The 72089-nt window shown below is 37.7% G+C and overlaps 3 protein-coding genes across 5 annotated transcripts; 2 read left to right on the top strand and 1 right to left on the bottom strand.

Annotated features, from left to right (window-relative positions):
• Positions 1-6523: 6523 nt before the first annotated feature.
• Positions 6524-9964, bottom strand: LOC127410241 (acyl-coenzyme A thioesterase 1-like). Its single transcript, XM_051645402.1, has 3 exons — positions 9437-9964; positions 8159-8361; positions 6524-7916 (listed from the first exon to the last, which is right to left on the bottom strand). Exons 1-3 carry the CDS (start codon positions 9945-9947, stop codon positions 7311-7313), a joined length of 1320 nt encoding a protein of 439 aa, XP_051501362.1. The 5' UTR covers positions 9948-9964; the 3' UTR covers positions 6524-7310.
• Positions 9965-11974: 2010 nt separating this feature from the next.
• Positions 11975-49685, top strand: LOC127410050 (sushi domain-containing protein 6-like). Its single transcript, XM_051645062.1, has 7 exons — positions 11975-12180; positions 21683-21840; positions 39476-39667; positions 39853-40047; positions 40309-40447; positions 42113-42531; positions 47337-49685. Exons 2-7 carry the CDS (start codon positions 21726-21728, stop codon positions 47360-47362), a joined length of 1086 nt encoding a protein of 361 aa, XP_051501022.1. The 5' UTR covers positions 11975-12180; positions 21683-21725; the 3' UTR covers positions 47363-49685.
• Positions 49686-51491: 1806 nt separating this feature from the next.
• LOC127410009 (serine/arginine-rich splicing factor 5-like) lies at positions 51492-66385 on the top strand. 3 transcript variants are annotated; one of them, XR_007892069.1, is made up of 8 exons: positions 51492-51688; positions 51940-52068; positions 53864-53934; positions 55201-55317; positions 55471-55540; positions 56660-57096; positions 58793-58866; positions 61392-61466. XR_007892069.1 is itself a non-coding variant. In XM_051644985.1 (8 exons), the coding sequence occupies exons 2-8, from the start codon at positions 51943-51945 to the stop codon at positions 65399-65401; spliced, it is 825 nt and encodes a 274-aa protein (XP_051500945.1). In that variant the 5' UTR covers positions 51526-51688; positions 51940-51942; the 3' UTR covers positions 65402-66385. The 3 variants fall into 3 exon arrangements, 1 of the variants encoding a protein (XP_051500945.1); XR_007892068.1 differs by having other exon boundaries at positions 56660-57108; XM_051644985.1 differs by lacking the exon at positions 56660-57096 and adding an exon at positions 65143-66385 and having other exon boundaries at positions 51526-51688; positions 61392-61499.
• The last annotated feature ends 5704 nt before the right edge of the window (positions 66386-72089 follow it).

Here is a 72089-nt window from a genome sequence, read left to right as displayed (position 1 = left end):
AGCAAGTAGGATTGTTCATTTTAACCCAGCAAATTAGTTATTTATTCAACCCAAATTCTGGTTCATTTTTACAGGAATGCTGGGTTAATTTGATCTCATAAGTGGGATATTATTTTCAGATTGTTTTCTCCTTCAAAAATATTGTAAAATAACACCATAAACAAATGTATAAATATGGCAATAAGTATATTTAAACTATTTTACAAACGTTTTAATAAACAGCATGTAGAATAATAAAGTAACATTTATAAATAATGCTAAATACACCAGGCATTAAAAACATTAAACACCCATTGTATTGTTAAAAGGATAGTTCACCCAAAAATGAAAAATCTCTCATTTACTCACCCTCATCCCAGATGTGTATGCCTTTCTTCTGCTTCTAAAATTATTTGTTTTTGTTCAGAATATCTCAGCTCTGTTTAGTCCATTCTATGCAAGTGAATAGTGGCCAGAACTTTGAAGCTCCAAAAAGTACATAAGGGCAGCATGAAAGTAATCCATATGACTCCAGTGCTTAATCCACATCTTCTATGATAAATCTGGGTGAGAAACAGATAAATATTTAAAGCTTTCTTACTCTAAAAACTAAATAGGTGCCACGTATGACTTTTAAATGTGAAAATTAAGATTTATAGTAAATAATATTGATGTGTGTCTCATTTTTTCGCACTTTCACAGTCATTTAACCATTGGAACCATATGGATTACTTTTATGCTGCATGTATGTGCTGTTTGGAGCTTCAAAGTTTTGGTCACCATTCAGTTGCATTGTATGGACCTACAGAGCTGAGACATTCTTCTAAAAATTTTAATTTGTGTTCTGCAGAAGAAAGTAAGTTGTGTCGCTGTCCTTTTCTGCATATTGCTGCCCCCCTCGGCATATCGCGGCACAGTTTTGTGGCCCTTCTGCATAACACGGCGGCCCATTCGGCCCCGTTTCGCAGCCGGCCCATCGGGAAAAGTCCCACTTCTCCCAATGGCCAGTCCGCCCTGATACAGGGTATGAACTTAATGAATCATGTAGGTGATATATTTTGGATTCAAAACGGCAAATGTCGCTGAAAGGAGACGTTTGCATTACTAAAAAAAAATAAAAAATCAGAAAAAGTAAATTAACATATTCAGCATCCAGTGGGCATTACAGGCTAGCAAAGCCAAAGCTCACGAAGCTAGCATGACATCTAATAACAGTTGATGTCATATGAGCTATCCAGTTCTGATTATGGAATGGTATCTTTGCATTTTCTGGTGTACAGTAATTATATTATTGATAAAAACACTGACACAAGCCTTATTCACAGAATACATCTTACTGGGTTAACATATAGCATGTCCACGGTAACAGCAGAATTCTTTTACGCAAAACCTGGGTCTCTGTCGTAAATCACTTACCTAAGAGAAGTGTTTAAGGGATTATATGCAACACCCTCAAGTTATTCCCTTAGGAAAGGGGAAATCACACTTTAAGTGTCATACATAAGGTGCTTTATGCAATCAGGCACAGACCTTTGCTGTTTAAGTGAAATGTCTGGCTACGCAAGTCTAAATAAAACTACCCAACAGAGAGAAAATAACCCAATAAAATGACCCAACAGGCCCAACCCAGCATTTGGGTTGAAAAAATAACTCAGCATTTCTTTAGTGTTGTGTGACAAGAAATAATAACAGGTTGTTTTGATAAAGGAGCCTTTTATCCCACATTTGGGGTAAAAGGGTTGTGAGGAAAAATTTGCCAACTTAGGCAAAAAAGTGAAAGGCTACCAACATTTTTAAGCTCCAAAATGCACATAAAGGCAGCATAAAAGTAATCCATTAGACTCCAGTGGTTAAATCTATATCTTGTTGTGGGTGAGAAACAGATCAATATTTAAAGGAATAGTTCACCCAAAAATGAAAATTTGCTGATAATTTACTCACCCTCAGGCCATCCAAGATGTATCTGAGTTTCTTTCTTCATCAAAACAGAATTTAAGATTTTTAGGATTTCATTTCAGGCCTCCTCCTTTAAACAATGCAAGTGAATGTACTCCATTTTTTGACAGTCCAAAATGCATATTTAGGGTGCATCAAAATAATCCACATGACAAATCATTTGTAACGACTTCATTTGTCAGGTCGACAAATAAAGTTCTTCTGAACCCAAACGATTGATTATTTTTAGAAACAAAACAATACTTATATACTTTTAACTACAAATGTTCGCTTCTGTACATCTCTGTGATGCGCGCTCATGAGAGGGATGACGTAAGCTCGTTGGTGAGGTCACGTGTGGAGGAAGAGGCAGGAAGCGTGTCATTGTTTACAAGAGAAACTTGCACAGACCAAGCGCCGTTCACTGAGGTGGATCCTCAAGATTCTAATAAAACAACCCATCATACAGTTTGATACAGCTGTAAATAATAGGAAGACACACAAATACACACACACTTACACACAAAAAAAAGATTATTCACACAATATAAAATAAAACAAAAAAATCATTTCCAGATAATAATAATAATAATTAAAAAAAAAAAACATTACTGCAGTAAATAACCATCCTTTATTTCGGAGCAATGCCATTGCGTTATCTACTTTTGCTTTTTCTTTAGCAGAAATATATATAAATATATATTAAATATATATATAAATATATGACAAAGTTTTCACACATACCTGAGTTCACTGGAAAAACAGCATGGGCACAGCCGATGAATTCAGATATCGACCCTCTGTGTCTTTCGATGGCCTGAAATCCTCAGGGGTAAAATGTTCACTGCACACCCTCCAATATTTGAGAGAATGTAGGGGTGTACTGATATCCAGGTTCAGCGCGATAAGCCAGAGCTTCAATCGCTCATGATCATGTATAGGCAATCGATGAAAAGTTAATATTTTTCCTGGCCTGCATTTTCTTTGGGGTTTCTGAAGATTGAAGCATCCAGGATACACACACCAAACGACCATTTTGAACAATACACTTATACAAAACAAATCTACAGCAAAGACAATTAAACTTTTGTACAGCGCTCCTTCTCTTGTAAACAATGATGCGCTTCCTGCCTCCTCCTTCATGTGACACGTGACTTTACCAACGAACTTACGTCATCCCTCTTATGAGCGCGCATCACAGAGATGTACAGAAGCGAACATTTGTAGTTAAAAAGTATATAAATATTGTTTTGTTACTAAAAATAATCAATCATTTGGGTTCAGAAGAACTTTATTTGTCAACATGAGTCATGTGGATTATTTTGTACATTCACTTGCATTGTTTAAAGGAGGAGGCCTGAAATAAAATCCTAAAAATCTTAAATTCTGTTTTGATGAAGAAAGAAACTCAGATACATCTTGGATGGCCTGAGGGTGAGTAAATTATCAGCAAATTTTCATTTTTGGGTGAACTATTCCTTTAAGTCTGATTTTACCATTAATTCTCCTCCCTGCCCAGTTGTGGTGATATGCACAAAGAATGCAAATCGCCAAAAACCAAAGAAGAGTGTGAAAATAAAAGTGGAAATTTAGAGTAAAAAGGATTTAAATATGTATCTGTTTCACAACCACACCTATCATATCGATTCTGAAGACATGGATTTAACCACTGGAGTCTAATGGATTACGTTTATGTTGCCTTTATGTGCATTTTGTTTTTGCATCATATCCTGCAACATCTGGACAGACCAGGGACATATGCAAGCATCCTTTTTGTGGACTTCAGTTCGGCTTTCAACACCATCATCCCAGCTATACTCCAGAATACATTACACCAACTCTGTGTTCCCATGTCTATTTGTCAGTGGATTACCAGCTTTCTGATGGACAGGCAGCAGCTTGTGAGACAGGGGAAATTAACTTCCAGCACCTGTACAATCAGCACTGGTGCCCCCCAGGGATGTGTGCTCTCCCCACTACTCTTCTCCCTCTACACCAATGACTGCATCGCCAAGGACCCCTCTGTCAAGCTCCTGAAGTTTGCAGACGACACCACTGTCATCGGCCTTATCTGAGATGGCGATGAGTCTGCATACGGAAGGGAGGTTGAACTGTCTGGTGCAGTCAAAACAACCTGGAGCTGAACACGCTCAAAACAGTGGAGATGATTATGGACTTTAGGAGGAACACCCCAACACTGACCCCCCTCACCATTCTAAACAGCACTGTGGCAGCAGTGGAGTCATTCAGTTTCCTGGGCATTCAGGTCTCACAGGACCTGAAGTGGGAGACACTCCATTGACTCCATTGTGAAAAAGGCCCAGCAGCTGAGGAAGTTCAACCTGCCACAGGTGCTGCTGATACAGTTCTACTCAGCGGTCATTGAGTCTGTCCTCTGCACTTCAATAACTGTCTGGTTTGGTTCAGCTACGAAATCAGACATCAGAAGACTACAAAGGACAATTCGGACTGCTGAGAGGATTATTGGTTGCCCCCTCCCCTTCAAGAACTATACACTTCCAGAGTGAGGAAAAAGGCTGGAAAAATCACTCTGGACCCCACTCACCCTGCCCACTACCTTTTTGAACTGTTGCCTTCTGGCCGATGCTTCAGAGCTCTGAGCACAGGAACAGTTTTTTCCCTCAGGCTATCCATCTCATGAACAGTTAAATTGCCCCATTGAGCAATACACAGTTTAGTCTTATTTTTTATATTTATCCAACACATCCAACCTCTTCTGCCATTTCATTCTTCTGGGAAAGAAAAAAAAAACATTTGCATTGTACATAACAGAAAACAGATTTGTATTAGATTGCACTACGTATGTGTATGTGTGCATGTATGTATGTGTGTGTTTGTGTGTGTATGTACGTATGTGTATAACTTTTTTTTATTATTATCTATGTCTTGCTGCTGTTTTTGTATTGTTGTACACTGGAAGCTCCTGTCACCAAGACAAATTCCTTGTATGTGTAAGCATACTTGGTAATAAAGCTGATTCTGATTCTGGAGCTTCAAATTTTTGGTACCCATTCACTTGCATTGTGAGGACCTACAGAGCTGAAATTTTCTTCTTAAAAATCTTTGTTTGTGTTCAGCAGGAGAAAGAAAGTAATACACTTCTGGATGGCATAAGGGTGAGTAAATGATAAGAATTTTCATTTTTGGATGAACTATCCCTTTAAGGAAAGTACTGTGGTTTTTGTTCCTGTTTAGTGTTTTGGGAGAATATAAAATCAAAAGTGCCTTTTATCCTGGGGGGCCTTTAGCCCCATTGTACCAACAATTAACCAAAATGACAGGGGCATCTGCAATAGTAGTAAGCATTTTTGCAATTCAGCAAGCGTTTTAGAATTTTTTATTCTTATAAAATCATGGTTAATCTAATTTAGACCCAAACTCAATCCCAGTTATATGGAACATAATTGTGATGCTTCATGGCAAACATCTGTGTAATGTTCTTCACACACATGCTAAGAACCTTTTGTCTTCTAATTGCATGTAGAGCTGAATCAAATCGGATTTTCTACTCATATTCTCTGATTAATACTTTATTTCCCCTAACAATGATTGTGATTTGAAAGACACTTCAATATTATTCTCAACACTAGATTACATCTGCTATCCAGACAAAGATACTTTTTCACACGCTAATAAATCCTGACAAGGGAACAGCATTGTCCAGTTACTATTTTAAGACATGTAAAATACTGTATCTAATAAGGGAACAGAGTTCAATCGGTTAGAATGCTCTGTAGCACTCACAAAAAACCCTATTCATTATCATTATATGCCTTTTCTCTGTTGTAGAGCTCACATTGCCTTCCACATCAGTCAACTGGTGTTTATGTCTAATAGGCTGGAGAACATTCTATGCATGTATATGCTTTTTAGTTACAAAATGTTCTATTTCTGCAAAGCTGTGCAGATTTATATTGGTTTAGAAAGGTATTCTTATTATTATTATTAATCAAGCTGACATTGAGACTGTATCAATATATTTAAAATCACACAAATAGGACACCTTGGATATGATGGGTAATGTTTTGATATAATGTTATGGAGGTGTGAATTTATGCAGTGGAGGAAACCGTCTCTAAACTGTGAACTTGTGTGAAGACCATTACTATTTTCTTAAGAATTCCTTGCTTTCATAGGCCCCATTTCCATTCTTTCCTGATGTGGACAAAAAGAAAGGCATTGGTCTTTGCAGATTTCCTTATCTATATGGGCCTGCTCATGCTGAGATTTACTTCTGAATTCACCCCTCATCAGTTTGAGAACGGCATGCACTACAGTGTTTTGTAACAGATCCTATATAAAGAATAAGTCTTTCTAATCATCAGAAACCCTTAAGAGCCTCATTTAAGTAGTCCAGGTTAAATGATATGGCCCTTTGGAGTGTGTCCTTGTCAAAATGCTCTCTACAAAATCTGCAACAAGTACCACTGAGGGTTCGCAAAAGAGATGATCGCATCAGTTTTCATCGTAGAAAAAAATCAAGATCATAAATCAGAAAGAAAATGATCATCAGTATTCATGTGTATTCATCAAGTGAGATGATTTCACATATTGGTGCTCTTGTGGAATCATGGTAGCTCTATTCCAATAAACTTAAACTGCCTTTATTTTTATGAAAAAAATTAGCATTACAATCTTGAACACAGGTGACAGGTGACCAAAAATCAGAATGAATACAATTAATATATATCAGTATAACAAATTGTTTGAACAGTATTCAGCAATTCTGTCAGAAGATAATGCTTTATAGCATAGGAAGTTGGATTCCTAATAGTCATGTATGTTGATCAGTATACCATCTATCCACAAATGTGTAAGGGTTACATATGTATATCCAAAAAATACAAATCAGAGACTAATACAAAAATTTAAAAAAACAATAATTGCTTAGAAGATGTGTTATAAATCAATTTACAGTATATTATTCTCCACAATTACAGTGCATCAGGCACTTATACAATGATTTGGAGGAAGAAACTATCTCAGAACAATTAAAGAGTCACTAAGTCTGTAGCCTGTTGCAATGTATAACAAAACATAAACATTTACTAGGAAGAAAAGATTGGAGAGAAAATTTCCCTTCACTAAGGCTGATCAGGTGAAATGAAGGCACCAGAGGCTGTACAATAAAATTGACTTGAATGCACAAACAGAAATGCAGATGCATAACACCAATTCTAATTATATATGTGACATCCTGAGGCAACACACAGTCACTGGCTGCTTCTATGAAACATTTCTACATACGTACTTTGTATGAGTAATAAACACATCACTGAAATCAAATCATACAATAATCAAACACAGGCTTGATTAAATACTTCATTACTTACCACCCCCAAGAATTGAACTATGTAATGCATGTGCCCCCTTTCTCAATGCATTGATCTGCAGTTGTGATCAGCACCTACTAAGTGTTTTTTGAAGAAATTTAGAATCTTCGACCATGCATCTAACTGTGCCTCTGCATGGGCCTTGGGCTCCCCGCCAAAGAAAACCACTTGGCCTGCTGCAGCATGGAAATTAGCTAGACAAAAAGGCATATAGGGCACCTCAATAAAGTGACCTGCCTTTTCATACGCCACCAGTTCGTAGTTATTTTTGCCATGATCTTTGAGTCTTTTGCATGCTAGTTTGGCATAATAGGCACTTTGCCAATTCCTGTCAGCTTCTGACATTATAAACATGAAGCTACCAGTGGCACGCTCAATGGGAATAACACTAGGAAGGCCTTCTTTGGACATAGGGTCATGCATAACATCCCCAATATCTAAAAAGCCTAATGGTGTTATTTTTGCTCTGTTATTGTCGAACAAAAGGGGTGGAAGGCAGATGTCTTTGTAGTGAATTGGGACCAAACTATTGGCATTGCATCCATTGATCCAAACAGTAGCCGATATATCAGGCAGGAATGATGCCATTGACAAAGCGAGATCTCCACTCTTTGATATGGACACTAAGCCAATTTTTTGGCCTTTGACCTTTAAAAAAAAAAAAAAAAAAAAAAAAGAGCTGTTGGAATTTATCAATATCAATTACAGTAAAAAAGAGCTGTTGGGATTGATCAATATCAATTACAGTAATTTGCAATAGTTTTGGGATACTCTGCTCTGTTTGTATCACTACTCAAGATTCGCCATTTTTATTATCTTTACAGCTTTTTGATAATATTAAATGAGGACAAAGATTATAAGAAAAATCAAGAAAGGTTGTATATACTAACCTCAGGCTGTTGCCTTAGGAATGTTATACCCTCTTCAAAGTATTCAAGGTCAAATTTTTCAACTTTTTTGGGTAAATCTTGGTAACCCTGGAAAGCCAAGGCAAGCGTTGCAAAACCTTTCTTTGCCAGCAGAGCTGCTCTCAACTCAAAAGGACCTCCTTTAAATACATATGTATCCAAAATCCCAGGAAATGGTCCTGTACCTGAAAATATTTTGTCAGCATTAAGACCCCTACTTATGTGATTTGATGTGCTTAACTGAACGAATCTGACCTTAGGGCTGGGAGTGAATTTGTGACTGACCCTTTGGGACTGCACTTCCCATTTTTACCACAAAGAGGTGCTCCTAAGCTAAATATGAACAAAAACCACAGGCACCTCTGTTCAGTGCATTAAAGGAATCGTTCACCAAAACTGAATATGGTCTCATAATTTACTCACCCTTACCATCCCAGATGTGCATGACTTTCTTTCTTCTGCTGAACACAAACAAAGATTTTTAGAAGAACAATTAATTTCTGTAGATCCATACAATGCAAGTGAATAGTGACCAAAACTTTGAAGCTACGAAAGGACATAAAGGCAGCATAAAAGTAATCCATATGACTCCAGTGGTTTAATCAATGTCTTCTGAAGCGATCCAATCGGTTCTGGGTTAGAACAGACCAAAATGTAACTCCATTTCCCCTATAAATCTTGACATTAGCAGTCTCCTTGGCGATCATGATTTCAAGCTCAATAACACTTCTAGTGCCATCTAGGAAGTGTAATCGAGCTTGAAATCATGGTCGTGTTTAGAGACTGCAATGGTAAGATGTACACTGAAAAAGGGAGTTACATTTTGCTCTGTTCTCATCCAGAACCGATTGGGTCGCTTCAGAAGACATGGATTAAAACCATTGGAGTCATATGGATTACTTTTATGTGCTTTTTGAAACTTCAAAGTTTTGGGCAGTATTCACTGAAATTGAGCTGAAATATTCTTCTTAAAATCTTAATTTGTGTTCTGCGATAGAAAACATTCATACACATATGGATGGCATAAGGGTGTGTAAATGATGAGAGTATTTTAATTTTGGGGTGAACTATCCCTTTAATTCCAGTTTTAATTGAAAGAGACCCTCGTCCTGCAAGTCAATCTACATTTCAAACTCTGACAAGAACATAGCCTGCTGAATAATGCTGAATGACAGTTTTAATTGTCACAAAACATTTACACATACTACATGGAATGCCTTAAACAATCTCTAAACAATTGTTACTATCAAGATAACTGACCAGGAGGCAGAAAAAGAGTTCCTCTGATCCTGCCTTCGACTACAGGAACTCTCCGGACACCTTCAGCCATGCAGTGTCTCTCGTTTGTCACCTTGGCGATGATTTTATCATTGCTCAGAACCTCAAAGTCAACGAAAGAAGGACGTGTTACGTCCTTTTTTGTAAACTTGCAGTTTAGGACTTCGGCTTTCAGTGCCCAGAACAAGCCTGCTGGTTCAACGCCGGTAAAGCTGCCACCAAGGGAGGGATGACGGTTGAGGTCAACTTGACCATTGTCGTCTGCCCTGTAGGTGGCCGAAGCCGCGAACACAACTCCATTGTCATCCGTCATTTTAGAACGCACATCAACGTGTTGTTGTGGATTTAAACCACTCACGGTCACGTGCACTGTGTCTTCAAAAGAACATTTGGCACTGGGCGAAAGTCGAAGGGTGACCCCCGAACTGTAGTGCATTTTTGCAATAGTGTTTCTTGTAGAACGGATAAACACGTAATTTAGTCCCGAAAACATGTCGCCTGTGTGTGATGTGATACTGCATCTGAATGCTGATAGTGCCTTCTAGTGTTCGGAGTACAATTATTCTGCAAAATTAGAAACCATGCAGAAATCTGATATTTGGCAATTTGTGTAATACACATATAGGAAACAATTGTTCATATGGTTTACACTGATACAAAAAAAAAAATGTCCGTTTTCATATATTGTAATATATATGTCCCTAAATACTTGTGGAATTTGAATACAGTGTCTACCTTATTCCTACGCCCCATGATGCTTTGCGCGAGATATGGGCGGTACTTCCGCTAAGAAGTAAACACAGTTGTAGTTGCACCATACGTTCATTAATTTTTCCGTTGCGGTGTTGATCATTGATTCATACTTCTAGATATGTGAGCACAGTCTGACGGAGCTTTATCAGGACAATATACTGGTAGCCGTTCCATCTTTAATAGAGGTTTGGGAGGACGATTTAAAGAAGTGGCCTCAGGATGTATGTAGAGCTATGAACCGCACATTATCCCTGAGCTCTGTAAGGACATCGTAACATGTTCTAGCAGAAACCACTTGAGCAAAGCATAATACAATACTCATTGTTACTCATCGTTAGTATATACAACCTTTCCTGTTTTCCGAAAGCCATGTGTCATGAACATGTAAACTCTTGATTTAGCGCAGCGGTTGATTGACAGATAAGGAGTGGCGTTTCGCTGCATGTTTACAGCGTTTCAAATGGGGTTTTGACTCTCCTCCTTATGTTTTTTGTGATTCGACCACAGAATGTTTTGCACACCATTTACACCTGTATATGGTGCTGATCACTTGTGATCGGATCATCCTAATACCAGTCGTAAACGGGGTCTAAATGACCGCTGCCTACATTAGCGAATGCTACAGAACGACTTCCAGCGGAAGTTCATCCCACATCCATAACCCAAGGAATAAGGTGTGTGTGTGTGTGTATGTATGTATATATATATATATATATATATATATATATATATATATATATATATATATACACACACACACATGTGAAAATTAAATGAAATCACAAGTGAAATCGTTAAAAACTATACAATTATTAAACTGTTGTTGAGTGACGTGCGGGTAGCCGTAACATTGAATATGAAAATGAAAATACACAAAGCTTGTGCTTAAATGAAAATTTAGATTTAAAGATGCTTTCACGAAAATTGACACAAACTAGTGCTAAAAGGAAATACAAGATTAAGAAGTATAGATTTATTTAGTGATTTAATGACCAATTTAATAATTTTATAATTTTTTTTAAGTATTTGATTATGAATTTTATGGATTAATTTAAATATTTATTTAACTGTTTAATTTTGAGTAATTAGGCTGACATAAAAAGTTGAAAATTAAAAATATCAATATAAATTTTGTTTTAGAATATTAAAGATTCTTCAGGAGAACCATTTTTAAATGTAAATTTAGGTTGACAAATGTACATTTTTGTTATAGTAATATTTGACATACAGAATATACAAGTTTACCAAGTGCTATATTCGTATACATATATATATATATATATGTATATATATATATAGTCCATTATTTTTGTATTTTATTATTATTATTATTAATTGATACAAACACAAACAACACCACTTGCAACAAATGTGGACAAAAAAAAAATAATCAAATAAAACGTATGCCAGGGGTAAAAAAAAAAAAAAAAACAAGTACGTCGAGTCTTTCTTGCTTTCGGTTTCTAAAAAGCAGAGCCATAAATTGTTTATATTTTGTCTTAGCTTTAGCACATTTTTCTCATGAATATGATCTTTCCCCAGTAAAATAAACAGTTATATATATATATATATATATATATATATATATATATATATATATATATATATATTAAAAAGAATACTATTACAATCAATGGCATATTATCTTGTAGTATTCTTTCAAGTTACAGCTGATTTCTCCAAAACAAATCTAGTGAACTAGCGATCCCGTAAGCCCCGCCCGTTCGGCACGGTCGTCATGGAGACGGTGTGAGAGCGAGGCCGCTGGCGGAGATCGGAAGTGTTGGGAGGTACTCCAATCTAGTCCCGCTGGCTGTTCTCATACCTTGCCCGGATGATCAAATCCAAAAAGGGCCGTCAAAATATCAGATCTGATACCAATACTGCGTTTACACTATTCCTGGGATTTCCGTCCATTTGAAGCAGCTCCATGGTGACCCTATACTTATTTTAAAAGAGGAGGGCATTCACTGGTAAGATCTTTTTTCTGCGCTGTGAATGTTAGTTAGCCGAGCTAGCATATTAGCCACACAGTCTTTGGGCTCTAAATAAATAGTTAGAGGTATCGATAGCCAAATGATTCCATTTTTATACTAAGATATAAAAGCAAGAGTAGTTATGTTAGTTATTGGCTGTTATGGACTATTAGTAGAAGCCAATATCACACACATATAGCTCGCTAGCGAATCTTAATCCAATCAAACGGGTATTTGTTTTAATGGTCATCACGATTATTTGTTATACATGTGTATCACACTCTGCTGAAGGCCTTAAGTGGCGAGTTTCGTTTGCAAAATGTGGTTAATTAAAGTGCCATTACGCGATTACAAAAAGTCTCCAGTCGGGCGATGCGGACAAAGCCTGTTGTTTGCTCCCGTTTACCCATAAGTCTGCCATTTCACCAAAATGTTAAATATCTTTCAGATAAATATGTTTTACCTGTCACATCTGTATTAGTAAACGATCCCTTTCGTTCTATATTGTTGCTTTGATTAGCTGAATATTTGTTGTCAATTTGTGACAGTATTATCTTCATCGCCCAGCAATAGACACATATCTAAGTAGTCTTTTGTTTTCGTGTCAACCAGTTTTTAATGTGTGCATGTCCAGGTAGCTTCTGGCAGTACATGTTTAAAATATTGCGTTTTTTATTCAACCTAGAACACAGTGTCACACGCTATCAACGGCCTGTTGAAACATTGGACTTCCACACACGAACAAAAACACACAAAGCGCTGTTCTGGAAACATAATATTCGCAAAGATGGAAAACAAACCTCAAAGTTTATTATTTCAGGAAACATAGCCGTTAGGTCTAATCCTACATCTTTTCTTGTTTTTATAATTTTTGGCTGAAGTTCACAGTATTTTCATGGCTTGTTCTCTTTTGTACTCCGTTCTCGGAACAGTTGCACGTGTCGGCGCGTGTGACTTTAAACCCGGATATACTGGGGCTTAATTCTGTCTTATGCTGAACAGCTACAGTGCCGTTTCTCAACAAACACACACTCTCTGTATTTCTGTAAATACACGCTCCCTTTTTTATGAAAACGTTTTTATGAAGGTTTATATCCGCAATTGTTTACTTCAAAGTGCGGCAAGTATGGCGCTCACAGTTGCAGTGAAATGAAACTCAGCCATTTCTCGTCGTGAAAACAAGATTAGTATCATTTGCCTACGACTAATGGATTTATAATTTGTTGGTATCTGTTATTTAGAGCCAGTGTGCAGTGGGTGTTTTGTACGACTTGTAACTAGGGTTGACACCTTGGCCATTTAAAATTCCTGGACATCTGATCAATGACTGAAAAAATATTATTTATGATTGTTTACTCCTTGTTTGATATGGGAAAATAGCATATAATTCAATCAAACAACATCAACACACTCAAAACAAATTTTAGCCTATTTCTATGATACACATTTCAATTTCATAACAAAATTCCATCAAAATGAATTGTGTAATTTGTAACCAAATTAAATAAAACTCGAAATATTTGTATTTTGTTAAAGATTACTCAGTTCAATTTGATGGAATTTTGAAATTGAAAAGTGTAAAAATATAAATTTAGTGTAATTTTTATGTGTGTGTGTGTGTGTGTGTGTGTACAGGTTTAACATATTATTTACTAATTCTGGCCCTATTCAGTTTTCTTGAGTTTATAGTTCACACTGAACATTTAAATGTCTTAAATATATATATATATATATATATATATATATATATATATATATATATATATAAAAGAATAAAGTTATGTATAAAGTAAAAAACATTTGTGCATTTGAACCAAATGAAATTAATTTACATAAACTTTCCCTCAAAAATATTTTTAAGATTTACAGTACGCATTTCAAGATTTACATGTTTCAGTTTCACAACAATTTTCCATCAAATTGAATTGAGTAATCTTTTACAAAATTACATTATAAAATTTTTTATACAATTTGTTTGTTAAGGATCACAAAATTATATTTGATGAAAATTTGTTATGAAATTAAAATGCGTAAATCTTAAAAATAGGCTTTTTTATTTATTTATTATTATTATTATTATTATTATTTTGGAGTGTTGGGCATTATGAACCAAAGAGATAAAAGGAAGGACATTCCTTTTTTGGACAGAATATAAAGCATTATAGTAAGTAGACTAAAGTTTAAAGAATTGTTCACACAAAAGTGAAAAATCTCAATCATCCGAACAAACCAGTTCACTAAAATTAATCAGACTTTCTTACGATTCATATAATAATATATTTGATTTTACTCCTTGCGTAGGTGTGTTTATAAACAGGGGTTCATATGTTTGAACATGTCGGGAAAATGTAAAAATTCCGGGACATTTTGCATCCCAGAATGGAATTCTGCTAAAGCATCTGCTAAACATCTGAAAAAGATAAGATTTAAAAACATTCTAAATCATAAACATCTCAAAGACATCATACATACTCAAAGACATTTTTATTGACACATCTTATTTGCAGTATTGCAGGTGAGCAAACAATGTAAAAAAAAACTTAGATCTTCCAGATGTAAACACATGCGTCAAATAGACGTCTGGGTAATGTACGTGTGCTATCAGGGGTGTGGTATACTTGACTGAAACTTGGAGATTTGAAGCTTCATGTTAGAACTTGACAATTTGGTTGTTTCTATGTGATATAACATGGACAAAATCATATGACAAAAACAAGTGTGGTTTGAGAACTTCACAGCTTCCCCTGTCAAACCCCTGTTTGTTCCCCATGATGACCACTTCTTCCTCAATGCACTGTCTGTGCAGAGGTGTAGATAAAGGAACTGTGTGAGTCTTAACTCGTCATAATATTCTCAACAAAAGACTCTTTCTTTACTGTCAAGAAGACTGGACTTTCCATGCCAGACTCAACCTCACTGTTCCCAGCTATGCATTTCTTTCTCTCTCCCTGTCTCTTTCTTAACTCTAAACATCTTGGAGGCTCTGCATTTGCGTATTTCTTGCCCAATCCCTTTTTTCATTAGAACTCTAAGGCAGCTCTGGTATGATAGACTGGAAAATTATGGTAGGAACTGGGTGCCACGTTATTGTTGGCACCTGGCCTGGTTATGGCAGTATTTCCTCATTTCACTTCAAAGAAATGTGACTAGTGTGATAAGATTATGACATCTTAATGTTACAAAGTGTTTTTAGTCTCTCTCTCTCTCTCATAGAAGCCATAAGTTACACTTCCAAACTGCTTTTAACTCCTATGAAATCTTGTGGAAGTGCTCTCGAGTAGTTTTGTTCACCTCGTACATGTTTGGTGCACTTTCATAAAAACAAAATCAGTAATATATCTTGGTTTTAAAAGTATTTTCAATCAGTCATATTATTGCTAGTAATGTATGCGGCATAGCAGTCCTGCACGCTTGCTGGTATAACCAGCATACCATCAGTGTGACACCTAAAGGCCAGTTTACTTATGCGTCGAGCCTACGACGTAGGTTTGCATTTATAGTTTTGCAAGTGCACAGCCAAAATGCTAGTGAAAAATGCCTTCATTTTTTAAATGATTATATGTGTCAAAAATAAACAAAAGCAATGTAATTATTGCATTAAACATTATTTAATAAATTGTTGGAGCATTAAAAACGAGTTCATCAAAGGATGTGAACATGTTGAGATTTAGGTACATATTTATTATACATGCTGCCTGCCATGCAGAGAGAAAATAAATCACGCAGTCGCTTTGAGTTGCTTAAACAATAATAAATAAATAATTTGGCATACTTTGATGAAATCTGACTGACAGTCAAATTAAATAAATAATCACGATTATGACAACTAATTGTGTCTGTTTTAGGGCTTTTACGATTAGTTGTCATACAGAATGTCTTGTGTGCTTCATACACATTAAGTCATTAATTTATTTTATAATAAAATAGATATATATTATTTCCTTTAAGGCTTTAAAAACTTATGAATGACATGAAAAATTATATTTTAAATATCAAAATATCTCTGTCTCTCTTTATGGTCAACTTTAGTCTTGGTCCATTTTACATTTACACTGTTGTTTTTGGAACCCAGCCAACCTAATTTGTTATATTGTATTATATTTAAGTATGCAATAGTAAAATATACCTGTCCTCAATTCTTCACTTTCACACATTATTTTAAAACTCTCCGATTAAACCCCCAAGTCCTTATTTCGCATGAAGGAAGACCTTTGAGATTTGGGCTGGGCGATATGACGATATATATTGTGGCAACGATATGAAGCGTCAATTGATAGAGATTTTGCTATATCATGATATGTAAATTTTAATGTGCGCTGCATGGGCTTATCTATCAGTGGGCAGGGCTTCACGTGAGACTGAGAGAATTGAAGAAACATGGACTTTTCTGGCATGAAAAATTTTCTGCTGCTGCCCTAGCAAATTCAATTACATTAAAGGGATAGTTCACCCAAAAATGAAAATTCTCTTTTTAGAGAATAACTTGGAGCTTTTTAGAAGAATGTAGGTCCTCACAATGCAAGTAAATGGTGATCAGACCTTTGAAGCTCCAAAAATCACAAAGAAAACTTAAAAGTAATCCATAAGACTCCAGTGGTTAAATCCATATATTCAGAAGCGATATTAGTGATAAATCAAAATTTAAGTCCTTTTTTTACTTTAAATCTCCACTTTCACTTTCAGATGTGAAAGTAAAACTAAACAGGCATTACATTTGGCTTTCAGATCTGAAAGTGAAAGTGTAAAAAGGACTTTTTGATCTGTTTCATACCCGCATCCATCGTATATGTGATTTTTGTAGCTTCAAAGGTCTGATCACAATTCACTTGCATTGTAAGGACCTGAGATATTCTTCTAAAAATCTTCATTTGTGTTCTGCTGAAGAAAGAAAGTCATGCATTTCTGGGATGGCATGGGGGTGAGTAAATGATGAGAGAATTTTCATTTTTGGGTAAACTGTCCCTTTAAAAAGTGCTAAATATGCATTTAATCTGCCACGCGAGTACAGCAGGCTTCCCGATGTTTGTGCTCAACAGACAGGAGAGAGCAGAACGGGTTCGCTCACGATAATCAATCATTTTTGATCCTGGAGAAAGACATCTTCACAGATCGGGATGACTCAAACAAGTCATGAAAATGAAAAGGAGCTCGTTATTACAACAGGTGTGACATCTGTGGTGTGGGTTCACAAAAGCCGACACATAGCAGAAAATTGTAATCTGCAAACTATGTTGCATGACAATAATCACTTGTTATACAAGCAATCGGCTTTACCACCTCAAAATGAAGCACACAAAAGAATATTATTAAAACCAAAAGATGAACTCCGCTTTAATTCGTAACATTTTTTTTTTTTTTTTTTTTTTGCAAGGTGTATTTATTTGATATTTATTTTCTGCAAGAAGTGTTTATTTTCATTGGATGTATTTTTTTACATATGTATTTTCATTGTTGCATTGCTTTGAGAAGCTTGAAGTTTCTTGAGGAAAGTTTATAATAGTAATAATATTGGTTAACAACAAATCAGACTTAAATGTGACGTCATGTGAAATTTCGCTTTTTGGTAAGGTTGATTTTTAAAAACAAGATTTTTTTTTACTTTATATTTGTCCAGATCCAAATAGAGAAAATTATTTTCATTTATAAAGTGTTTAATTCACTGACTGGAGTTTCCAAATATAGGCATTACAATATGTTTTATATATATATATATATATATATATATATATATATATATATATATATATATATATATATATATATATATATATATGTATGTATATATATATATATATGTATGTATATATATATAAAAAACAATTTTGTTATTTTTAAGAAAACTTACTATATTGTGATATATATTGTTATCGTGATATAAAATTACTCGTATTGATATAAGATTTTGGTCATATCGCCCACCCCTTTTTGAGATTCTGTGTTTCTTCATTCTATCATCTCCATGGAAATACTGTAGAGTAAGGAGCTGCTCTCAGTGTGGTCCGTGGTGCGGCTCAGTGAGACGGTCGAAGTTCAGTTGAATAAGACACAAACACGATGGAATTTATATATTCTCTTAAAATTCCCTTATTTGGACAGTAAAATGTGATTGGAATTTGAAGTGCACAATTAGATCAAATAACCGCTGTCAGATTTACAATAATGCATAAAGCTGGACTTTATAATGCATATATGCATTATAACCAACTTTATAAAGGTGCTTTTAATTTTCTGGTTCCGTTTTCATAACTTATGAAATCTGATTATTTACTGTACAACATATTGTCAAACATAGTCAAAATATCTATATTGTGCCATTCAAATATCAAATATCTATCGAGTAAAAGCCTTTAGAAAAAGCACAGAGTTTACAAGTTGTAAACAGATGTCTGTGTTTCTCTTGTACTCTTGTACAGCAGCATCTTTTTACTGTATTACAGTTACGATAATGAGAATCATCACTGAACGTGAATTGGAGGGTGAAATTTGTTTAAGTGTCCCCAGTCCCGGTTCTACGGGGGTGCTTGAGGGTGCTAAGCACCCTCAAACGAAACTTAGAGCACCCTCAATTGGAGACCAGGGCAAACTGCTGCCCACGGGTCGATTTATCATGAACGTTTTTTATTAGATCTTTCATTTATCTGGCTTTTGGACCTATCACGCATCCACAAGCTTTTAATATGCTCAGGGTTGCCAGATAATAGATGCAGCACCCCAATCAGAGATTTATACTTGCACAAATTGGAAATATTTCGCCTTATGTCATACTTAATTTATGCAATCTGGCAACCATACATGAGAGTGCACGCGCTTTCTCTCCGCAAAAAACAAACAAACAACAACTTAGCGCTCAGTAGTGCACGGGGGGACACGCGAGTAAAACCAAGTGAGACAGGAATAGATTTATTCTTTGTTATTTGTAAAATGCTGAACTCCCTCACACCTGTATGTGAATGTTACTCCGGTAGTAATCATTTATCAGTGTCATGCAGCCTGTTTTATTCAGTAGTGTGCTGAATGAGGTGCCAAACATTGACAAGACCCACATCATGACCCATGAGCATGTAAACAGGTTGATAATGTTTTGAGAAACAAGTAAACAGGTCCACTTTGTGGGCAACATTAAAATAAGTTTAAAAAAACAAAAATCTCTTTCCTGAATATTTTATTTTACTTTTAAAGCAGACTCCTGATGTAGAGTGTTAAATTGAATATTAAATTACCACTGCATCGAATTATGGTAAAATAATCAATTAATAATTTTATTCAGCCTTTATTCAGTTTTACTAACACATGATAGAAAGTATAGCAGCAAAACTTCAAGCAATTGCAGAATGGTCCCATCAGTATACACTTCAGGACATTGTGCATCATTCATTGAGTGCATGTCTGGGCTTAAAAGATAAAACTATGCAGAACTTTTATCTTCTCTCTTCCATGTTCTACTTAACAGCTGATGTGGCCCCTGTACCAAAATAATTGCACACCCCAGCTCAATTTAATATGTAAGACTAATACTGTAAATTGGTAAGCAGGTTTTCTTGAATCCCAGCTAACATACAAAAATCCTTGCATTTTGTGAATGCACAAAATGCTGCATCAAAACTTATAAACGTGTATGATTTTGCTAATCAGTATGTCCTAATCTGCAGGCGCAGAATTTAGCTGTCATTTTCAGCGACAGATCATGGGGAAAAAAAAAAACAAAGCAATAAATGTTTTGTACATTAAAAAAAACAAACTTTACGTTAAGTAGCATTTAAACATGATTTAATCTGTTAAAAAATGTGTAATTATGATACATCTCCACTTTATACAGAGAACCCCACTATTTTCAGAAGCACCCTCGGTGGTTTTGATCTGGAACCGGGCCTGAGTTTCCTGAACATAATGTAACAATGCAAAAATCATAATGGTCTTAAATGTCATTTGTTTTCTTTAGGATTGATTTGGGGTTAAATAGGACCTGGACATTTTCTTCACAGGTTTTGTGAGTTTCACACTTACTGAAAAACATGCTAATTTGCCAGTTTACCACTCTGAAATTCTGTTGGCACTGAACAGGTTGTTGCAGAATGTTCTTCTGCAGCAGTCTGTTTGGTAGATGAGTCTGCAGGCGAGCTCTTCATTGCCAGTGTGATGTGCGTCACACTCCTTGTGCTTTTTTGGCACCCTGGTGCTTCTCTGAAGTGAGAAGGGGAAAGGTGTGGTGGCATCAGATTGGCCTCCCGTGGGAGCCGTAGCTGTACCCTCAGCATCTCATTTGTTCCTGGGACCTGTGCGTTCCATGCCCGGGTGCCGCTGAGCTAAATCTGCCTTCTGCACCTTCAGTTGTGTATAACGTGGTCTTGGCCAACACACACACACATTTAGATCTTTTTTAGAGGAATGCTGACAAATGGCTAGTGTTTACTTTGCATCTATTTGTTTAATGTTTGTGCACTCACTTTTTCCCTAAGTACAAAGTAATCTGATTTAAACTAACTCTCAGTTGTCATATTTGCTAATAGGTTTTATACTATATGTAATGTAAACAACATGGCATTCACCACATGGATAGTCTACAGCATCTGTTCTGTACTTTGTTGATTATTATTGCAAACTAGCATGCAAATCTGAAGTCAGAGCAAGGGTAATCAGTTTTTACATCTTCCATGGGTTTGTGGTGAAGACAAAAGTGTAGTTGTCAGTATGTTGACAGCAAATTAAAATTATCCATGATGGGATTTAAATCAAATGGATTCTTTCTGTCTTGAATTTTTAAACATTCAGTAAATTTAAAGCTTAGTTTGTTTACTTTTTATTACACAACTATAATATTTAAAAAAAAAATCACATTTCTTGCAATTATTGTGAGCAAAATCTGTGGAATGGATTTCAATATGGTAAAATGTAGGGCTGTGTATTGTTATAGGTTTCAGGATTTGATTCTGATTAATTTGGGTATATTTTAGTTATAATGTCATTTTGCTTTCATATGAAAGAAATTCTCTCAGCTAATTTTGTAAACCATACAGGGAACTTTCTAACTTGAATCTTTACGAAATTATTCATTTAAAAAATGACAGTCGGGCCAAAATATGCAGTTCAATTTCTCTTTAATGAACTGATATAATAAACAACACAATCAAGACTGAAGTAAACTTTAAAATAAAAGTAAAAGATTGATTGTGATCTGGATTGTTTAAATAAAGATCACTACTAATCAGAAAATTGAATCAGACATTTTTTTAAAGGGACCATAGAGTCCTACATCTTTGATGGCTGAAAGTATTATCAAATTGGCCAAAACATTTAATAAAAAAAAACACCCAAGGGGTGGCGGATATGTAGGACTTTGTGAATGACGGGCATTTGAATTCTGTTGAATTATGAAGAACTTTCTGTACAATTCTGTGGGCACAGATTCTATATGTGCCTAGTGATAACTCATGCTTTTTTGCATTTTATACATAAACTACAGAGCTCCTTTTAGTAATGAGTGTGTGTTTTGTGTCATCAGGTTCAGCCGCAGAGGACTCTTGCTGCACGAGCAGGGCTGAAAGATGTGCAATGGAATGGTAGCGTGTAAGACGAGAGCCTCGCTCGCTCACAGGGTGGCCACCTCATCCCTGCTGCTGCTGCTGCTACTCAGTATGCTCCCCACAGGCCAAGCTTCAGGTAAGATTATTCACAAAAACCTCCCCCCACTCCTCCAGCACCTTGCCATTCCATAGCAGTCCGTTCTGACACTCCATAAGCATTGATATTCTTCCATATTTGCCTCCATGAAGGGCGGTTAAGATCCTGAGAATCTCATAGTTTTTGTTTAAAATAAAATGTCCTTTGCACGAAATCTGTAATGTAACTTTTTTTTGTCTATCATGTTAGGAATGGGTGTGTCAGGTAGCCATTTGTCAGTATATTAGGCTGTATTGAATTCTGGTTCTGTACAATTCTGAGTCCCAGATGGTTTACAGATCAGGGTCAGTTTTGTCTTTCAGCAGCCACGATTCTTGAAGTACAAGACAAAGGATTGGGCTGTAGGAACAATATCTTTTGTTTGTATCACTCTCAAAATAACCGTTGGACTGAAGCTACCGGATGGAATGAAATGAGCATCATTTCTTTGTTTTCAGTTGAGCATCTGGGAGGTGTGGGTGGGGGAAGGGCTCTCTCTCTCTCTCTCTCTCTCTCTCTCTCTCCCTCCCTCCCTCTCTCTCTCTCTCTCTCTCTCCCTCTCCCTCTCCACAGAGGGTGTGTGTTCATCTGTTGCCCCTGTCTCCAAGAATCTCATCCAGTGCCTTCTTCACAAACATAGCTCTATATTTTGGTCTACATGGCGGATTTGGCTTGAGAACAGAGACAGATGTCCAAGTTGACAGGCAGTCGATATGTTGTTTCAAAGATTCATGCCTGTATGTTTGACCTTTGTTTGGGCCCTTTTGTGTGTGTGTGTGTGTGTGTCTGTGTGTGTGTGTGTGTGTTTTTGAAAAAATGAAATTAATTTGCTGTGGATTCGTAAAACTACAATGCATCTGCACTATTTCCCCTTAACAACACGTGAACACGGCTCAATGAAGGGATGAGTGTTTTATGCTCTTGTGTAATATGTGAATCACTTGGAGAATAAATGTTAGAGATGTAGGGATTGGGTTAGACCGCTGATCCCATGTGGCCACGTTCTCATATTGATTCACTTGCAAAGTTGAGCCAGGGACAAAAGTGTCCCTATTGTGATGTGTGTGTCTATGCATGGATCTGTTTCTGCGCACACACGTGTTTGGCATGAATCTAGTACATCAGTTGAAAGCTACATGTTCACCCCTCCCACATATGGAGCAGTGGACAGATTTGATGATTTTTCAAGGTCATTAGCTGAAAGTCTGTTGATGAAACTGTCATATTTTTGGCTCTTTTTACTATTCTTCCATGCAAGCATCGATTTTCTTTCTGTCCATCTCCTCAGTGTGCGTTAAGGTGAAGTGTGTAATTTTTGTGGCACTGGTGGCACCAAATAGAATTGCAAAATAAGACATTTCAAAAACTCCTCCCTCTCTCATTGTCAGGACAAACCTGCCATCCTGCGTTTTGGAAAAACTACACACTGCAAGTCACCTCTGTGTTTCGGAGCAATTTTGGTCTGATTAACGTGTATACATGCTGGATGAAGCCAAGCTACTATTGCGTTATCTAGGTCTGTTAGACCAACTTTGCAAAAATAGGAATTCAGTCAGACTAAAGTGTTTTTACATGACATTTTTAAAAAGACAAATTATTGTTTAGTCTGACAGTTATCTATCTTGAAAGTGCATGTAAACCTATTGAGTGATGATGATATAGATCAAGATGAGAGAATGTCTAGGAGCTTCACCAGAGCTAATGAGAAAATAGTAGTTTTAGCTTGCCTTGGCAGGTCATCAATAGCGCTTATCCACCATCAACTGGTCAACCGGGGCCAAAAGCCTTGGACCTCGAGCTGCGAGACCAAAATCTATCTGCATTCCCACCATCGGGCCAATAGCCCCTCAGCGTTGCTCTAAAACCCACCCTTAATACGTCACCCTAGTGCCAACGTCTCACACATCCCTTACATTTTACAAACAAGAGGGAGCTCAAGCTGAGATATCAGACTCTGGAGACTAGCTTGCCCCCGAAATGAACACAGTTTGTCTTGTGCCCACAATTTTTTACATTTTTCCTGAACCTGTCACGAACACAACTTGGCAAGTTTGGTGACAATATACTTAATCACGTCTTCGCTTCGGCAGACAGCGCATCGATCTGACGTTGCACATTTTCATCAGCCCAAATATTCAGAAGTGCCCTGATGTCATCTACTGACCAGTACTGATGATTCTCCATTATCTGTTGAGGTAAGCTGGTAGCTAGATATGAAAAATTATCTTAATGCTGAAATCTCTGACCTGACTTGGCTGAACTTGGCTTGACCCCACCTCAATCCCCAGTTGATCTTCTTTGGCCCAGGGGTAATCGACGGGCCAATGGCCTTTGGCCCGTGCCCCTAGGAAGCCCCTAGGAGGCACGTAGAAGCCCCAAATGTGACAGTGGAATGCAACTGGCCCTGGCACACACTAGCACGCTCTCATTTGGCCCAACAGTGGAAACACGGTTAATGTTAATATCAAGACATGACCTGCCAAACACCAATGTGGTGGATCATCATGTTTATAGAATGAACTGCACATAGCTTGGAGACACATGGTTGGACCAGATCTTATCTTGTTTCATGCAGTTATGTAATTTGAAATTATTCTTTTTAAATGCCTTGTAATATATAGCTTCATTCACGTGGAAATGGCACAGGAAGGCAACAAAAAACCTTACTGTGTTCAGAGGCTGAGTCAAGCTCCAGAAGAAGTGTGTGAGAACGAATAGCAACTCCCTGTAGGTTCACAGCTGAAGCACAATGTGAGCTGGAGGAATTTCCCATGTTCCTCACTTCATATTATGATTTACTATCACTTCCATATGGTTTCATGTTCATTGGTGTTTATTCTCACCAAAGCAGGACTATTTTCAAACAATTTTAACTTGAAAGTAATTTGATCAGGTGTTGGCATCTAATTAATTTCTCATAATGAGTTAGATGGTTAGATTTACACCCTTTTAATCAGAAAGGGAACATTGTTTAATCTTATTTGCTTTTTCATGTACTTTTCATATGCATGATAAAACTATTAGAGGCATATTTTGACTTGAGGTAGACGGATGTAAAATAATATAGAAACGGCATTCTTATACTTCAGGAAGTGGTAGGTGTGGGTTTGAGAAACTTTTGCAAAAAACCTAGTACCAGAATTGCCCTACAATAAATTCCCTTATAAAGTTTATTTGACTGAGGCACACAAATGTGACCAAAATGAGAATTGTGATCATAAACATCACAGGTCCTAGGTGTCAGTTGTATCACATCTTGAAAAGGAAACAAGGTTTTTACTTGACTTAATTTCTTCTCTAGAACATCAGTGTGCAAATGTCTGCTTCTCCACTCCATTTGAGGGGTTAGTTTTTCCCTCAACGGTTCAAGCTGTAGTTCTTCAGACTTCTAGTGGCTAATAAAGGATAGTTTTGTATTTGAAATCTCATATTTAGCCACGTCATAACTGATAAGGCCTTGTGCTAGGTCTAATATAATTGGTACAGTATATTTGTTTATAGTTACAGCACAATGTAATTAAACTTGACTGCCTTTAAATGGCTTTAACCTAGTTGCAAAGTAATGTATCAACAACTTTTGTGACTTACTAATACTAATTTTGCAAAACTATGTTATACAGGCCCCAAGTTTAAAGACCCCCTCCAGTGAAAATCAAGTTTTTAACCTTGTTTACATGTCCATATGGTGTTTTTTTATATGATAGAAGACATACCATGAGTGAAATCGGTAGTCATAGCCATGGCTGAGCATTTTCGCCTTGGAACTGCAGTCCACCAAAGACTCTCTCAAAACACTGATTCAGACAGCCAGGTTTCATACGTCACAAACCTAAGGAACCAATCCTGTCAACTTGCTTGGTGGGGCTTTCCATATCATTAGCATATGCTACGACAAAGCAAGGGGTATCAGGAGAAGCCAGGTGTAGCTACGTATCGGTATTTTGCAAGACGTGTTGTTTTCAGATGTAAAGTTGCGAAAGGACAAATGGTGAGCCTTCATGTATTACCAGAGGATCTGAAAATCCGAGATAAATGGGTGCAGTTTATTTGGAAAAATTGTAATGTCCCAGCAAAACTTCCAGAGAAAACTTGGGTTTGCAGTAGTCATTTTCCATAGAACTGTGCTGCAGGCAAGCGGTGCAGGGGTCAGTGGAGATGGAGGCAGGGAGTAATTTGCATATTCATAGATCCATGCATACTAAATGAGGCAAAGGTGTAGAGTTACATCTAAGCCATTTTAAGGCATGAAGGGATTATTTTCATGGAAAAAAACTTTTAAATATGTAATTTTGATTAACAAAGATGAGTTTTTAGGGGTTAAACCAGTGACTGGAGAGGGACTTTAATAGTGTTTTTGTGGGTGTCAATTCATGGTGAGTGTTTGTGAAAACAGCTAGGAATGATACATTTTAGTGCTCATGTTTGGCCAAGTTAGTTTGGTCAAAAATGTTTTTTTCACTGTGTTTTGAAAGTTGAGTTGTACATGTTTCAGCCTTCACTATGACTATGACCATGCCCCAAATGGTGTAGTTGTTGTGGATTTGAGGTCTTGTGGCCATCACATGTATGTGTCCATGAAGTAGACCATTTGTCATTTTATGATCCAGGTTGCGCAAGGCCCATAATGCAGCTAACTTGGCATCTAGCTAAGCAAGTATTCAGCAAGGATAGATTTGAGCACAATTGTTGAAAGGAGTGATTTTGTTTCATATTTACCTCACACACCCGTCTACACCCTTGCTTTTGAGCTCAAACACAAATGGCACAATTGAGAGTTTAAAGGTTTATGTCTGGTTTATCACTGGTAGAAAGGGGCATGAAATAAAACACAATCTCAGTGAAACTGCCTCTTGTAATGAAAATCTAAAAATAACTTAACGTCTCTGTTTCATTCTCTTTCTCTGTCTCTCTCACTTTTTCTCTCTTTGATCAGTCTTTTTGGCCTACTATGTCTCCTTGTTCATAGCTTGGTAACTAGCAGTCAATATTTAAAATATTCATTACACATAAGGGAAATCACACAATTGCACAATTTAGCCACTGGGGCTTATAAAAGCTGATTCACATCTTTGCTTGTTGTATTTAATGACTATATTCTAGCATCACTGGCTGCCATGATGATTCATTGTGTGTTTGCTATTATGTTACAGAATCCACATCCTGCCTTTAGTTACTGATTCACCTATATTTGACCTTCTTACCCAATAAATAATAAAATCTGATACAGTTGCATAAATGTGGAGTATACACTTTATTGCTATTGCAATCAGGACTTTTTTCAGTTTAATTTCGGGCCAGTGTAAGTCCTTTTAAGGAAGCTGCCGTGAGAGATGGCTGTGACTGGTGTTCTGTATTTGTTTAGCGATTTGCATGTTAAGGGCCAATGCCCATGGAGGTCTGGCTCATGATGTGACTTTACTCTGCAACTGGCATGAGATTAAAAGAATGAAACTATTTACATAAATACATCTGAAACACAATACTTGTTCCTTGGGATTGCCAAACAATCAGCAAGTCTAAAACTAGGGTTGTGCCAATACTATCATATGTCAATATACTGAATATATACTGAAATATTTTTCTCACAATATTGCATCGATACTTATATATATTATTTTTTATTTGTGTGAGCATTCTAGGGATGTGCGGAACGACTAATTTCACTGACATTTAAACAAAAATTTTGGAGTCAACTAGTCTAAAAAGAAAGTAAACCCTCAGAAAACAGTCAAAAAATATTGTGTTTTTAAGCAACCGATTTAAAATACTTCTAACAGCCAAATCCAACACTAAATTCTGCTGAAAAAGGGTAGTTTAACTGCAATGTGCTTGACTTGCATTATCATCATTGTAGGCATTGTAGTTCATGAGCATGCCGTTATTATTTTGCTAGCCATCTTGAACAAATCTTTAACTTTATATGTCATTCTTTTGATAAACATAGTTAACTGATGAACGTAGTTACACATACTTAGATTATACATACCAGACTGCACATGTGTGAGAAGTTGACGAAAGAGGGATCTCTTCTAGACATGACCTTGAAAGTCTTCAGTGATCACACTGGGCCATGTCACAAACTGTTTATCTGGAAAAGTGAAGCTTCCGGTAAAAAACACGCGTCATAATAAAAGCACGATTCAAAATAAAAGCTAGATGCTTGAAATTGAAGAAATTAATAAAAAAAAAATATATATATATATATATATATATATTAGTAAAATGTAATATTCTCTGTAATAATAATAACAATAATTAATCAATTTATCACAAGCAAGACAGCTGTTGAATAAATGTTTGGCCAAAAAATGCAGCGACATGTTAAAAAGTTCTATTTTCACGTAATAAAAGTTTTACGAATTAATTGATTAGACATTTTGATGATTAAATTAAAATAAACTTTAAAACATCTTGTGGAAAATAATAATTATTAAATAATTAAAAATAACTTGTGTTCAATAGCACATTATCATATTGGCATATTTTTGCTGTGGTATCGAAATTGGTATCGAGAACCGTGAAATTTCACTGGTATCGGTACCGACTACTAATGTTTTGGTATCGTGATAACACTAATAGCTACTTTACCAGTCTTGAGAGAGGACATTTTTCTGGTGCTTCCTCCCTCTCTCACTCATGGCACATGCAATGTTGAAATTAAAGTTGGTATAGATATCCTCTTTTTAAATAATATATTTATTATAAATTATATTTAAAATGTGTAACACTAAAATGACAGTAATTGAAGCGCAGCCTTCGTAAAAATATGAAGCCAAATGTAAATGTGTAATAATGCTGAAAAGTTTAATGGGGAAAAATATTGAAGACTAGTAATTCCAGTGTCGACTAGCAGCATCAGAACCGTTTTGTTGACTAGTCTCGCACATCCCTACTGCATTCATATAATTTCTCACAGTTCAATTAAAGACAAATTTAGTTTTCAATACAAGCACAATCGACAGCATTTGTGGCATAATGTTGATTACCACAAAAAACTATTCTGAATCATCCCTCATTTTCTTTCAAAAAAGCAAAACTCAAGGTTACAGTGAGGCACTTACAATGGAAGTGAATGGGGCCAATTTTTGGAGGGTTTAAAGGCAGAAATGTGAAGCTTATAATTTTATAAAAGCACTTACATGAATTCTTCTGTTAAAACTTGTGTATTGTTTGAGCTGTAAAGTTGTTTAAATGGTAATTTTTACGTTCGTTTTAGGGTTTACGGCATTACATCATCATGGCAACGAACTTGTAAAATTAGCTATAACTTTACACAGAAAAGGTTAGTAGCGTTATTATCTCATGAAAATCATGTTAACATGCATATTGTTTAAATTTTTTGGCTATACTTATGTAACGGTGAGTGTTTTAATGTTTACAGATTGGCCCCGTTCACTTCCATTGTAGGTTCCTCACTGTAACCCAGAGTTTTGCTTATTTGTGGTGATCAACATTATGCCATAAATGCTGTCGATTAAGCTTGACTTGTGTTGAACCCAGAATATTCCTTTGAAGAAGAAGCACAAACTCTGAAACTGACATTTCAAGGTGTGCACTGCACCATGCTGGAAAAAATGCAGTCTTTATTTGTCTGTCCAAGTACAAATACTTGAAGAGTTGACGTCAACAGAAAAAGGGCCTTTAATGCATGTTGCACATCAGCTTTGTCTTTTGGAGTGCATGCACAACGCTGAGGCCAATTGTGGTGCGATTAACGCATATACATGCTGGACGAAACCAAGCAGTAGTAATTTCCCCAAAAATCAGACTGGTGCGATTCCAGTCAAACTTAAGCTTTTACGTGACATTTTAAAAAGACAAGATGTTTTGTCTGACTTGTGCATGTAAATGTACTGACTTATTCCATAGTTTCATCCTCTTGCATGGACAATTGCTTCAGTTTCAGTTGCAATCCAATTATGATATTATGATGCATGCAATGTATTTACTGTAATTGGGACTTGTGTATTGTATAATACTGTGAGGTAGCTGGCGATACCAAGCCCTTTAAAACCCAGCCCTGCTTCAAAAAATCAGTTAAACTGAACCATCTGTCTGTGTGGACCCTGTTTGATGGCCGTTCACTGTTGACCCTCTCAATGGCCTAGTCACATTGAAACAGATGCCCTTTTCTCACTATAGCTGCTAATAGCCATTAGCCAGCACAATGGGTGTCAGCACCTCTTGAGCACAGCTGCTGTGTAGCATCAGGAGGCCAAGGCTCCAGGCAGCTGACTGGCAGCAGCTTTCCTCTGACTGCTGATATGTGCACCATAGAGACTTCAGTCTGTCATTAGCTGTGGACTGAGTGCATTCTTGGAGTGGGTGAGCCACAGACACAGCAGTTCCCGAACACAAGAGCACTGTGTCTAGAGGCAGACACGGCAGGGGCATCGGATGCCTCTCTCTTCTCTCTCACTCTCTCACACAGCAGCAAAATACTTAGGTCTGCATGTGTCAAAATAATAGACTTGTTAGTTGTTTGTGGACCACTCTAGTTGACCATCATTACCCATCCCTACTCTGTTTACCTTTTTAAACTGAGGAGTTACTTGAGCCTCACAGCTGTCCCAGTAGAATCAGAGGGTTCATGGCCCAGACCAGTGCAAACACACATCTGCCACTTTTCACTGTGACAAAGACTAGAGGCACAATAGAGGCTTCCTCTGTGTCTTCCATCAGATTGTGTCCCTCAGTCCCCCTCCCAGTCGATTTGGTTTGTGAGGACGAGCTGCTTAAATCACTCGGCTGCCAAACTCGGGCTGGAAAAAGACACAACGAAGAACATGCGGCGCTTCGTTTAATGCATTTGTTCTGTCTCTCAGAAGACAGGTCACATTTAAGGGTGCTCTGCTGTGTGTGCGCGTGTGACAACTCTCAGGGTGTGATGGGTACATGCCCTGCTGTGCTTAGTGCAGGCTCTCAAACTAACGAAAAGATACTAAATGTATTATTTAATATTATTATTAAATATATACCCATTAAACACTTTATTAGGAACACCTATTCACCTACTTATTCCTGCGATTATCTTATCAGCTAATCGTATGGCTGCAGTGCAGAAAATCAGGCAGATATGGAGCTTCAGTTAGCCTAATGTTCAAATATTTAGTATCAGAACGGGGAAAAAATCTGATCTCAGTGATTTCGATTGTGGCATGATTGCTGGTGCCAGATGGGCTGGTTTGAGTATTTCTGTAACTGCTGATTTGCACGAACAACAGTCTCTAGAGTTTACTCAGAATGGTGCCAGAAACAAAAAGCATCCAGTGAGCGGCAGTTCTGTGGATGGAAACGCCTTGTTGATGAGAGAGGTCAATGGAGACTGGCCAGACTGGTTCGAGCTGACAGAAAGGCTACGGTGCTTATTTATATATATGAATATTTTGCAATAACTTTACATTTATTGTTTATGTACTTATAATCAACTTAAAATCAATAGTTTATATACATATTTCCATCATTTTGTATCTGATTCGCTTGCAGTACCTTTAAGTACACAGTATTGTACCTTTTTGTCTTTTTTTTTTTTTTTCTGATTTTCAAATATGTTTTTGCTTCAAATCAAAGTTTGTAGGGTTGTGATTCACCTCAGTGCTGGTTGATTCGTTCATGGCTTAGAATGCTTCCTGTCACTCTGTCAGTCTGGGTTTTGTTCTGACAGGACCGTGGCGTCATCGTCCCATGTCAGTCTTGTGTTTCATTGTTTGTCTTTGTGTGAGCACATAGTTTCGGTTGTATTCCCTGCCGTGCGCTCTTCGGTCCGTCTTGTTTCATGTCAGGAGCACGGTGTCTGGATCCTGACTTCTGTCTGGTTCGGTTTCGGTCTGTGTTGGGATCCGGACACTCATGATCCATGTCTGTCTGTTATTGACGTGGGTGCATCGCGCTTATGTCATCTTGGCAGCATGTACTAGAGTCAATAGTTTGTCTGTCTCTCGCAAACACGGATGTGCCTCGCGCTCGCATTGCATTGCGCGCCCAGGTCGCGAGCTGTCTTCATGTTGTGCTGAGGTTTGGTCACTTCAGTCTAAGATGTCGGGTGTGTGTGTGTGGCCGAACTCTCGCACAGGTGTCCTGTCTTGTTGCATGCATCAAGTGGCGTTTGCCTCGTGATGTACGCTCAGGTTTCATTTAGTGTGAGAATGTGTGGCATCGCTTTGTGTGGCGTTGCTACGCATTTTCTCGTCTTGTTTGTCGGTTGGCATGGGCTTATATTGCCTCATTGTCTTGGCGATGTGCACTCATGCTATTTGGGTGTTTTGTTGTCTTGTGAGAGCACGTGGCTTTGTTTTGTTTCTATATTCTTAATTTTTGTTTCTATAGTGTCTCTCAGTCTTACGTCATACCCCGCCTCCTTGTTTACCCATTATTAGTTTATTAGTCACACTTGCACTGTATTGTTAACCTGTTGATTTCTCTCCCTATTTTAGTCTCCTCATGTTTGCTGTCCAGTGCCAGTTCGTCTTATTTCCAGTCTTGTGTGTTCCAATCGGTCTTGTTTGTTGGTCTCGTTCATGTCGGTTTATCAGCCCTGTTCCCGTTCGGTCCGGTCGTTCCTGATTTCCTGTTACCCTCTGCCCCAGCCCTGGATTATTTGTTTTCCCCTACGGGGTTGTTTATGGGGTTTTTTTCCCCTTGTGGGAGTTTTGGATTCATTTTTGTATTTAAATAAATTCCTTGTTTTTTGAATCTCTGCGCTTGTGTCCGGAGCCTCTGTCATTCTCTGCATTCCTGACAGCTTTTATGAAGACTTTAAAGAAATCCAAGTGTGGATGGATAATGATGATTATTTGCTGTGATTTGCATTGGCCAATTCTGTCAGATGCTAGTAAATAAAAATAAAAAAATCTAATTATGGTCCAGTACTGATGTGGCTGATTATATACCAATTATTTCGGGCATCCCTAAAATGAATAAACCAAAAGCCCAAAGAAGGACATGTTAAATGATGGAGTTTCTTGATAATTTGGTCTGTAGTTGTGTGTTTTGAGTCATTAGTGGATGGATTATGGTACATTAGATGTTAAAGTAATGGGTTAATTCAGGAAGGATTATTTATCAAGGGAGAGTCTCAGAGATCCCTTGTCAGGGCTAGTTTTGCTTTAGGAGCCAATCCTGTCTGTTTCTATTGCCTCGATTAGTTCTGTGTGCTTGTGGAAACCTGCAATGTCCCCTACATTCCTCGCTCCTCCATCCAAGCAGGAATGCCACTCCTTTCCCTGAAACTATCTTTCCTAACACAGCTTCCTGCTCAGCATTGAGAGGCTCTGGGTGCACTTTATCTTGCACATTCAGCTTTTCCCGGTCACAGATATGCGACGCCCCTGCTGCGTTTCCCTTAAACCCTTTGAGTCTGCTTCAAAACATGTGGGATGGGAACTGTAAACACACACACAGGCTACATTCACACAGCAGCAGCAGAATATTGTTGCTAGTTCTGTTTTAGAGTGCTAAATAAAGTTGTGTTTACTCATTTGATGATGGTTTGGTTATTAACAAGAATAAAAGGTGCATTCTATAACCAAAGTGACACTGTGTTATGGAAGTTACCATCATCGATATTAACACTGACTGTGTGAACATAGCCATACACTTCCACATATCGACTCAGCTATCCCTCTCTCTTTCCATGAGCAGGATTAATTCCGTCTAAACTGTGTTATGTACATAGAAACATGAGACTCAAGAAACTTGTGACCTCCTCTCTCTCATGTAGCGTTCTCTTACAAGAAGGAAACCACACACTGTTATTATCCCTTTGAGAGCCATTCAAGACATGTTATGTTACGAGTGGTTTTCATATTTCAGCATCTGTGGTGTGCTTATTTCATCAACAATGTCAAACTTACAGTGCAATAAATGCATAGGCCAACACCACTGGATTTCTCAGAAGGTTTTGCAAGCAGCTCTTGCTATTAACTGTACTGAGATTTCAATGAACAAAACATCTAGCCTATTATGAGTGAATCAATGCTTGAGGTTTACGTCCATGAATGATGTGCCCACATGCCCACTCCATTTTTATTTATTGCTTAACCATGACAATAGTTGGCTTTAACTCTCTGTAGAAGCGGACGGTTCACAATAATGTCAGCTATAGCACCCCTTGCAGCAGCATTGAGAATGCAACGCATATTCACGTTTTGTCATGAAATGCGGTCTGACACATTTTGGAATGCAACAGCATACGAAATCAAGCTTGCCTAGCCAGAGGAGTTTGTGTACTTTCGTATATTTTCAGCCTTTAATTGTAGTGCAACCTCTGGGCAAATTCCTCTTTTACCATCTTCCAACAGCTTTCTTATAATCACAGGAATTAGAATTAGGGATGATATGGGCTAAATAAAAATAAATATAAAAATAAATATATATAAAAAAAAAAAAAAACAATAGGGAGGAAAAAAAAAACATCAGCTTGTGCAATAATAGGATCTTGAACAAATACATATTTACAAGGGTGTGTCTTTGAAACAGCAGGGCTTAATCCACTGGGCCTGGACCGCAGACTTTTGGTCCCACAGAGCAGATGCACACTTTGGTGTTCAGTAACGTTATCCGCTTTAGACCACAGCCATTTGTAATGAAGGATAATTAGAATTTCAGTTTGCTGTAAATCCTCTCCAGCTTTTTCAGGGTGCTGCATTGTGGACAGATGGAGAGTGAAGGCCATTCACAAGTGCATGTGTTTGACATTAATTTCTTTGTTGGGATCTCAAAATGCAACATTTCTTATCATTATCAAAGCAAGGCATATTTTATCTAGATTATTGGCACTTAGTAGAGTAGGTCAAGGATCCAGTTGGTATTATCTGTAGGGTGTGTAATGAAACCGTGGACCGTTTCTAAAGCAGACTAAATTAACCTAGTTTCTTATGAAACATATTCCGGCCAAACGGGTTAATTGGAATTTCAACATGTGTGCTGCCTAGAAACATACCACATTGATGCAACAAGACATATTTTTGAAAATTTTGTTCCTTGACACCCAACCTAACCAATCCCACATGGTACTCGTGAGATTGAGATTGGTATCTCTATTGTCAAGCATACAATCTGTGATAGATGTTGTGAAGGTCCTGCCAAACTTGCCGTTGCAGGTCTTGGCAGCCCCTATAAACACATGATCTTCCACAATTCTTTGAGTGAAATATAACAACAAGGAAGAAAAATAGGCTGAAGATCCATTCAGTTGACTAGGTGCACAAGATGGCACTTGTGAGCTTTTGCCATACGAGTGAGTACATGCTTGCTTCTGGTCGTATGAGCACTCATTGAAACTGAGTGAGATCACACTGTGGGATCACGGTGAGTGGGGATTATATTGTTGCTGTGAGAAGAGACTTCCAAAAGAGACATGTTAGAGACTTGGCTGAAACCAGCATGACATCCTCTTTACATTGGTAAGCGATGAGTTTACCAGTGTTATGAAGTAAATGGTGTTAAAATTGTGGGTAACACTTTACACTAAGGCAGGGGTGTCCAGATGGTTTCAGTCTGGGGCCAAATGCTGAAAAAATAAGGTGCCGTGGCCGCATCACTGTAATAATAATAAAAAGGGCTAGAAGCTACTTGATTGTCAATATGCATAATCTTTATATTGTATGCGTAATATTATGCACATTTTAATCATAATTTGTGCTCTATGGTATGCTTGTGTAGATCAGGACCTACGTGTAAAAGTATAGGGTATTTCACTCACAAAGAATGCTTATAATGGAACAGTGATGCGTCTTATACAAAATATTATACTCATTCACTATTCAGATTTTTATCTTTTTGGTGTCCATTCTGTGGCACTGCAAAGCACATATAGAGCTGCTACTTAGTGTTGGGTGTGACCCAACACAATTATCAGAATCGGATTACATTTTCCTGTTATGAAGTGATGCAAGGAATTACTCTTTATAACTATTCAATTATAGCTTCTGTTCTATTATTACTAGTCCGATTTTAAAGTGATCAAAATTATTGCGCTACATTTTACTTTGTCGACGTGCATGTGCAAGCTGAGCGTGTGCATCAAGCACAGATGTGCAAGTGTTTTAAGCGCTCTCTCCTAGAGTTTGTCCTCACTCAAATGGCGCTGGGAAGCCCGTGAATAATTGTTCTTGTTTCAAAGAAATATCAGAACGAACCAATTGATTATACTTACCAGTGCTACAGAGGACGTTCTGGAACAGCATGCTCGGTTCGCGCTTCTCTGCACGTGCTCAAACTCTACAGCCGCCCGCACTACAGCAGCTCTACTCAGTCGCTCAAATATATCTTTGTATTAAAGAATCAAAGACAAAAGTGATTAAATCATAAAGTAATGCAAGACCATGTTTTACTTGAACCTAAAATTGAGTTCTATTTTCTTTTCTTTAGGCAGCATTAACTGTATTAACGAAATGCAATATAAACAAATAAGAACAAACATTTGGCAACATTATTTTGGGAACACATGGAAATTTATTAGGCTTAAACCTAATATAAAAACTGATGTTTTATGTTTATTTAAGCACAGACTAAGTGAAGTAACGAACTGTTTTAGCCGTTTTGAAAGTAGAAATTATGTGGGTTGTGATGAACTTTCTATAGGTAATGGTTTATTTGTATTTTTTATATATAAAGACAATTATATATATATATATATATATATATATATATATATATTATAATTATCTTTATATTTATAATTGTCTTTAGTTCTACATTTTTAGGCTATTAGTAATTTCCCACCTGTTGTCGTACACAACTACTTGCATGATGGCAAATGAGGCCATTGGAATCGGTAAATATTTGGATTTGGGGAGGTGGTTATATAAGATTTTTTGATCAGTTAGTTATTTGAATTGCTTTTTTCATTTAAAGTGCAATTTGAATTTAGAAATATCTTTTTATGTTTTTTGTGTTTCAATAAATTATTATTATTTTTTTTTTTTAAAGCAAAATCAGTAAAGCAAAAATATTCAACGACCCTCGGCAGGGGGGTTGATGATATAATCGGATATCGTGATATATTTTAAGGCGATTATCGATCAAATATTTTTTTACATATTGCCCAGCCTTAAAAAAATAGTATATTTAAATGAAACAGTAACCCAGATTAATGCTGTAAAAATAGTTTTCATTGTTAGTTCATTATACCCAGTGCATTAACCAGTGTTTACGAATTTAACCTTATTGTAAAGTGTTACCAAAAAGTGACTAAAGTTGCATATGTGTAAACAGAAGTGAGACATTAAAGAGAGTTCACCCAAAAATGAAAATTCTCTCATCATTTACTCACCCTCATGCCATGTGTATGACTTTCTTCTGCTGAACACAAATGAACATGTTTAGAGAATATCTCGGCTCTGTTGGTCCATACAATGAAAGTGAATGGTGACCAGACCTTTGAAACTCCAAATATCACACATGCCAAGTCCAAGTAATCCATAAGACTCCAGTGGTTAAATCCATACCTTCAGAAGCAATTATGATAGGTGTGGGTGAGAAACAGATCAATATTTCTCCACCGTAAATCTCCACTTTCAACTTAACTTTCAAAATTTGAAAAAATTTGAAAGTGAAAGTGGAGATTTATAGTTTGAAAGGACCTAAATATTGATATGTTTCCCACCCACATTTATCATATCGCTTCTGAAGATATGGATTTAACCACTGGAGTCTTATGGATTACTTTTATGCGGCCTTTGTGATATTTGGAGCTTCAAAGGTCTGGTCACCATACACCTGCATTGTAAAAATAAATTAAGTACTGTCACGCTACTAAAAAATGTAGCAAAGTGAGTAGCGTCGCTTGGTTAGTTACTCCCCAACACTGTTTTACATATGCTATGAATGCAGCTTGTCAAATAAGAATTTTAAGTCAGAAGTGTCTACTTGCATCAAAGTGCTTAAAAATACAGTTAGTACACTCTGTGGGTGAGACTCTGCAGCTGTAGTTTATTGCATCAATGGATCGGCGGTGTCAAAACAGAAGAGAGGAGTCTATAATCGTCTGATCTAAGCATAAGAGCATGTTAAAAGCTCAGATTAAAGAACACAGTGATAGAGGGGGTCTCTCCAAACAGACTGTTTGTTTGTCTTTTTTTTTGTTTTTTATTCTGCTGGATAAATGTAATGAGGGGATTGACATGTTTACATGTTTTGAGTGATCTATTGTATAAATGAAGCTCTAGCTCAGGGACAGATGGGAAAAACACATACTGTAAAATATGTGTTTTTATGGGGCTTTGTGCCATTAAGCCTAAGGGCTGAAAGTGTAGTATTCTGTTATGCAGCACAGGGTTGGACATTTTGTTCTGTGTGAATGTATTGTGAACATGGAGGTATAGACTCACTGAGCACTTTATTATGAACACCTGTACACCCACTTATTCATGTGATTATCTAATCAGACAATCATGTGGCAGCAGTGCAAAGCATAAAATCATGCAGATACAGGTCAGGAGCTTCAGTTAATGTTCACATCAACCATCAGAATGGGGAAAAAATTTGATCTCAGTGATTTTGACCGTGGCTGTTTTGAGTATTTCTGTAACTGCTGATCTCCTGGGATTTTCAAGCACAACATTCTCTAGAGTTTACTTAGAATGGTAACAGAAACAAAAAAACAGAGTGAGAGGCAGTTCTGCGGACGGAAATGCCTTGTTGATGATAGAGGTCAACAGAGAATGGCCAGACTGGTTTGAGCTGACAGAAAGGGTAAATTAGCTCAGAGAACCAATTGTAGTGAGCAGAATAGCATCTCAGAATGCACAACATGTTAAACCTTGAGGCAGATGGGCTACAACAGCAGAAGACCATGTCGGACACTTTATTTATAATGATCCTTATAAAGTGCAGTATGAGAGGAGAATCTACTTTGTCATAATGTAATCTCTCCCGGATAATTTATAAAATGTTAGCACAAATGAGTTTTAGGAAGCTTTCTATCATTCATCAGCCTTTACACTGTATCCAGGATACAGTATGTGGTCAAAAGCATATGGAAACCCAAACACCACACCCGAGCATTTCAATAAAAAAACGGTCCTTTCCAAACTGTTGCCACAAAGTTGGCAGCACAGTTCTCTTAAACAACATTGTATGGCATAGCATTAAGATTAGTCTTCTCTGAAATTACCTGATCATGCCAAACCCATTAAATAGAAGAATAGTGTATGTGTAAGAATCAAATGGCTTGGGTCAGTTCCAAATTCATGTGGCTTTAGTTTTTTCTTACGGTTGGAATTGTGGATTCAAATGAACAGTGAGTTGTTGGCAGTGGTGGCTTGGCGGTTAAGGCTCTGGGTTACTGACTAGATGGTCAGGGGTTCAAGCCCCAACACCGCCATGATGCCACCGTTGGGCCCTTGAGCAAGGCCTTTGACCCCATCTGCTCCAGGGGCACCGTATCATGGCTGACCCTGCGCTCTGACCCCAGCTTGGCTGGGATATGCGAGAAAAAAAAAAATAATAATTTAACAAATTATAAATATTATTTAAACAAAAATTATCTAAACTTTCAATCAGTGGCTTATCATTATTAAATATCTGTTGGTCAGATATCATAACTTAAGGGTCTTGTTGAAGGACTCTACAGAAGTAATGTATTTAGTGTTAGGTTTTTATGCAAATTTCTCTGCTCTTCCTGCCCCTGCAGACTGTCCCAGACCTTCAGTTGTGCCTCATGGCCATGGGAACCTAACGGAAACCAACCATGGCTCTTTCTCTGTGGGCACTCTGCTGCAGTACAGCTGTGATCCAGGATACATGCTGGATGGCTACAGCATTATCACCTGCACTGTCTCAGGCCACTGGTCTCCTGACCCACCTCGGTGTGTCAAAAATGATGGTATGTTCAGTTCTGTTTCAATTTAACCCTCATTGCGTCCTCTGAACCCATTTGGTAAGCAGTATTTCTGTGCCAGAATGAATAAGAATGAATTTGAGTTGTTTTGTTTAGTTTTTACCATCACTGTGTTAGATATACTGTATATATGCCGTGTGTTAGACAAAACAACTTTTTTCCCCCAACAGTATGTCAACCACCAAGTGAGCCAGAGAATGGAGGATATAACTGCCACCCTTCGCCCTGCCACAGACTAACCCAGGGTACAGTGATTGAGTACTTTTGTGATGAGGGTTACATTCTGAAAGGAGGATACCAATTCAGAACCTGTGAGAACGGAGAGTGGAAGTCGGCTATGCAGATCAGCTGTCATCCTGTCCAAGGTACGTTACACAGCAGCAGGAGCTTGAGCCAAACTGAAAGTCCTGCTGTCGTGTTTGTCAAATCTATGGCAGTGTTTGGGAAATCTGTTCACATTTTCTGATCTATCTTTTTCATTTAGATCTGATTGTTTGGTTTTGGCATATTACTTTTAATGATGTTATTGGTGTGCTATACCTATACCTAGTTGTATACCTCTAAAAAATGTTCTTGCTTTTGGCTTCTAACACTGCAGTGAATCAAACAAAATGTTTCTCTTACAGGGGAGGAGCAGCACTCCAGTCTGCCCATGCCTGCTCTGTCTATCGTGGCCTCCACCGCCAGCTCTGTGGCCCTCATTCTGCTACTAGTGGTGCTGTTTGTGTTGCTGCAGCCCAAACTCAAGTCCTTCCATCACAGCCGGTGAGATACTATCCCCTCCACACCCTAAACCCAAAGTATACTTCGGTTTTAACTCTTCACGTCTGCGTACAGTCGAATGCTAGCCTTTCAAAATATAATTTATTTGACTGTACACACATACACAGGAGGTTGGCACATGCGTGCTACGACTGCTATGAAAGACTAGAATATTTATCTTTAAGAGTTAGCCCCATAAAGATGTCTTTAGATTCCTTCAGACTCGAGTCATACAAATGCAGTTATCTCCTGACCTCCATACACACGTGCTCTTGACATGCACATCCATTGTTGTTGTTTTGATTCCATCTTCTTCTAGTGCTTCTTCGTGACAGCAACATCTCAACTGTAGACCCACTAATTAGTGCCAATGATTCCAGCTGCATGAGCAAACTGCACTTTCAGAGTATGCACGTTTAGAAAAATCGGGCTGTACGTGTTCAGTGCTCAAGCACTCATAACACAACGCAAATGCACGTTTCATTCTCCACATTGCCATAAGGGGCGCTATAGCGGACATTAGTGTGAACCATCCACTTCTACAGTAAGTTTTCTCTTTCAAGACAGTAACCATCATGGCGGAGCAAAAGTTTGAAGATTATATTGTTGAGCAAGCAAAAGTCTGTATATTTATAGCAACTTATCTAAATCACACATCAGGTTTAATGACACATACTTTTGAAGTTAATTCTATTGCTTCCTTGAGTACTGTGGTTTTATACCACCACAGTAATGCAGAAATGCACATTAAGGATGTTTAATCGGACCACGCGTTGGTAATGTGTTGGCAAGCACTCACATCTGCGTACGCATACATACTTCTTTATGAACTGTAATGTTTATTCTTGTTTTAAAAGGGTCATATCATGAGGAATAACATTTTCCTTGATCTTTTCACTGATTTATGAAAACATACCGCAACTGTATTGTAACTTTCTAAATTCAAAACTGACAATGTATTTAAACTTGGCTGGAAAAAACTGCTTGTTCTAAACTGACAGATTAATTGATTAAACACTTGAACACATGACCTGCCACATTGTTACGTTGTCAACGCTTAATTGTACTTATCACTCTGTAATGCAGGCTTTGCAAAGTTGCTGTTATTGTAGGATGGTGCAGAGTAAACCATATAAGACTAGACAGCTAACCCACATGGAAGAGTTAAGGCACAGCTGCAAAAAAACAGCTTGTTTAATTCTAAGGAAAATGAGTGGAAAAAGTTTATAAAAAAATATATTACAACTGTTTGTTCTTGATGCAGAAGAACTTTACTAACATTACAAGAGGACTTCAGGGGAAAGGTTCATATAAATAATAGAAAATGTATTATATAACTCTTTTTATATCAGTCTTTAAACTTAGTCTTTGAAAATACCTATGAAGTCATGGGATTTCAGTGTTCAAAGGCCTTTTCTTGCTAGTGTTTAATAATCAGTACTGATTCATGTGACATTTGTTTGCTAATTTTAGTAGCATATAGATAAATTTAATTATAATTCCAACTGTTGGACATGAACAAATATGGCACCTCCCCTACTGCGCTGTTGTTCCAGTAATTTGCAGTTGCATAATCAACCTACTGTGAAGTAAGCTGCAGATCAGGATTTGATCTTTGTGTTCTTTCCCTTATTCTTTTTCGGTTTCTTTGTCTCTCTTTCAAAGCAGCCGTGAGCAGGGTGTGTCAGGACAGTCTAACTCCATCATGGTGGAGGGTGTTCAGGTGTCACTACCCTCTTATGAAGAGGCTGTGTATGGTGCTGGCGGCAGCTCTGCGCCGCCTCCTGAGTCCCGTGTTCAGATCGTGCTGTCGGAGGGCCCGCAGGCTGAGGGTTCCAACGAACCTCTGGAACAGGCTCAGCCACATTACAGTTTTCCCTCCACCTCGACAGCTGCGTCCTTGTGTCACGCAGAGACTGTATTGGTTCACCAGATGCCCTCTTGCTCTTCTTCATCCTCCTCCTCCTCTCCTTCCTGGGCTGCTGAGCAGCCTGGTGCCTCTGCACCTCTCCACTGCAGACAGAGCAGCGTGAGCAGCGATCAGCACAGCCTGCTTTCAGTCGCCTCTGCCGAAGACTATGGAGATGGTAAGTGAACTCGCAAATCTAGATTTAAGTAGCACAGAACCAAATAAACATCTTTTTTGCCATTATGGCCATCTACATTAGAGAACAACAATGATCACCAACTTATTCAAAAATGGTACAACATATAGTACAACATTAAATTGTAAGCAAAATATAGCAAGCAAAATATTCAAAGTAAGTAGGCCTGTCATGATTATTAAATAATCGAAATTATGCACTCTTGTTGCACTCTTTTTAGTTTCAGCCATGTATAGCTCTGTCTCTGTTATCGTTTACAGTTCTGCTCATAAGTTTAAATACTCCTTTCAAAATCTGTGAGATGTTAGCATTTTAAAAATTAAAAGTAAAAGCCATTCCAAAATTGCATATATTATTTTATTTGGTGGTACTCTGAAAAAGCTGCTTTACAGATTTTTACATATTTCCAAAAGTTTGCATTCCCTTGGCTCTTAGTATTATTGCTAGGGTTGCAACTAATGGTTAATTTGATAATCGATTAGTCTTTGATTATTTCTTCGATTAATCGGATAAATGACGAAATTTTATTTCCTGTATTTTTTAAAATGTGTTTTTTTTTTTTTTTTTAAGGCAAGAATCCGTCTTAACATCATGGCGGGAAATTACTTACACAAATGAAGACATAAATAATAATTATAATGATGATAATAATCACTGAAATATTAATCATGGTTCGAGGTGACCGTGTTTTTGTATTATTTTATGTTTTAATCACAGATGTATAGGCTGCAGTGTTGTGGTCAAAATGAACTGCTCTGTGGAAATAAAGCAAACTGAACTCAAAGCACCTCCTGAGCTGAGATGTCTGAGGTCATTTGCAACACTCATAGACGATACTGTTCTTGCAACAAAAAACAAAACAAAATTCAGAAGACAGAAACAAAGAAAGAGTGAGAACCTTTTACATGCGCGTGTTCCACGAGACCGCACGCCTCCGTATCAGCGCCATATATGCGCATAGACGGCTTTCTGTCATCTGTTCTTAATAATATAATAAAGTGTGTTTCTTCAAGCGCGTGTCTGTGTGTCTACGGGCAAATTATTTGTAATATTATTTCAATTATAATAGCCTAATAATAATAATAATAATTTAATACATTAATGTGAAAACGAGCCAAATATCGTCTTGACATCGTCAAAGGCATCAGCTATTGGCGATCACTCTGACCATTGTCAGTCCCCGAGATCATCGTCTGTCGGCACAACCCTAATGTTCATTTCTCTCTATGAATTAACAAAATGTTCAGACAGTCTCCTTGCTGGTTTTTCCTACACATTCAGAATCATTGCCGCTTTTGCCGGTGTCGCTGCGGCTCTCTTCGTGTGTGCGCTTGTAAAATTTATATTTTAAAGGCTCATTATTACGATTTAATATTTCTCTGTAATGTAGAACAGTGTTAGCAATGTTACTTATAACATTCTTTCTAAGCCCTGGAACTCAAACCATTTTCTGATGCCCCCCAAAATATATATATTTATGTAATTAAATTAATATAATTAACATGTGACAACTAGTCGACTAATGGCTTAAACTAACGACTACTAGTCGACTAGGAAAATCTTTGGTCGGGGGCAGCCCTAAAATAGTGACACCAGAATAGAAATATTAATAATTTTGCCCAGCTGAAAAATACATGTCACTGATTACATGCATTTAAGTATTTAAATTAATATTGGAAGTTTTAAAATAGTATTGTCACTGATTACATGTTTCTAAAGTATTCTTTTCAAAAATACATTTTTAATGGTAGTGTATGCTTATCCAGGAACAGTGTTTGCTTTAGTATACATTTATACTAATGAAATCAGACATGACATTTAGCATTATCAGGACTATCAAATATCAGGACCCTAAGCATAATTATATATTATATTCAGCCTTATATACAGTTTAATATAGTACAGTCATTTGTAAACACAGTTTAGATTCACTCTCGCGCTGAAACACTTAAAAAACCAGCACATTTTGACTTTGAGACATCAGTGTGACATCCATGAAAGGTGCATGATTGATTACATTGAAACTGAAATTAAGGTATGATGTTGCACGAGTGTAATCAAAATGATTGCGCTCTCTTTCTCCGTCTAGGTCTGTTTGGTTGATGTGAATGTGCGTGCGCTTGCTCAGTGAATTGAGACAAGCGGTTAAAGACAAGCAGTTTTGCACAACATGCGAAAATACGTGCCTGATTTTGAATTCATAACATGTATACATTATAAAACAGAAAATAGCAGTGAAATGTAAGTTATGCGCTGTAGAGAAACAACTCTGATGCGCATCAAACAGCACAAGCACTCTGTCAACGCACCTGATGCAGTAACCAGTCCACATTAAAGTTTTGCCTTTTAAGATCTTCTTCAAAGTGTTTATAAAGTGCTTTCGTGCGTTGGACATCTTGGGTCCTTTATTTTCCGCTTCAATTTGTCTCCCTCATTTTTCAAACGAGTACATATTTTTTACTGGGCTGTAAATTGATGTCACTGAAGGAGCTTCTCTGTGCTCGCCGCAAATATCCAACTAATCGATAATGAAATTCATTGTAAATGATTTTACTGATTAGTTGTTGCAGCCCTAATAATTGCCCCCTCAAGTACCCATGACTGCTTGCAGCCAACTGTATGCAGTGCATGTAAGGCAACCAAAAATACTTATAGGACCAGGAGGCTTCATTACGATTAGTGGGCAGCTTTTTTAAAATGTCATAACTTGCCTACACTGAACATTTTCTAATTTCTTGTTTTCTTGATGTTTTTAAATCTGCAGGGGTTTATGATTACACATACAAAATGTTTGGTATACAGTGACTGCTTTGTAAATAAACTTGATAATTTCTTGATAACTTTCTAGATAGACTTGGTTTAAATAAAATAAAAAATAATACCTACATTGGCTAAGAATTATTTAGCAGTTTTCTTATTTTATACTATTATTTCTGAAGATCTGGGTTATTTTGAATAAATTTGATTTACACTATGTTGACAACTTCCTGTGTGGTGCAGTTTTTTGTGCATTTTTCTTGCACACCTATAATGAATAGGACTTTGATTTCTCTAACCTGGTTGCCTTGTATTCTAATAAAGAACATGAACTGCATCTGGGATTTCATGTATTTTGGATTCATATAGCCACTATGTCTGTGCCCTTCATAGTAAAGAAAGCCTAAGACATTTTTTTTTAACATTCTGTTAATCGAACTTTTGGCCAATTAATCGGTTATCTGCCTTTTCCACCAGCCTAGATGTCGGAATAATCAAGGAGGCTACACTCGATATTAAAACCCATGGTAAATTTTGAACAAAATAATTAGTGTAATTTCAGATATGACTTGCAATAGAACATATGTATTTTTTTAGTGCTCTCAGTAGATTAAAATCTATACGATTTAATCGCATATTGTTTTATAGTTAATCGTGATTATTCGCAGATTTTGAAATTGCTGAAATTTGACTATATATATTTCTTTTCCTGTCAAAATGCACATTTCCTTCTTAGGAAAGAAAAAAAAAAACAATGTAACAATAATTTTTCATCTACATTTTCCAAACAAAGCCAAGTCTAAGTGGGAGTTTGACTGATTAAAAGAACCAGTACCCCCGTTGGTTGCATATTCATTGCAAGGGGCGTTAAATCTCTTAAACTCTCATCCACTGGCGTAGAATTGGGGGAGACGGTGGGGGGGGGTATGCATTGAATTAGGGATGACGTGATTATACGGTAAATTTAACTAAGAATTTAGAATAATGCTTTATTTACAAGTGGCAAAAATATTAGAAATAATGTATAAATATATAATATAAAAGAGTTTTCCGTAAGATTTTGTAAGCCAAAATGGGAAAACACTTGCACATATGTGACTCATATCCATCAAAAAAGCTACTTAAATTGGCTGTTTGGCAGCATTGAAATGACTGACTGAAAACGACGGATGTAAAACAAGCAGACAGAAGTCATAGAAAGAAACACATCCTTGGGACAGGATGCTCCACTAATCGTCCAACAACAAACTAGTAAGTTTAATACTTTTAGCTGTGGTGATTTTAAAGTGATGAATTAAAGATGCCACTTTTTGTAATGTTTAAGCATGCTGACAGCACTATCAGCAAGTAAACTTTGAAAAGTTGCGTCTTTTGCTTCTTCTGTACAAATTCACCGCATTCAACAATAAATGTCAATTTTAGTCATGATCGGACTTTAAAGGTTTATTTGTAAAGTGTTGTGGACAGTATTTAGAGTCGTGAAGCCGCGTTCATGATTCACATCAGGGCGTCAGCGTCAAGCGCCGCTTTGTACTCCACATGAAAAGCATTTGCAAACATCTCGTTCTGCATTTTCGTGATAGATAAGACTTGACGTGCTTCGGTGGTAATTAAATTGCACCTTACACAGGCTGCAAATTACTTGAGTTATCCCATCTGGGCTTGTTTTGTACAACAAAATAGGTTTATCCCATCATTTGATCACTGATTGGGCTGTTGTGTGTGTTTGTGGTGTGTCCATCAGTGTAATGACTCTGGGCGGACACATAACAAAGGTTCTGCCCTGCTCCGGCCAGTGTATATGCTGGTTTATGCTTTATTAACGGTAAATGCTGCAAATGTATCATTTGTTTGCGTCAGATTGCTTCCTCTGGCCAGTACTAAATATAAAACGAAATGCTATTTTTATGATCTCTCTTATTATTTTTTTTAAATGAAAAACATCTTGAGAGGTATGTCAATTTATGAGCAAACCTGTATATTTCCTGTATAACCCTAGAATAAATGCATTCTTAATTTCTATTCTACAGATATTCCATTGCTAAAGGAGGCCTGAGTCTGTGTGCAGTCAACCCTCTCTCTCTGTCATTGCTGGCCAGGACTGTAACCCCTAAAGCTTCTCACCAAACACTTACCCCATAGCTACCCTTCAAAACCGCAGTAAATAAGATGTCCGTCAGATGTCCCTCAGCCAACAAATCTCCCACCCTGGGGCCTGCAAGATGTGTGACCCTCATGGAGTCCAGCGGCTCTCTTCACAGGAAGAACCCTTGACCAGATGAAAGGGATGCGAAAATGTTTAACACGTCGCACCTTTACTTACAGGTGCACCAATAATCAGTTGCACTCACAAGCTTACCTTGTCACAGCAAGGATTTACAAATTACAAATGAATGCATTCAGATTACATAACGACCGTTTAGAAGGTTGTGGACCTCTGCTCCGTCAATGACTGTGACCTTTAGCGAAAGGATTTGCTAAGCCAGGCCCTTTTCTCTTTGATGCTGCATGTTCTGTGCAATTTCTTTTTTTCTTTTTCTTTTTAGCACGCGTACACACAGGAGTACGGCACAATTGAAGCATGATTCACAGCAACAGCGTACACCATCTCGACGCTTGACCGAACAGCTTGTCCCTTGCGCGAGACGCGGGGTTGAACTGATTTACATTGTACTGTATTAAAATACATGCTTGCCTTTTTATTTGTCAAGAAGTACTTGTGTTGTGCTCTGTGTGTGCGCGCGTGTGTTTCTGATGCCTGTGTGACTGTGGCTGTTGTGATTTGAAGAGGGCTGAAGCATCATCTAGGCTTCTTTTCCCCAAATAGGAAACATTTTCAATACCTCCATTTTCTAATTGAGATGTTATTTAACTAGAATGGATGTTCTCTGTCTACATGTCTGTTTGTCTAAAGTGAGGGAGATATACTTTGTGAATAACACTGTGCTTTGAGATCGGATGATAATGGCCCAAAGTCTTCTCATAAAGACAAAGACCAAAGAAATTACTTTATTTCTTGGTTTTAAAAGTGTGATTGTGTTTCACAAGTATATCTCTCTTATGTTTATGTGTTGCACGCACAAGTTACGAAAACTTTAACCTTTTTTTTTTAATCACCTGTATGTTCTTTTCCGAGGACTTACTGGGTGTGGACTAAGTTCATTGCTGGGCTGTAACTTGTGAGTTTCAACTTGCTAATAATATTTGGGTTATTTTATTTGCCCCTGCTTCCCATAATGACTGCTTTGTTAAAAATGACATTTGAATACTTTGCAAACCAGTTCTGACATGGCTAAGATTTTAAAAGACTGAATCACTATCAACAGTTGGAGCCATGTTTATTAAGTTCATTAATATTAAGAAAGTAACATGCTATTAAGAAACAAATTATTTGATAACTTGCAAGATTGAAAATATGTGGGGCGTTGTTTTAATGCAATGTACAGTAAATCATAAAGATTCTAATTTTTTTAAAGAGTTAGGCAAGTACTTGTATTAAATGTCCCAATGTGTAAGTCAGCTCCAGGAAATGTCCTTGTTCCTCACTTACAGTGTGTTCTTTAGGCAAGTGGACATTTGAAATACCAATGAACCTTTCCTTTTGAGTTGCTTTGGTTGTGTTTTACATCTTGGCCGTTGGACACAGCCACACCATGTGTATATACCTTGTGGTTGATGCGAGATCCAAAAGTTTGTTGTCATGCATCAAATATATATTTTTGTGTCTGACTTTGGAGAGAGAGAGAGGGCAGTTTGCCTATCTGCACATCTTCTGTTTTGTTTCTGTAAATTGATCGACATTTGTCAAGCAAACTGAAGGCAAAATATTACTGCTGCCTTAAAACTTGTACATTTTCATACATTTCTCACCTTGTATTCATATTTTTTCAGTTTCACTGGCTTTATGGTCATTTGTCTTCAGTTTCCTTATGGCCTTATTTTTTTCTTTTCTATGCATAAACATTGTCTTGTTGATTTGCAGAGATAGGGTTAACTCAGATGGAGGATGTGACTTATTGTTCACTCTTCCTCAGAAGTGTTTCAGTGAACATGAAATATGAACCAATGAGATTTTATTTTCTTTCTTTTACCAGTTATCAATCAAAGGATGTTTTTAAGTTTATAAAAAGAAAGAACACAAGTAAAAAAAGGATATCCAGGATGTGTGTAAGACACTGTTGTACGGTGTTTTTCTGCAAACGTAATTTAAATTGACTCATCCACCCAGCCCCTCACCCCCATTACACTTCTTTTGGTTTTTCCTCTGTACATGGCTGTGGATGTGAAGATAGTATTTTAATATTTGTATAAAGTTTAATTTAATTCTACAGTGTGTATATAACAATTTCTAATTAAAAGCTTTCATTTGAAGTGGACAACTGGTATTTATTGTGGTGAGTTTAACAAGTGCTGTCATGGTATGGTTCGCTATGAATGCTATAGTTATTAACAGGGTTCCCATAGTACTGGAAAACTTGGAAATATCAGGACATTTTCAGATTATGATTTAGAGGCCTGGAAAAGTCATTGAAATTAGTTAATTCTTAAAGTAATATTCCAGGTTCAAAACAAGTTAAACTCAGACGACAGCATTTGTGACAATGTAGATAATTTAATAATTTTGACTTTTCTCTCCTTTTCTTTACATATATGTGTGTTAACAAGATCTTAGTGTGATAAAATCACTTGCTAACCTTCTCTGTGTAAAGCTATAGCCAGTTTTACAACTTTGTTGCCATAATGTAACGCCGTAAACCCTGCAATCCCAGTAAACAATGATTTAAGCAACTTTACAGCTCAAATAATACACTAGTTTTAACAGAAGAATTAATGTAAGTGCTTTTATAAACTTAGGTGCACATTTCTGCCTTTAAACCCTCCAAAGATTTGCCCAGTTTACTTCCATTGTACTGTAAGTACCTCACAAGTTAACCTAAGATTGAGCTTAACTTGAATTAAATCTGGAATATTTATTTAAAATGTAATGTAAATTTCTATAGTGAAAATATTTTTTTATTATTATGCATGTCTCTACAATATTAATTTAGTATGGAATTCTTATGTGTGAGTCTGATCTCTATAAAAGTATTTTTTAAACCCTTATCTAGTTATCCGAAGAACAATGGGGAAATCATGGAAAACGTGTGGGAACTATGGTTCAAATCGGAGCCCTTCTAGCAAATTGGCCTACAAGGTTATCAATACAATTCATTATGAGGCCGTTTTATGGATGTCTATGGAGAAGATGGTTCAGTGTGCTGAATAAACTGTTTTTGTGAGGAAACAGCTAAATTCTTAGGCTTTAGAAGCGTGTTAAACATGTGAGGATGTGTATTCATCAAGCTGTTACATGTCCGCCATGATCATACAGGCTCATTGAACCAAGTTTAAACTTGTTTCGCCAATAATTCAGAGAAGAACCCACGTAATTTCTTCACTGTAACCATAGATATTCCTTTACAATAACTTTTATTAACATTAAAAGACATTATTACATTCTATAAAGCTTAAAAGATTATTAAAACTGCAGCCTATTTCCACCATTGAAATCTAAAGCTCGAAAGAACCCGGAAGCGCGGTTTCCTGCTGAGTGACGTCAGAGTAATTTCATGGTTCTTTGTATAATTCTGAACGTAATAAAAAAGTATTATTAGTAATAATAAGTAGTAGTAGTAGTATGTACGTTAGCGCAATCTATTGGTGGATCTTGATATACACGTATATACACCAAAAAACTAGTTTAATGTATATATGTGTATATAGATTTAGGTTAGGACAAATATGGCAGGTCGATTCAGGCATATATAAATTAATAGTGTACTGTATCTACTGGGAGCACATTATTTGTGTTTTGAGCTGATCTCAGACCAGCGCTGGGCGGAAGCAAAGTCTCTCTAGCAAGTCAGTCCACTCGGCGGCCATCTTTAGAATGGAATGTTCTCGGGTAGCGGTTTTTATGGAACCAAGCGGCATACAAGAGCAGCTCCTATCTACTTGAATAGGTAACGACCGAAATTTTAAAAATGGTTGGTCAAGATTACAATCAAAGGTCATATTTTTTAAATCAGCAGTAAAATATGACAACACTGGAATAATAAATTGTACTTCGTTACCTCGGATTACGCAAAAAATCGCAATTTTCCTGCTAATGTGCAAGGCGATGTCTGTATCTAAAAGGTGATTGGCTCTTTCACCTGTAAGGCGGGACTTCCTTTCTACATCCGTTGACCGTTGGGCGTTCCAATTTCTCCCATTCATTTTAATATAAGTGGCCCGTCTCTGGCGGAAGTCCCCTCTTGGCTCTACCGTGACTGACTCCATTTTGTGAGAAGGAAGCTGTTTGCACATACACGACGTACTCACCGGAGAAAAAAATAGACGGGTCAGTTCATTAGACAGATTATTTTTTACACTTACTTAAATTCAGCTTTTATAAGAATGCCTTGGTTAAACGGATGTGTGTATTGTGGAGCGGCTGACATGTTTATTAGCTCATGCTAGATGTGGGGTGTGTTTTTCAAAGGGCCTCGAGCGCTGCAGAAATGCGTCACTTGTAGACGGCTTCAAAGTGAAATGAAGCAGTTACATTACAGTTGTTTTTAACATGTGATCGTTTACATTTGTTTTTTAAAGAAGATGAGCGGCAGTCGCATTTTCATCGGTCGGTTGAACCCCTCTGCTCGGGAGAAAGACGTCGAGCGGTTCTTCAAGGGGTATGGAAGAATAAGAGACATTGACCTGAAGAGAGGCTTCGGATTTGTTGTAAGCATTGAAAATGTTTTTTTGTTATGTGTCTTTGAGAAATAATTTATGATATTGCTACTAACATTGTAATCTGTAACCAACACTGACCAGGGGCGTTTGAAGACTTTTATCACCAGTGTGGTACAGGCCCTCCAAGAATTCATAAAGTGTTCCCCTTTTTTCTAAGGGGGTGCGGGGGCATGTCCACCTGGGAGAAAAGTTTTGTAAAAACATCACCAAAGCATTCAATTCTGGTATCTTTGGGAGTAGCATTTTGTCTTCTTTATATTATTATTAATGTATAGCATTAATGAAACTATTGTCTTATTTCACTAGTAATTTTACAGCTGAATTTAAATAAATGGCATTGTAACAATTATCTACATTCGTATTTTAATTACTTGGAACTCTGTTTTATATATTTTTAAAAAGTAATTGACGAACCATGTTGACTTTCATCATCCCACTGATCGCTCCCAGCAAACAGATAACAAATAAAATACAAATCAGGGCTTATTAGCTCAAATCTACTACTAGCAATTTAATGAGCAAACTAACTAGCTAGTACCCCCCCCCCAAGTGACTTTAGCTTTTACTGATGACTGAAATCAAATCCTTTGTGAAAGAAGCAAGAGATTAGCAAGCATTAACTTTAAGTAGCTTGTGTCAGTTAACAAGCAAACTTTATCAAATGAAGAAGTGGTGAAACGGGATATGAATTCACAATTTGAACAATTCATATCGCTACTCAGCTGAAAATATGGACTTTGTTAAATAACTTTCAGTCTTTCTCAACTTCTCCATTTCAGTCATTCGCCTCTACAAATCGATTGGTAACATTTAAAGAATGAAAATGAAAATTCTCTCATCTGCTCACCCTTATGCCATCCTAGGTGTGTATGACTTCTGCTGAATACACAATGTTTAGAAGAATATTTCAGCTCCGTAGGTCCATACAATGCCAGTGAATGGTGGCCAGACTGTTGAAGCTCTAAAAATCACAAATGCAGCATAAAAGTAATCAATATGACTCCAGTGGTTTAATATATGCCAACTGAAGTGATATAATAGGTGTGGGTGAGAAAACGGGTCCATATTTAAGTCCTTTTTTACTATAAATATTCACTTTTACATAGTGAAAGTGGAGATTTATAGTAAAAAAGGATTGAAATGTTGATCTGTTTCTCACCCAAAGTGATTGCATTGCTCCAGAAGACATATATTAAACCACTGGAGTCTTATAGATTACGTTTTGCTGCCTTTGTGATTTTTGGAGCTTCAATGGTCTGGCCACCATTCACTGGCATTGTATGGATCTACAGAGCTGAGATATTCTTCTGAAAATCTTTTGTGTTCTTCAGAAGAAAGAAATTCATGCACATCTGGGATGGCATGAGAATGAGTAAATGAAGAGAATTTTCATTTTTGGGTGAACTATCCCTTTATTATCTTCGTTGCATATGAGGTTCTGTTGCGGGGGTGGGGTGAATGTATATTTTATTAGATCACTGATGAGGAAAAATGTTCATTTCAACAGCTGTCTAGCGACGCCCCTGCCAGTGATTGATCAATCTCTGTGTATATGCATGCAGGTCAATGCCTAACCTCTTAAGAGCCCATGGACTGTGTCTCAAAACCTAGTGAGCTGCCTACCTAGAAGGTGCTTTGGGGCATCTGACCATTTTTGAGATGCCCAAAAAGGCTGTCTAGGTATGCAGCTCATCTTGTTTTGAACCACAACCATGTATTAAAGTGTAAGTATTCATCTGTGCAATATGATATACCACAGATGTTAACCTTTAATGCATTACAGGAATTTGATGATCCTAGAGATGCTGAGGATGCTGTCTATGAGCTTGATGGGAAAGAGCTCTGCAATGAGAGGTATGTTTTAATCAGTGCAGAATCCGGTCAAGCCTCCAGTTTTGTGTAGCACTTTTCACAATACATAGCCTATTGTTTCAAAACCACTTTACAGGAAATAGTGATTTAATATCCCCAGTGAGCATGCCAAAGGTGACTATGCTGAGAAACTTGTTAAAAACTATTGGTTAGATGAGGAAGAAATTATGCGAGGAGCCCATCCTTTTCTGGCAGGCAAATAAATGTCCATACCTAGTATTAAAGCTGAAGTGTGTAACTTTTTCTATAATAAAATATTCTTCTATCCCAGCTTAATATGCGGAGACAACTATAAGAAAGTCGTTCTTAGGTTTTATTTCCTCTAAAACGGAAAAACACTGTCTCTGTGGTGCTATAAAATTGTTCTGATTGTGTTGAAAGTCCCGTCCAGCCCGACACAACATCATTGACTTGACTAATGTCTTGAGTTCAGGGTGGGACTATCTGTATGTTCAGTCAACGGCAGATGGGGAGTGTTCAAAAAAGCTGTTTGAGGGGAAAAAAATGTTTTTTTTTTTTTTTTTACAATTTCGTTTGACACTTGTGGCGCAGAAATTACACACTTCAGCTTTAACTTTTTTCTACAGCTTTTACCTACAAAATATTCATAATAGTGATATAATTTTTATGTATTGTGTAATTACGGACCAACTTTTTGTGCCTTTTACTCTTGAGGTTTTTGTACTTTATCAACATGATGTAATACACTGATGTAGTAAGTAGGCATATGCAAAACTACCAATTTTCTTAATCGACTAAACTTCTTGCAGAGGGTTTTACTGTGCAGACTGTTGTTCACTGTCAAGCAAAGCAAGCCATCACGCAAAAATGCTCTCCAAGAAGTTGTTTCTCAATTAATTTGAGAAATAAACAACCAATTAAACCACCACTAAAAATATTAATGTTAGTAGTTGACCCCACTAATGGACTAGTCAGTTGTTAGACGACGACTAGTAGTTGTTGTCGTCCACCCTGGCACATCCCTAGTAGTAAGTGATATGTGATCTCAGAAAATCAAAGACCCTCTCCTTGAAATCCGATCACAACTGGTCAGAGGATTCGCTTTTGAGATGCATGTTACCATGATGTAAACAGTATGTCTCACCTGACCACTTTTTATCGGATCACATGAGATTGATGTTAATACTAGGTGTAAACAGGGCCATAGTACAGAGCTCATGTGTTTCTTTACTGTCAACTTAAAAGTGGGTGGGCAAACACATGTATCTGGGATCTTGTGTTTTGCAGGGTGACCATTGAGCATGCCCGTGTCCGTCTGCGTGGGGGCCGAGGTCGTGGGGGCAGTGGAGGCAGTGGAGGACGTTTCCCTGGTCGATATGCTCGTGGCTCCCAGGACAGCAGAAGGTAACATTGAGTTGTATTGTATGTGTTCTGAGTGAATATATAAATCTCAAAGGCATAGCATGTTCACACAGGTAGGGTTGCAGATCAGTTTAGTCACATTTTCTACTGTGAAAATTGTTCTCTGTTAATAACTACTGTTGATTTGCTATTTAGGAACCCTCCACCAATGCGTACTGAGAATCGCCTCATTGTGGAGAATTTGTCTTCCAGAGTCAGCTGGCAGGTGAGCGTTCAAATATTTCCTGTGAAGTATTGGTGAGACAGAGAGCTATTTTCCAAAGCATTGCGAATGACAGCAAATTAAGTTTCCTTAATAAATCATTAGAATATATAGAAAGCTGTACTACCCATTTAAATGTAAATCAATGGCAAAAGGTCACACCAAGCATCATCTGCCGCATTTCCACTATCGGGCTAAATGAGGGCGTGCTAGTGCGTGCCAGGGCCAGTTGTGTTCCCACGGTCACTTCCGGGCCTTCATCGTGCCTCCTCGGACAAACACCAAGTGCCCTTGCCCACTGATTACCCTTGGGCCAAAGAAGGCCAACTGGGTATTGAGGCAGGGTCGATGTCAAAGGCAGAGTTTCGCTAGCTACAAGCTTACCTCAACAGATCAACGGAGAGTGGAGAATCGTCAGGGCTGTTCTGAATATTTGGGCTGATGAAATGTGCAACATCAGATCGACGGCATCTGTCGAAAGACATTAAGTATATTGTTGCCGAACTTGCCAAGTTGTGTATCCAATGCACAGCAATCTGGGTTTGGTAAAAAATTGCATGCACAGTACAAATCCTTGTTCATTAAGAGGGCTAGCTTGTCTCCAGAGTTTTATACCTCAGTTCGAGTTTCCCTCTTGCTTGAGAAATGGGCAGGGTGTGTGAGGGTGACACCAGGGTGGCATATTAAAGCTCGATTACACTTTCTATAGTGCCATCTAGCACTCTGCATGCGCCAAGCACTAGGAAGTGTAATCAAGCTTGAAATCGTGCCTAGAGACTGCAGTGTCAAGATTTACAGTGAAAAATATATTTTGGTCAGTTCTCACCCAAAACTAACTGGATTGCTCCAGAAGACATTGATTAAACCACTGGAGTATGCAGATTGATTTTGGTCTTGCGGCTCAAGGCCCAAAGCCATTGGCCCTGGTTGACCAGTTAATAGCCCTGGATCGCACTGGTCCGATAGTGGAAAAGCGTCTTAATTTGAGCTTACTTTCAAATTTAAGGGCATATAATAAAGTCATTACAAAATTAACTTCCATTTGTGATAGAGAGGAGGAAAGAGTAAGATTAAGTCACTTTGCCTCTGTTTTAACCAATTGTTCAACCCTCTATTTGCCAGCCTGACTGTTGTGTCGTATGGAAGAGCTCGGTAATGGAGTTAACCCCTACAGGGTCCCTCTCTCTCTACTTAAGCCACTCCCATTGTGTCCCACGCCTAGTTGACCTCCGCCGATCGCATGAGAGCTCTCTGTGAGTGATGCCCTCTCGCTCTAGAAGCACTGGCTGCCGCTACAAAGCACAATTTGTGACGGTGCCGAGCCGAAAGAGAGAGAGAGAGAGAGACAGAGAGTGAAAGAGAGATCGAAACAGAGAGGGGCAGAAAGAGAGTGAAAGAGAGAAACAGAGCAAATCTCTGGCATACTCAATCAATCGAGGGGTTCGGTAATTTGAGAGGCTTCGATCGTTATACTCCTCTCTGGTGGTTCCACACACGTGGCCGAGGATAAAATCTCCAGGTTATGGTCTAGGAGAAACCAAGTGGCCCCAGCCAGATGGGTACGTTCCCAGGTATTAGTCTAATCTCATTCCTCCCTGTTCACTCTCAGTGCCCTCGGGGGAGGGCACAAATAGGATTTGATTGGTGAAGGGAAGCCCTTTGCTCTTCCACATATACTTCTGTTTTGTTATTTTGGTAAGAATGTGTCTGCAGTGGGAATACAGATAAATGTAAAAGTACCATTAACTAAATGTGGGGCCCTTTTACAAGCTGCTCCACAGTTCCTCTGCTAGTCTAATGGCACTTTTCCACTGCACGTTATGGTTCGACTCTGCTCATTTTACTTTTGTGAGTTTGCTTTTCCACTGCAGTTTAGTGCCGCCTCAGCGTGGGTGGGATTATAGGCTGATCGTCATAGTTGCGCCGCCTCTACTGCCGTGACATCATTTTAAACGCGACACAAACATTACTGACCGTAAACAATAACACGAGCGCTAGCTGTTAGCTCATTGTGCTGCATAAAGCAGTTGTTGCATGGTGATTTTACACAAGTGTAACAGATAAATTGGCCTGGTTGTTTTAGAAGCAAGCTTTCCAGTAGCTGGTCAACTAAATAAAGTGAAGCTTTCAAGCAGAATTTAGAGTTAATGTAACAAAACGTACCATCCTCCATCGTGGACTCCAACAACGCCTTGGCCGAGTCCAGGGCACTCTCCCTCCCGTTGCTTGCCGGTCTATTGCCATAGCGTCCATTTGGTTGAACCACTTCCACTATCTTCCATTTGAACCACTCTGGCTGTTGTGGTCCTTGATGGTTCTGTAGTCACTTTAGTTTTTTTTTTTTTTAACTTTTCCCTGCAATGTTGGTAAGTCCGGTGGTAGCCGTGTGTGGCCAACAGCTGAGACACTTCATGAAAGACTTTTACGTTTCTCGTCGTTCCGTTCGTTGCTAACGAGAGGAATGTCTGCGCCTCATTTATTGACCACGGCATGGTTTTGCGCACAGCCATTTCTTTTTACAATTTGAAAGTCACGAACAAATGATACTGCTATCACTGTTGCTAACTTTAAAACTAGCGGGTTGATGTCCCGTGTCGCAAATCCATTGACACTGGTAGTGACAATTCTCTCTGACCAATCAGTGATCTGCAGGGTTTTGACATCACATTTAGTATCGGCTTGGCTCGCTTGGAACCTCGACCGAGGTGGTACTAAAAAAGTACCAGGTACTATCCACAGTGGAAAACCCCCAAAAAGCGAGTCGAGCTGTACCGTGCAGTGGAAAAGCCCCATAAGTTGTGTAGTCTGGGGTCCAAGAATGTTGAAGCATTGCAAGCAATTTCAAGTTGCCCTGGTCCCAGTTGTTCTCTTTGATACACCACCACTCTTCCTTACTTGACACTCTTGGGTTACAAGACACAGAAATCTGCGTTATGCATCTAGTTACATTTCATAAGCCAGAACTAACCTTACAAAGCTTTGATAGTTTTGAAAGGGCATGAAATGGGGCTACTATTTTGTGCCATACACAGATACCTTTTCCACCAAATGCTGTAGTTTACCTTCTAAAGAAATGTAGATGCTTAGAAACTTGTACAACTAATGTAGCCTATTCAACAAGGACCACCGGGCCTGAACATGAGCTGAGAGGTTCTCTGACCCCAACTTTGATAAGTCATATAGAACTTAACACATGTGTAAAGAGGATCATGTAAGTAACTTGGCTAACTAAATTTGCTGGTGTAATGTGTGTAGGATTTAAAGGATTTCATGAGACAAGCCGGAGAGGTTACTTTTGCAGATGCCCATCGGCCAAAGCTAAATGAGGGGTGAGCTGGCTATTCCTTTTTTTTAATTCCAATAAGATTTACAAATGTTTTAACATTTTAATTTGTTTTTAACCTTTTTGGAGGCTGAAATTAGTTTTCAATTCAATTACTCTGATTTGCCACCAAATAGTAAGTTAAATAAATAGTCTGGGGGGCCTGGGTAGCTCAGTGGTAAAAGACGCTGGCTACCACCCCTGGAGTTCGCTAGTTCGAATCCCAGGACATGCTGAGTGACTCCAGCCAGGTCTCCTAAGCAACCAAATTGGCCCGGTTGCTAGGGAGGGTAGAGTCACATGGGGTAACCTCCTTGTGGTCGCTATAATTTGGTTCGTTCTCGGTGGGGCGCATGGTGAGTTGAGCGCAGATGCCACGGTGGATGGTGTGAAGCCTCCACACGCGCTATGTCTCCGTGGCAACGCGCTCAACAAGCCACGTGATAAGATGCGCGGGTTGACGGTCTCAAACGCGGAGGCAACTGGGATTCATCCTCCTCCCACCCGGATTAAGGCAAATCACTACGCGACCACGAGGATTTAAAAGCGCACTGGGAATTGGGCATTCCAAATTGGGTGAAAAAGGGGGGGAAAATTTAAAAAGGAAAAAACAATTATTCTGGGTTCAATACAAGTAAAGCTCAATTGACAATGTATAAAACTTTATATAGAAAATGTTAGTAAGTAATATCACACTAAAATCATGTTAACTTTTATATTGTTTACATCTTGTGACAATTCTGAAACAGTGATTATTTTAATGATTACGGATTAGCCACATTCACTTCTATGGTAAGTGCCTCACTGAAACCCAGATTTTTGCTTCTTAAAAAAAAAAAAAAAAAAAAGGATGGATAAATCAATGTTTGTGGTGATCAACATTATGCCACAACTGCTGTCAATTGAGATTAATTTATGCTGAGCCTGGAACATTAAAGTGCAGTCACGCTACACTTCGCGTTCCATTTATTCCCATTCAAACGCATTTGAACGTGGGAGACTTCAGCGAAGAATTTAGCATTCCTCTGCAGGCGAAAGTTTTAAGTTTGGTGAAATCTTACCTGCGAATACGGATGAGAGAATTTGTGACCAATAGAAGATTGAAACGTCACACACTAGCGTTGCGCGGTTTACCGGTACTAACGAAGTACCGTGATACCGAACAAAATTAAAACTGTACAATATCATCTTGTTGCTAGTTTCGGTACCATATTACAGTATGCTGTCATTAGCAAAATGAAATGCTCAAATGAGGTGACAAATTTTTAGATGAAATCAGTGACAATTTGAAAATAAACACCTCTGGATATGGCCATATGTGATCTTTAAACAGTAGAAGAATGTAATTAAATTTATGTAGTCACATGCGCTGCATGCTACAGAATGACCAAAAGGTGCCGCTCTGCTCTGTCATATGACACCCACAGGCGCACACACTCAAACAAACGCGACGCACACTCAAACATGCAGTTTGTTTATAGTATAAACGGCTGTTAACACTTAAATGAACTCCTCCAGTGCAGCTCGGAGATTTCAGCTGGAGAGTCATGACAGGAGTATCCCAGCATTAATGGAAGCTTGATATAACTAACCTGAAAAACAGGAAGAACTCCAAGATCTGTCAAAATAATCCCGCTAACATGAAAGCTCTATTCAACTGGATGCATGAACTTGAAGACAGAAAAATGTAACTACTGTATACAAATGTTATATTCAAAAAGTAGCAGTAATACTCATAATTAACAATTAAGTAATATTAAATGGTTGTATTATCATCTGTAAGCAATATCACAAACACAAGCAGCCTTGTGCCACAGGCAATCAAATATTTTTTTCCATTAATTTTTCATTAATACTCTGATGCTCTGTTGTGCAGCATTGTATTTTACCAAAAAACATTTTTTTAAATTAAAATATTTAACATCGAATCCCGAAAAATTTAAATGGAAAACGCATAATTTGTATCTGTGAGACTTTTATGCAGTTCTTTTAATTGTCATTTTCTGTGTTGTTTCATAAAAAAATCTGAGGCTTTTTATTTGATTATAGTATTGATTTAGTATCTGTACCAGGGCTGGTATCGTACCGAAGCCAAAATTTTGGTATCGGAGCAACCCTATCACACACTGAACTCGTGGATCTAAAGCAATACATATTTCAAAGCTGCATGTTTTTATTGTTGTAGGAAAGTGAGTCGACGGTATATTTTAATGTTTTGAATATAACATTATTTGTGATTTTATTAAAACCAAAACCCCTCGCGCGTGACAATTTCCTGTCCGATGTGGTGTCCTAAATTTGTGATGCTCAAAGTGTAGTGTGACCACTCCTTAACACACACAATTGTTTTATCCAGTAGATGTAGATACATCTAAGATTTTATTTTTCAGCTATTTAGGTTAATATTTAATTTGATCGCTTCATATTAAATGGCTAATGGTCACACAGTAAAGAGAAATAAATTGATTTTGTCTATCTGGTTTAATGCTGTGTACTGCTTTTTCCCCCTCACTTTTACTTTACAAATTTTAGTGTGGTTGAGTTTGCTTCACATAGTGATCTACAAAATGCTCTGGAGAAGTTATCTGGGAAGGAGATCAATGGAAGGAAAATCAAGCTTGTTGAGGCAGGCAGGAAAAAGTAAGTAGTTCTTAGCATATATTAAGCTGTCCTTTAATATGTTAACCTGCATTTCTGAATCTTGAAATTAAATGCATTATTATTGAATTCCTTGCAAAATATGGTGTTAAACAAATGAATGCTATTTCTTGCAGTGGAATCCCTTTAGTGCGGTGTTTCCCAACCCTGTTCCTAATGTACATAAAATTGCTAAATAAAATGAATGAACTTTTATTTAACATTATATTTACTTAAAATTTCACTTTGTGAACACAGCTGTGTAAAAATAATAATTTAAAAAATGGTAGATTTCTTCTGGTTTTTTGTTTTGTCATCCAGTTTATTTGCACAATGAAATTAATATATTAGAAAGAAGAAAATAACAGTGCACACAGAAGTCCAGCAACCACGGGTGGCATGTGTGCATTAGCAATCGCATTTTCTCACAAAAGTCAGAATCAGTCTAATTGTACAAACAGTGCACCGTGAATATGACATTTACTTGGCACACAAGAAGCGCTTTTACTTTTGAAGTTGCTCTCACACACTAGTGCGGATCCATTGAGCAGCAATCTCCTGACAGCTTTGTTTACACGGTACGGATCACCTACATGGAGTGTCACGGTCTGACCGTCACGCAACATTTGTAAGTCAGAGTAACAGAGTTTTGATCCAGGCTGATAGAATACACGCTTTAGAGGTAGATATGAGCGCTCAAAAGCAAGAAAACACTGGATCAGCTCGGGGATATATCGGTCTACTGCTATTGAAAACCGTAAAAAAATATTCTGGGTTCAATACAAGTTTTGCTCAATCAACAACATTTGTGGCATAATGTTGATTGCTGCCTTTAAAAAATAAAATAAAAAGCAAAAATCTGGGTTCCAGTGAGGTACTTGCAGTGCAAGTTAATGGGGCCAATCCGTAAACGTTAAAAAACTCACTGTTTCACAATATGCCTGTTAACATGATTTTAGTATAAAATTGCTTACTAATGTAATCTGTGTAAAATTATATCCAATTTTACAACTTTGTTGCCATGAAGATGCCATAAAATCTAAAAGGACTGTAAAAAAAACAATATATGATTTAAACATTTACTGCTCCAAAAAAAAAAATTCTTCTGTAGAGTTTTAACAGAAGAATTAATTTGTGCTTTTATGAAATTATAAGCTTCACATTTCTGCCTTTCTCTCCAGAAGTTGGCTCCATTCACTTCCATCGTAAATGCCTCACTTGAACCTTTTTTTTTGTTTGTTTTTTTTTGGAGGGACAAGTCAATAATTTTTTTGTGGTAATCAACATTATGCCACAAATGCTGTTGATTGAGCATAACTTGCAGTGAACCCAGAATATTTCTTAAAAAAAAAAAAAAAAAGATCATAATTTCACAAAAATAGGGTTGCATAATTTAATTTGATTGTCCAACCGTTCTAATGCAAACTTAAACGTCAGCATCAGAGAAAAATTCCTTACAGTAGAAGGAAACATGAATCAGCCACCAAAGTACAGTCTGCATGTAGCCTACTGTTTGAATATAATTTAAAAACACAAATGCAAGTATAGGTATTTTCCTTTTAATATATTTCAGTTCAGTGTATTTTTAATACATTCAGGCTGTTTAAACTGTTCACATTTATACTAATTTACTGTTGATGTGTTAATAATAACTTGTGTAGAAGATAGTTTTATTCAGAAACTGAATATTGAAATAAAAATATATATATTTATATTTGTGAAATTAAGTCAAATAATAACATGCTGTGTGAATACAGTTAATAACATACCTCTACACTGGTAGATGAGATTTAAGGTGAATGCACCTGTAAGCTCTCGTGGCGAGAACTGACGTGAATGTTGGTGTGGATGATGCAGGAAAACCGGCAGATCAACAATGCTTGTTTTCATTTTGAACTTTAATACACTTTCACTGTTTATGGAGTAAACATAATGTCCATCTATAGAGAAATGAAGTGTAGGATGCGCATCTCCATTTTTTTTTTTTTTTTTTTTTTTTTTTTTCTCTCTGTGTTGCCTTCATGACATATGCAGGGTGCCAGCAGCAGAGCACCCTCTAGCGGTTGATGACTGTATAGACTGTCTTCTCTATCTGCTGGCATGATTACTAACGCATCTGTGCTGAAATTGATTAATAGACGATCGATAAGCTTAACGCATTTTATTATTTAGTACTACCCTTAGAAGTAATTTGACATTTGAAATCATTCTAATCTGTTGCACAAGACAAAGTAATATCTGAAATTACATGTTATTGTTCAAAAGTTTACATACCTTTTGGTTCTTACTATTGTATGTTTTCAGGGGGGGTCTGAGTAGCTCAGTGAGTAAATACACTGACTACCACCCCTGGAGTCGTGAGTTCGAATCCAGGGTGTGCTAAGTGAATCCAGCCAGGTCTCTTAAGTAACCAAATTAGCCCGGTTGCTAGGGAGGATAGTCACATAGGGTAACCTCCTCGTGGTCACGATTAGTGGTTCTCGCTCTCAGTGGGGCACGTGGTAAGTTGTGCGTGGATTGCGGAGGGTAGCATGAGTCTCCACGGTGTCATGCACAGCGAGCCACGTGATAAGATAAGCAGATCGACTGTCTCAGAAGTGGAGGCAACTGAGACGTGTCTCCGCCACCCGGATTGAGGTGAGCAACCATGCCACCACGAGGACCTACTAAGTAGTGGGAATTGGGCATTCCAAATTGGGAGAAAAGGGGATTTAAACAAAAAAAAAATTTGTGCATTTCCTCGAGCCTTAACGGCTGCTTGTAGCCTTTTGAGAGAGTTGTGCATGAGTCTCCGATTGTCTTGTTAAAAGCTCCAGGTCCTGTAAGTTATTTGGTTGCCTTCCATGCACTGCACAGTTGGCTGCAAAAACATTAAGAGCCAATGGCATGTCAACTTTTAAATAGTCTAATTTGTCTTGTGGAATTAATGCAAATATCTGCAAAGCAGCTTCATCAGGGGTGGTACTAAATACCCATTTATTTTAAGTTTTGAATTGCTTAAAGGAATAGTTCACCCAAAAATGAAAATTATCATTTACTCACCCTCGTGCCATCCCGGATTTGTATGACTTTCTTTCTGCTGAACACAAATGAAGATTTTGAGAAGAATTTCTCAGCTCTTTTGGTCCATACAATGCAAATGAATGGGGGCCAAAATTTTGAACTTTTATGCTGCCCTTATGTGCTTTTTGGAATTTTTGAAATTTTGGCACCCATTCACTTGCATTGTGAGGACCTACAGAGCTGATATATTCTAAAGATCTTAATCTGTGTTCTGCAGGATAAAGTGGGATGGCATGAGGGTGAGTAAATGATGAGAGAATTTTCATTTTGGGGTGAACTATCCCTTTAACATTTTACAGATTGCTGTCACGAATGCTGTCGTTTGAGCCTAACTTGCATTGAATCCAGAATATTCCTTTAAACCGTTTTCATACGTTGTCTTTTTATTTTTTTTAAACCAGATGATTTTTATTAGTTATCAGTGTATTGTTGTGCATGTAAACACATGCTGATTTAGTGTAATCTTGCCTTATTCAGATCATCCAAAACATGCAATTTAGCCATTGGGTAACCAGATCTGCAGTGAGTAGTGCATTGATGTCTTTGTTTTCTGAATGTTCTCTTGCTTTCTCTTATCTTGTAGATCCAGGTCTCGCTCGCGCTCAAATAGCTCATCCCGTTCTCGTTCCCGAGGGCGCTCCCCATCACTCTCTCGCAGCCGCTCCCGTTCCCACAGCCCCAAATCACATAACCGCTCCAGAAGTCACTCCCGTTCAGCCAGTACTTCTCCTGTGCGGCCCAAAGAAGCCAAGGATGCGTCACGCGCTGAATCCGCATCACCGCCAACCCCAGCTCAGCGACCCCCACTGTCCCGGTCCCCATCCACTGACAGTCGTCATTAGACTCTGCTGTTCTTAGGGCTTAGAGATACTTCTTTGGTCAAAAACTGCAAGAGGTTGGTGAAGTTTATAGCAGCAATATTGGTCAGTTTAAGTCCTAAAAGTAGAGAGTCAGTCTCTCTCCATGACAGAAGTTTGAGTTTCAAAGCAGGGGCTCGGTTGCTATCTTAAAGGTATTTTACAGATAGTACTTGTCACCTTAGATCAGGACAATACAGCTCTGTTATTATTTCTAAAATTACATGTCTGAAATGGGTACTTTGTTTCTTTTTATCACCATGTACAGAGTGAGGTTTGATTGCTGTTTTATGAATAATTCTTTGTTATATGCCGATTGTAACATGCTGGAGTTTAAGGTGAGAATAGAATTGCCAGCTTGACCATGTAAGTGCAGATACAAAATTAGGAGGAAGCCCAGTGAATTCCAAGCCATTTTAATTCCAACAAATTGAATAAAATGTTGCTAATACCCTTCAACTGTGATACGTCCTCCCTGATGATTTACAAAGTCAAAGAATTATCTGCATTTCATCCCATGTTGCATGAGTAAAGAGGTCTTGTTACACATGCTATAACTTGTGAAACCCCCTGTATCTTACACAAGCCTATTCATATATACAGTATGTATTTCATTTCTGATTGTGTATACACATTTCAGTGTTGACTTTTTGTTTGGATAAATTGTGCTTTTTTTTTTTTTTTGGCACCACACTTTTTTTTTTTTCTTTTTTTTAAGAAGAGAATTAGATTTTAGTGTGCTGTAGCATTGGATAACTTTTTGCTCTATCATAATTGAGTATTTTGGAGTGGTTTTATGTGGAAATCAGATCATTTTGAATCAAGGTCAAGTTGTCTGTTTTGATGCATGTTTTTTTCATTCATTGCTACATGTGTTACCTTTCATGATACAAATATTACACATTAGTTTTTTGAATGTTTATAAAGTTTGTGTAACACTGTAATAACAAATAAATTCTTGAACAGCTACCTTTAGTAATGAGACCAGTGGTTTTTTTTTTTTTTTTTTTTTTTTTCCCAAAGTGAGAATCACATCTGAAAAGATGATAAACGGATACAGTTGTTGATTACTAGCTGACCAATGAGCTCCGAAGGAAAGGCCACCTTCAGGATTGCGATGCACAGCTGGTTGTTCTGACAAACTACTTTCACAGCAATAGTCCATCTGAAACTGATAAACAAATGACAAAAATGAACATGGCAGTAATTACAATTGTAGTGTGACTGAACAATGAATTAATCTGTTTTTTTTTTTTCTGTTGTCCATTGAGAACAGACAGACTATTGTTGATTTAATGACATCTTGGGCAGTATTGCCCCAATTACAATACAGGCCTTGTTAGAACAAAGAGGCATACATAAGATGCATTCATCTTGAACAGAGTCGACAAGATATATCCACATGTGTATCCATTCATGCATCAGTGCAGCTATGGATACAAGTTGAGGAATCACAATGAAAATTGTGCTTCTATCTCCCACAGCAGCCAGAATGCCAATGACAGCATAAGAGATGAACATGAAATTCAACCCACCCTAGGAGCAAAAGACAGGATTCATCAACCCAAAATCGGAACATAAAACGGGATATATCAGCTGTCAACATGTGGCAATGGGATTTATCCTCTATTATGGCTTATTATCATTCTAAAAGTATGTATCCATGCTTGAATTCACACAAAGTATATTACCCACTGTGGTGATAATCTTAGAATACTGTGGCACGCGGTAGTTTTTCAGAATGCCAATACCGCAGGGCACCAGGATCATAATTGTGGCCAAAGTTGCGCCAGTGTAAGGAACGATATTTTCCAAATTCTCTCAGTGGCAGTACTGATAGATCAGGAGAGGCACCATACCCAATGCCAGTACCATGGAACAAGTAGTCATCACAATACTGAGAGAGAAGAACAATAAGAATTTAAATTATGACCAAATTTCAATATGAGCAAAGACAGTAGTAAAGGTAAATGAAACGGACCACTTGTAGAAAACAATAATAGGAGAAATCACAATGCTCCAGTGTTGGGGAGTAACTAACTAAAAGTATTGACACTAATAACTTAACTACAATTTCCATTAACAAACTACATATGGTAGTGCCGTAGCATCACAAAATGCTAATTTTGCCGCATTGCATAGTGCGAGACAGTTTGTGAAAATCCCATTTATTTTTTTCCTGCAGAGAAAGATCCATTAATCAGAGAAAATCATCCAACAATGTGCAGCAAAAGAGCAATGCAGCACCCACTTCTATGAAACACTGCAAAGGACTCAATCAAGTCGGTCTCCCTACACTCTTAAACTAAACTCAGCGAAAAAGTAACGTCCTCCACTTCAACTGCTTTTATTTTCAGCAAACTTAACGTGTTAATATTTGTATGAACATAAAAAGATCCAACAACTTAGACATAAACTGAACAAGTTTCACAGACATGTGACTAACAGAAATGGAATAATGTGTCCCTGAACAAAGGGGGGGTCAAAATCAAAAGTAACAGTCAGTATCTGGTGTGGCCACCAGCTGCATTAAGTACTGAAGTGCATCTACTTCTCATGGACTGCACCAGATTTGCCAGTTCTTGCTGTGAGATGTTACCCCACTCTTCCACCAAGGCACTTGCAAGTTCCCGGACATTTCTGGCGGAATGGCCCTAGCCCTCACCCTTCGATCCAACAGGTCCCAGACGTGCTCAATGGGATTGAGATCCGGGCTCTTCGCTGGCCATGGCAGAACACTGACTTTACTGTCTTGCAGGAAATTATACACAGAACGAGCAGTATGGCTGATGGCATTGTCATGCTGGAGGGTCATGTCAGGATGAGCCTGCAGGAAGGGTACCACATGAGGGAGGAGGGTGTCTTCCCTGTAACGCACAGCATTGAGATTGCCTGCAGTGACAATAAGCTCAGTCCGAAGATGCTGTGACACACTGCCCCAGACCATGACGGACCCTCCACCTCCAAATCGATCCTGCCCCAGAGCACAGGCCTCGGTGTAACGCTCATTCCTTCAACGATAAACGCGAGTCCGACCATCACCCCTGGTGAGACTCTTCAGTGAAGAGCACTTTTTGCCAGTCCTGTCTGGTCCAGCAAAGGTGGGTTTGTGACCACAGGCGATGTTGTTGCCGGTGATATCTGGTAAGGACCTGCCTTACCACAGGCCTACAAGCCCTCAGTCCAGCCTCTCTCAGCCTATTGCAGACAGGCTGAGCACTGATGGAGGGATTGTGTGTTCCTGGTGTAACTTGGGCAGTTGTTGTTGCCATCCTGTACTTGTCCCGCAGGTGTGATGTACTGATCCTGTACAGGTGTTGTTACATGTGGTCTACCACTGCGAGGACGATCAGCTGTCCTTCCTGTCTCCCTGTAGCGTTGTCTTAGGCATCTCACAGTACGGACATTGCAATTTATTGCCCTGGCCACATCTGCAGTCCTCATGCCTCCGTGCAGTACGTCTAAGGCACGTTCACGCAGATGACCAGGGACCTGGGCATCATTCTTTTGGTGTTTTTCAGAGTCAGTAGAAAGTTCTCTTTAGTGTCCTAAGTTTTTATAACTGTGAACTTAATTGCCTACCATCTGTAAGCTGTTAGTATCTCAATGACCGTTCCACAGGTGCATGTTCATTAATTGTTTATGGTTGGAAAACATTGTTTAAACACTTTACAATAAAGATCTATAAAGTTATTTGGATTTTTACAAAATTATCTTTAAAATACAGTGTCCTGAAAAAGGGACGTTTCTTTTTTAGTATATCTTTCTATTTTGCAATAAACTTAATATACAACATATTGTTTCTGTACTTATAATCAATAACTTTAATAGTTTAAGTTATTCACAATGCTTCATGGGATTGTAGTTTATTCCTTCATTAAAGATGGTAAGTACACAATTTTGTACCTTTGTCTTTTTGTCCGGTTTTCAAATACTCTTGCTTCCAGTCAATGCTTCCAATTTTGTAATGTTATGATTCACCTCGTAGCTGGTTGGTTTGTTTCATTGCTTAGAACTCTTTTATGAAGGATTTTATAAAATCCTTATGGCAAAAATAAATTATGGAAAAAACACTTCCAGAATCAAGACGGCTGAAAAAGTGGGTTGACACTGTTGCACTTCATTTCGCACTCAGCAATATAGCTGAAGGAGTAATCCAACACGTTTACTAAAACCGTCCTCTCTCTTTTATATAGCATTGTGAAGTATAAATTATTTAAGTGAATTCGTTCGTAAAGGCGTGTAAATGAACCATGTAAAATAAATGAATCACAGATTCGCTTATATGTAGCTTTCGAAAGTCCATTTAATTTTAGTGTATTGGTTCTTAGACGGCCAAAAAAGTATTTACTGGTTCACTTGAGACACTATGTAGAAGTCTTTTTGCGAAATATTTAGTTAACTGTGGCTGTTTATTACTGTGTTTTTGACTCAAATATATTATATAGGATGTTCTCTAGTTTTGTTAGTTTTTGTGTAGTATCAATTTATTTTTTTGTTATTAACAGTTTTTATTGATTCCATCCACAAAACAGACAAACACAACATTAATACGGAATCAATTATATACATTAAACCCCTCCCCCCACCCGACACAAACATGCACTACAGCGGTCACTTACAATTAGAGCATACAAATAAAATACATTAAAACAAATATATACTTTCAAAAAACAAGAATGCACATACACATCAAACTAAAAATCCCTCTCCACTGCCCCTCCCCAAGAATCCTCAAAAAAAGCCAAATATCCACCCCACTTCCTATCAAACAAATCACATTTTCCCAGCCTTCTAAAAATCACCACCTCAAATGCTGCCACCCCGCCCGTCTCCCCGCACCACTCCCGAAACGAGGGAGCCCCAGGCGTCTTCCACCCCCTAAGGACAATTTGTCTGCCAACCATAACTCCGGCTAGGACTGACTGAATAAGTGACTATCCCCAATATCAATGACCGCCCCATAGCCTAAGATGCGGAGTCTGGGGCAAAATGAAAATTGAGTGTCCAATACGTCACACATAAAGCTCTGTACTCTCAACCAAAATTATTGGATCTTAACACATCCCCAAAAAACATGGGTTGTGTCCCCGTCTTCTGATTAGCATCGCCAGCAGGTGGGTGTGTCTTAAGAGCAAACCTACACAATCTAAAGGGGGTCCAATAGAATTGATGCAAAATCTTAAATTGCATCAGATGCACCCTTGAATCTCTAGATGTAGACGATGTTTTTTAGAATCCTAGCCCACACTTCCTCCAATACCAAGTTTAAATCTTTCTCCCATAATCTCTTGAGAGAAGTAATACACTGATGCCTCATGACCTTTTCCAAAAGCAGTAATCACCACTTCTAGAGTATCTGCTGCTTTAGGGGGGTGTATGCTACTCCCAAAAATAGTACAGAGCAGGTGGCACAGCTGTAAATATCTAAAGAACTGAGATCTGGGAATCCTGAAATGTTTAACTATATTTTCAAAAGATCTCAACACTCCACTCTCATATAGGTCACCAAGCATTTAACCTCCCTCACAATCCACTCTGACCAGCAGAAAGGGGACTTATTAGTACATAATTTTGGGTTCAGCCATATGCTCGAGGCAACATTTAAATACAGTTGCAATTGAAGTTGTTCAATCCCCCCAAAGACAGTAAGGATTTACAAAGGTAAGCTTTTCTGATGACCCAGAATTTTTAAACTTTACATCTATAACAATGTAAAGTGACACATTCAAAGTCATAGTGTGAATATATAACCAAATATTTCAAAATAGCTGGATTTTTTTTTTAAAAATACAGCCATGTCATAATTATTCAACCCCTATTGAATGTAGCTGTTTCTTAGTGATTAACATTTTTATTAATTTTCAAAACAAAGACAAACAAAACATATATATAATGATTCAACATTAACTCCCACTACTTCCCCTCCCCAATCAAGAACCCCACCCGACCCCAAACAAACATCCCAGTGGTCTTACATAAGTACACACATTTACAGAGAATAAAATAATATATATATATATATACACACACATACACATACATACACATATACATATATACATACACACACACACACACATACAGTATATTATATATATATATATATATATATATATATATATATATATATATATATATATATATATATATATATATATATATATATATATATATATATATATATATATATATATATATATATATATATATATATATATATATATACACATACATACATACACACATACATATACACATACACCTATAATAAACATACAACTCTAAACTATTCCTCTCTCTCCACAGACCCACTGTGAGAGCCCCCCAAAAACGTCAAATATCTACCCCATTTCCCAATAAAAGAATCCCATATCCCCAGCCTTCTACATGTTACCTCTTCGAAGGCTGCCACCCTTCCCATCTCCTCGCACCACTCCCGAATTGAGGGTGCTCCCACCGACTTCCAACCCCTTAAAAAAATCTGCCTGACTATCATCGCACTGGTGAGGACCCAATGAATGTAGCTGTTTCTTAAATACGTAAGGTTACACAAGTAATTGTTTTAAAACAAAATTAAGTCATCAATCTGCAGTGGCACTTATTTAAGTTTTGAAATTTAAGTTTAGTGTTGTAAGCAAAAATGTATTTCTATGCAAAAAATGCAATTACA

The sequence above is a fragment of the Myxocyprinus asiaticus genome, chromosome 19 (genome assembly GCF_019703515.2).
Source record: "Myxocyprinus asiaticus isolate MX2 ecotype Aquarium Trade chromosome 19, UBuf_Myxa_2, whole genome shotgun sequence".
Classification (NCBI taxonomy): domain Eukaryota; kingdom Metazoa; phylum Chordata; class Actinopteri; order Cypriniformes; family Catostomidae; genus Myxocyprinus; species Myxocyprinus asiaticus.
Note: the sequence above shows the minus strand (reverse complement) of the source record. Positions and strands in the feature narration are given on the sequence as shown.

Coding starts and splice junctions, on each gene's coding strand:
- LOC127410241 (XM_051645402.1), bottom strand. CDS start 9,947: ATGTTTTCGGGACTAAATTACGTGTTTATCCGTTCTACAAGAAACACT. Junction 8,362..9,436: donor AACTCTTTTTCTGCCTCCTG/GTCAGTTATCTT, acceptor AAATATTTTCAG/GTACAGGACCATTTCCTGGG. Junction 7,917..8,158: donor TCCTAAGGCAACAGCCTGAG/GTTAGTATATAC, acceptor TTTTTTTTAAAG/GTCAAAGGCCAAAAAATTGG.
- LOC127410050 (XM_051645062.1), top strand. CDS start 21,726: ATGTGCAATGGAATGGTAGCGTGTAAGACGAGAGCCTCGCTCGCTCAC. Junction 39,668..39,852: donor TCGGTGTGTCAAAAATGATG/GTATGTTCAGTT, acceptor TTCCCCCAACAG/TATGTCAACCACCAAGTGAG. Junction 42,532..47,336: donor TGCCGAAGACTATGGAGATG/GTAAGTGAACTC, acceptor TCTATTCTACAG/ATATTCCATTGCTAAAGGAG.
- LOC127410009 (XM_051644985.1), top strand. CDS start 51,943: ATGAGCGGCAGTCGCATTTTCATCGGTCGGTTGAACCCCTCTGCTCGG. Junction 52,069..53,863: donor AGAGAGGCTTCGGATTTGTT/GTAAGCATTGAA, acceptor AATGCATTACAG/GAATTTGATGATCCTAGAGA. Junction 55,541..58,792: donor CTTCCAGAGTCAGCTGGCAG/GTGAGCGTTCAA, acceptor TAATGTGTGTAG/GATTTAAAGGATTTCATGAG.